The sequence below is a fragment of the Stegodyphus dumicola genome, chromosome 4 (genome assembly GCF_044657685.1).
Source record: "Stegodyphus dumicola isolate Sdum_Otavi_A_Nest chromosome 4, ASM4465768v1".
Classification (NCBI taxonomy): domain Eukaryota; kingdom Metazoa; phylum Arthropoda; class Arachnida; order Araneae; family Eresidae; genus Stegodyphus; species Stegodyphus dumicola.
This window is the reverse complement of record NC_140771.1, coordinates 72507229-72579317: the sequence shown is the minus strand read 5'-3', so window position 1 is coordinate 72579317 and position 72089 is coordinate 72507229. Positions and strand designations below refer to the sequence as shown.

The window sequence follows — 72089 nt, the reverse complement described above, 5'->3', positions numbered from 1 at the left end:
ATTTAAAATGATGAAAGAATCATAATTTAGCACATTCAGGGCGGCGACACAGGACCGCTACAGCTGTTACGTGAGATGTGTGCTGTCAATGTAACTCGAGTTTTACGGTCTGCCTCAAAGCTTTGTGAGAATGGGCTGTATGCCAGGAAAATCTCTGGTTGCGTTCTGCTCACTGCAGCACGGAAGAGAGCATGTTTAGCATAGTATAGATGACACATGCCTTGAGCCAGATTTCAGCGGAGCAGCGTGGTTTTTCACAGGTGAGCCGCGATTCATCCTGGGGCACTGATTCTTAGCGTATCTTTATCTGGCAGTGGCGTAGCTAGGGTGGGGCAAGGGGGGACATCTGTCCCCGGGCGCAGCATTCAGGGGGCGCCAAATTGATGTTACGAAATTTTAGAATGAAATGTTTCAGTTCTTGGCACAGAGAAAGGGGCGCAAAATCTTCAGTTGTCCCCGGGCGCTGAAAACCTAGCTACGCCTCTGTTATCTGGAGAGAGTATGCAACAAGATACCACCCCCTCTTCATCAGAAAAAAGATCATTATGGTTGTGGAAGTGTAATGGTTTGAACAGGCATTATGTTGAATAGCCACACACCCTGCATGTGTTTGACAAATGCTTCCAGACTATTACAAGTTATAGAGAGATCTTAGAGCTCTCTTTTCGACTTTCCAGGAGCGCAGTTGGTGGTGGTTTCCTGTTAATAAACGATAACGGTTGTCTATAAAGGGCTCAGCTAGTCAACCATTACTTGTAAAGTAAAGTGTATTTGTCAACATGGACTGGCCAGCTAGATGTCCTCACCTTAATCCTATAAAACATGTCTTCGACGACGCTTTTGGTAGTCCAGTTTAATCTCGCCATTTCCCCCTCCAAGAACTAAAGCGAAGTTGAAAACTGCCTTGCTGTAGAAGTGGGATCGCCTGACACAGGGATTCCTTAACTGCCTCATGTCCAGTATGGCGTCACCTTGCGCGACCTGTCTGGCTGTGAGAGGGACACATAGCCCATATTCACTTATTTTTAGTTCGATATCACAACGTGGATTTTCGAAATCCTTGCATCGTGAACTTTATTGACAATAGCGCATGTATGAAATGATTTTTGAATAGTACATCTCTCTCTGTTATAAATGTATATTCATAGCAAATTTCGTTAAAATCTGCTCATTAGTTTTCAGAAGTTCATTGCTAGTTGCCTAAAATATGGATACTTTTGTGGAGGAACCCACCAGCGAAAGAGTAGTAAGATCGCTGAACACTGGTAGGTCAACCGGGGTTAAAATTCAGGCGAACATGAAAGATTTCATGGCTTTCCTCATATAAAACGTAAATGTGTGCCTGCTTTCCTTAGGAAGTCTTCTACGACGGCATCTCTTCCCATACAGATAGTTCTCGAATTTCTTTAATTAATTAATTTAACTTTTAAGTTCGTCGAAGACTTCGAGAGAAAGCGGCTTATAAATCACGTTAGACACGAGGAAAAAGCAACAAGCTGCAATTTCGAGTTTTGACTTCCCATCAGCTACACTGACTACCAATAAGTATTTGGACACCTGTGATAGAAAAGAAAAAATAATTTTATTCAAAATCAATAATTGGTAGAGCCTCCACGAGAGGTAATTACAGCGTGGACCCTTCAGGGCATACTTTTCACAAGTCTTTGTATGACAGCTAGTGGTATATTCTTCCACTCGGCTTGGAGAAGACATAGAAGTTCCTTCGCCAAATTTGCACGGGTATTGCACCCCTAAATTCGGCGATGCAACTCGTCCCAGAGGTTTTCGATAGGGTTCAGGTCTGGACTCTTGGCAGGCTAGTCCATTCGATGAACTCCATTGGCACCATACCAAGCCTTGGTTAACGTCGAAACATGACAACTGGCATTGTCGTCCTGAAAGTAACACGGGTCCAACCCGTAAAACTGCCACAACGTAGGAAGCACGTTATCATCCAAAATAGTGCAGTAAGCATCGGAGTTGAGCTTACCATGAATGGGGACTGAGGGTCCCAGCCCATACCAGGAGAAACACCCCCAGACCATAATTCCACCTCCGCCGAACTTGACTGTTGGCACAATGCATTCTGGCAGGAGACGTTCTCCAGGTAGACGCCAGACCCAGACCCTGCCATCCGAACGGTAAAGGGTGAACCTTGATTCGTCTCTCCAAAGAACCCGTTTCCACTGATCTACGGTCCAATTTCGATGTGCTTTGCACCACATTAACCGAACAGCGCGGTTGGACTTTGTGATCAAAGGCTTATGGGCAGCATCACGACCATGAAAACCAAGCAAATGTGCTTCCTTACGGATGGTATTCATTGAAACAATACTCCCGCATACCTGTAGAAACTCCTCGCGGATGAGGGACATTGGTTGGGTGTGGTTCTTCCGAATTTCTCTGGACAGCTCTCGTCGGTCTCTATCTTTCAGTTTCTTTGGTCTGCGGACTCGGGGCACATTCCGACAATCATCGCACACCTTGCACTTCTTAATCACATAGGCCACTGTCGATTTTGGGTACTTCAGATCATTAGATATGTCCCTTAAGGATCGGCCACATTTATGATACCCGATAATTATACCTTTCTCGAAATCAGAGAGCTCCGAACTGCGAGGCATCTTGCCCGCGACTAAAGCCGATGCTGTTTCCTACACGATATATACCGGCGGAGTCCGTGACGTACCTTAGGACCGCAGATATCATCATTTGCATAGGTGTCCAAATACTTATTGGTAGTCAGTGTATAACAACTAGATTATGCATATGAATCAACATGAAAATGTCAAGCTTATTTTTCCAGCGTAGAGTTGTCATCCCATTTGTGAAACGCACTGTTCGTTTCTCCTCTATTCAGATAATTTTTCCCTTATATCATTTTGGATATGCTTCCTATACAGAATAATAGTTCAATATGCATTTGTTTTATTTTCATTTAATAAATTTTAAAAAAAGTTTGGGGGATGAAAAGAAATTACCCAATAATTATTATCAATAATTTATGGCCTTTGTTTTTAAGTGCCACTCCTTTCTTTCACGACATTATAAGATACCAACAAAATGCTTCGTAACTTGCCCAGAAATATTATCAGTAAATTTGCCAGCATACTTAACGCCTGTTTCACACTAAATAATTTTCCTGATCCTTGTTATCAAGCAAAGACCTTTCTTCTCACCAAACCTGACGGATATCGACCTATCAGTCTGTTATCCAGCCTAGGAAAAATTTAGGAACGAATTATACTTACAAGAATCGAGCCATATTTTCATCTTTTACCTAACGATCAATAAGGCTTCAGAAAAAATCTTAGCATGACTTGCCAACTCGTGAGAATTGTTGAATTCGTCGGATCTGCATTTCACAATAAGTGTTGCGCTCCTTATGCTGGACGTGGCAAAAGCATTTGACCGCCTCTGCCGTGAGAGGCTCATCTTCAAGCTTATCAAACTAGATCCTAGAGAACTTATTCTTCTGATCTTCTCTTTTTTTGCAAAACTGTACATTCTTCGTTGCACAAGGAAATGAAAAGTCAACTCCAAGACCTATAAGATCCAGTATCCCGCAAGGCAGTATCCTTGGTTCTGAGCTTTACCGCCGAATTTCGTGTTTTTTTAGGGATGCATGCCGCTCCAAATCTGCAAGAGTAACGATGATTTTCGCCAGCTAAACGCTTTAACTTACCGCTCAACAACGGCCTGTATCCCCTCTAAGCGCACATATTCCATTACAAAATCTCTTTATTTCATCCCCTCTATCTGCCTTTCATTTTTGGCTGATATTTTTTAATCACTTTGTATATGTGTATGTTTGTATAAGATAAAAATTCTATTTTTATTTCAGGCCCTTTAATTTTTAATATGGAAATTCTTCCTTTTCGAATTGCGTTATATACCAGGCTCTGTTTTATTTCAAATAAAATTTAAGAAGTAAACATTATTTGCCGATAGCTTTGAGGGAACGCTTTGATGATTAAAAATGTCTTATTGCAACATAATCTCTCTCCAAAAATTCAAAATATTTTAAAACGCGGCAAACTCTTCTAAGCCCGCATCTGTTAACATAATTAGTACCTAATTTACCTGCTGAAATTTACATTTGTGTGCAAATTAAATGCCCATCACTTGAAACTGTACGTTGCTAAAAACGAAGGATCAAATATTTCGAATCATAAATTCGTCACAATCAAGAATAACGCCATAAAAAAAAAACTGAATGATTTTTTTTTTTTTTAAAGTACAAATTTGGTAAATTACTTTAGAAGTTCCAAAAACTCTTAGTTTGGAATATTATTTTTCGTCCTATCTAACGGTACAAAAATTCTGCACTGTTTAAAACAAGGATATGAGAGAAAATACACTACCCAATATTGGAAAATGCAACACCAAGCAGGACAGGCCTAAAAATTACGCAAATTTCAGGGTAGACGCACCTCACCGAATTATGCGAATGATGTGAGATGTGCAGCTCTCCAACGCACGTTGAAAAAGATATAAGGGAAGGAAGGAACCTGCAGAATATTCAACTTTAGTGCCGTTATTTCTGCTAGAGAAATCATCGTACAAAATCTGTTCTTATCTTAGAGGACGCGTCTAATAGCAGAGAATGCCAGGCCGTCAACGGACAGGACTTAGAAGAGAAGGGCTAGCTCATAGAGCTTTTCCCCCTGAAGCAGAAAGTGAGAAGTGATGACGTAGCCATGATGACGCTGAGCGCGCCAATATAATTCACAGCTTGGAAATTAGCGTTTTTGAACCAGCGTTTAAAATGAGCTGTGTGTGAAAGATAGCTATAATTTGGAAAAGGCAATGTTACTGCTTTATGAATTTTAGACTGAACCATTAAAAATTTAATAATGCTTACTCAATTTTAAAATAATAGATAAAATGTGCTACTCTTTTAACATAAAGTTCCGTGGTTTTTTTATTTTTATTTGCAGGTTTTTTTTATTTAATGCACGTTTTTTTCTAATCATTTCTTTATTTGCATACTAACTGAGAGAATTTTTATGCTGCTTCTAAGATAACTATAATAGCAGCTATTTAAATTTACTCAAAAAACAACTTTACATTGACATAGGTTTAAACATATATGACATATATGGCAACATTTCTGCTAACCTACGTTTGATTTTTTGCCTAATTGTAAATTTTACATCGTTATAATTCTCTTCCGATTCAATATAATAGATATTTTTTAATAATTTTGTAATTTATACTTATATCTATATTACAATTAAATAAATGTATATAAGATTGTTACCTTAATTTTGACAAAATAGCTTTATTCAGAGTACCTAAAACAGTTATTTAATTTTTCAAAAGTGTGAGTAAAGGAAGCAGGTCTTTTTATGCCAATTACTTTGATGTTTTATGCTATTATATTTTATCTAGAATGCTAATCTAGCACAAAATCTAATCAATAATTAGTTACAAAGGATACAATAAGAATAACTTTAACAAGTACTTTACAAAATTAGTTTGTTAAATACTTTTTATTCTTGTTGGTACTATTTTGGTACTATTCATAATACCGAAGAGGCCCACCAGCGGCCGAGCGGTAAAGTCGCTGAACACTGGTAGTTCGGTCCGAGGTTCGAATTCCGCGAACGGGCTGGCTGCATGGGTGTTTTCGTGGTTTTCCCCATGTGTAACGTGTATACGAGCCAGTTTTCCTTAGAAAGTCCTCCACGAAGGCATCCCTCCCCTTAGGCAGATAGCCCTAGTGTGCTTTACCATAATTAAATACACACATACACATAATACCGAAGATATTATCGATTAACTCATAGAAGTCAGATGCTTTCTGATTTCCTGTGGGGTAGACTATACCTTTTGCGGTACTTTTTGAAAATAATGTTTTCTCTGGAGCGACTTTTTGTCTCTCGTTTCCCTTGACCATTAAATAATTTGGTTTTAGTTTGTGACACAATTTGATTTCTTCTCAATCTCTATTTAAAACCTCTTTAATAATATCAAAATTTCAAACAGTTACATCTTCTAAAACAAATCCTCTATCTAAAACGCGGTTTCTCAGTAATTTGAGGCAGAGCGCGAAATGAGACTCTGATTCAAACAAACTGCACATTTTGAAAAGAACCAACTTAGTCCAGTTTAGAGTCATAGCAGAGTTTTCAATCTATATGCATTTCGTCGAAACTGAGAACGCATATTTTTTCTACAGAATACAAATATTCGCCTCTTTCCTTCTTTAGAGTAAGAACATTACTTTGAATTCTTGGACTACACTAAAATTTAGAAAACACTAAAAAATAAAATAAACACCATTTCTTTAATTTGATAATAATAGGTAAAGATATTCCAATTTTTTTTCTTTCCAAAAATCATAGCTTTAAGATGACAGAGTTCTTATGACGATGCTACGTGAAATATTTTCACTAGTCCACCTGATTTTTTTCTTCTTTTTTAGTAATGCATTAATCTGCGTCTTTATAAAAATAGGCTTTAGACATTTTTCCAAATTCTCCGATTTGTGCTCCCCCCCCCCAATTTCGCTATTTGAGATTTTAATTTCTGATACCAATTTCTGTCTAGATGTCGTCCACCTTCTTTGTCGCTGAACAAACATTCTAAAATTGTTCTTTTCTCTATTTTTCAATACTTTAATACAATTTAATACAATTTTCTAAGGATATTATTTTGTTCTTCAAATTATCAATGCATTCTTGTTTATCCTTAAACATTCAAGATGATCTACATTTTCATTTGTGAGTTTTATTTCAAAATCATTAAAATTTGATTTATTATTGTCATCATCAATTTCGATTTATTATTGCCATCATAATTTACTTTCGGCACAGCATTCCATTTCAACAGTTTCTTTTTGTGGCTATCCAAACAATCGATTTTTCATATCATCTTCATAAACACTGCATAGAAAATGTTCGCTGCAGGTTTTTCCGCTCTTCACATCAATAGAATCTTCTCTTTGACATTTGTGTATCCATTCTTTCGTTAAAAGCAAACTCTCATTTGGATCCTTTGGTCCCATGAAACAAAATATCTCATCCTTTCATACTTCTGTAAGTGCTACGGCACGTTACTGCAGCGCAAAAAGCCATATTACGTAAACGATATTTTACAATATAGAATTTAAAATAAAAACTGACTAAAATTACATATATATAAATTATTTTAAATATATACATTATTAGAAAACAGATATATATATTATTAAAATTAATTTGGGATATGTAACCTCTAGAAAATCGTCTCGCAGCTCAATGAAACTACTGTTTTAAACGCGGGAAATCAGGACAGGTGGCATCACAGTGACGTCAGATTATTGCCTGTTACGTCCCCCAACTAGGCTCGCGTCGACGAGGAGTCGAACAAAGAAATGAGCTAGCCCTTCTATTTATCCCTGGTCAACGGAGGCAGTTACAGCAGAATTTAAGAGGGGCATGGTGATCGGACTGAGAAAGACAGGTTGGTCCATACGGCAAACCTCAGCTGACACACACCTTGATGCGTCCACAGTGTACCAGCTGTGGCAACGATGATTGGAACAAGAAAATGTGCCAAGTTCGACGGGTGCCGGTGCAGCCAGAGTGACGTCAGCACGTATGGACCGACGCATTCGACGACAGGAGGTGGCGCACTCGCAAGTCATTTCTACCTCCTTTCTGCAGCATGTTCAAGACACCCTGCATGCTCCAATATTGACCAGAGCTATTTGCCGTCGATTGGTAACTAGTGGCCTGCATTCGTGGCGTCCGCTAAGAAACTGCAATTGACCCCACATCATACACTCCAACGTCTGCAATGGTGCCGTGCTCGAGCGATGTGGACGACGGAATGGCACATAGGTCGTGTTCTCAGGATGAGATTAGCTTCTGTTTCTCCAATGATAGTCTTCGAGTGTGGCGTCGATGTGGAGACAGGTTCAATCCCGGCAGCAATTGTGGAACGCTCCTCTGCGCGACATCATGGTTTGGGGGCCAACTGCTTACGTTTCCAGGTCACCTCTAGCTCGTATTCAAGGCACTATGACGGCCCAATGATACGTGGATCATGTGCTGCGGCTGCTGACACTTCTGTACCTTCAGGGAGTGGCCAATGCCCTCTATCAGCAGTACAACGCCCGACCACACACTGCTCGCATGAGCCAACGTATTCTGGAAGGTATCTTTTTGTTAGTCAAATTGCGCTTTGCGACGCTGCCAACGGGCTCACAGGCCACAGAACAACTCTCTTTTCGGCCTGTGTTATTGAAGTAAATCCACTTTTCATCACAAGTGACGATCCGGTCCAGAATTTTGTCCTTGCGTTGATATTCGAGCAGATTAGTGCAGGCCCGAAAACGTATATCCTTATCTTTTTAAGACAGTTCATGTGGCACCCAGCGATTGAACTTATACGTCAAGTTTATGCGACGTATAGCGCGGCTAATGGATATGGGACTAACGTCTAACTCCTTAGCAAGCTCTCGATGGGTTCTATACTGATTTTCTTCTACAAGTTCTCGCAAGCGGGCCTCATCAACGTCAGTAGGCCTGCCAGAGCGCTCTGCTTTTGAGCCCAGCCCTTGTTTTTGAACTTTCGGTTCCAAACCTTCATAGTGTCATACGTTATGACATTAGTACCTAAAGCTGTAGCACATGATTTGGTGACATTTTGTAGCTGATTTTTTGAAACAAAATTGGAAGTAAATAATGGTTCTAATCTGGTAGCGTGATAGTTCTATTCCAGACACCTTGTACTTAATAGCAATGATAATTTTTTACAAATTTCACAACACAGTGTATAAGCTAGTTCTCCCGCCTTATTAGCATGCCTTCGCAGTGTAGTCGTCAGCACGCTGGGCGCGTATTCCAGAGGTCCGTGGTTCGATTACCGGCGAAGGTGTTGCTCGTTTTTAACTTCTCCTACTCCCAAAACATACCTAATGTCTCTACAGTGGCGCCCGAACTAAAAGGGTGGTTGATGATGATTCTCCACACCCAGGATTTGGCGATTGGGTCCCCTAAAACCCCAGACGCCCTGTAAAAGGGAGAGTATATAAAGAATTTCTCCTGTCTTCGTAGTGTAGTGGTCAGCACACTCGGCGAGTATTCTAGAGGTCTGTGGTTCGATTCCCGGCCAAGGTGTTGCTAATTTTTCCCTTGTTCTGCTTCCAAAAAATACCTAATATCTCTATGAGTGTTCTAAAATAAATCTCTTTTTTTCAAATGCCAAAAACCATTTGACAAAATATAATTAAACACGCCAGCGTATTATGTTTGCGAAGACGATATTTGAGGTGGCGGGAAAGTTTCGTTAAAACCCAATATATATGTATGTTATTATGATTCCCCTTAGAAAGTCGGGATCTGTCCATGGAATCAGCAATAATTCTTCTGCTTTACTCTACTATTTAGTTTTTATTTACACTGCTGTACCTTTATTTATTATCTGGTAGCTTATATTCAAATCTAAAAATGCTTTCTTAATTGCCAATTATTACCACAATAGCCCACTTTTGCATTCTAAATTTTATTTCGAATTTCCCAGGAGAAAATTTCCTTTATTTTGCTTTGTTATTCTCCCTCCTTTCAGCATGCCTTCGTGATGTAACTGTTAGCACATCCGTTTCGTATTCGAAAGGACGAGATTCGAGTCCTGACGAGGGTATTTCTCATTTCCCATATCCTCTTGCTCGAAAATAACCTAATGACTCTACAGTGGCCCCGACCTAAAAGATGGTGGATGATGATTCTTCACCATCAGGATTTGGCGATTGGGTTCCCTAAGATATTTTTCCCCCTCCTTTCTGCATGCTTTCGTGGTGTAATGTTTCGTGGTGTTCATGTAACCTCGAATACTCGGTGCGTATTCGAGAGGTCTAGGTTCGAGTCCCGGCGAAGGCATTGCTAATTTTTCACATCTCCCATAGCAAAGAAATCCTGACAATCTACAACTGAATTGAATTATTTATATAAATATAAAAAAGAGGGATTGTCATTGATTAGAATGAAGACATAAAATTATTTCTGAAAACATTTTTTAGAAATTTGATATTTAGCTTTAAATATAAGTAACCTAATCTGAAGAGAAGGTGAAAATGTAATAAATTGATAAAAGAACTAATTTTGTAGGGGGGGGATTCTCGTAGTAGAAATGAAAGAAGTAATATACGTTTTAATCTTACAACAACAACAAAAAAAACAAAAAAAAAAAAAACTGAGATATGTAAATTTAACGAGTTATCTTTTGACTTTCATTTTCTAATCAGTGAAAAATTAACATTAATAAAATTTAAACTATCCAAATGAAGAAGCTTATAATTTAGCATTTAAATACCTAAATGATATACAAATAAAAATTTCATCACAACTTTCTAGCTTTAAAAACCAGTTATTTGAACAGTAAGACTGCTTTAAATCTTTTGAAGATAATTCTCTAATTACAGCCTAGTTCAATCATAATGAAATTTGAAGCTGAAATAAGGCTAATATTCCCAGTTACTGTTGCTGATGGTAAGAGAAGCTTCTATAATCTTAAAATAATAAAAAATTATGAAACATCTTCATCTATTCTTTGTATAGAATATGAATTAAGCTATCAAATTCCTTCTGGAAAAAATATTGATGATTTTGTTCTATAAAGGTAAGGAGAATTAAATTATATACAGTTAAAAGTGGTTAATCCGGACTCGTCGGGACTTCGGCGATTCCGGTTTATAGATCATCAGTTTATATCTGGTAAGATGGCATGCAGAAGTTATAAAATTAAAAATATGAAACCGTAATTTATGAAATAAAGAACAATTATGATCTAAATGATATCAAAATAAAATAAAAAAAAAAAAGCTTAATATTTATTTGTTTTTTTTGTATTAAACATTTCTTTCAATGTAAGTTGTTCAAGTTGCTTTGTTTTATGTGATAATACTTTCTCTTTAATTCTATAAACAGACATAATTTCTTCTTCAGTTACAAAGTTCCGCTGTTCAAGTCCTATAATTGCTGTGTCGAGAATACCGACTAATTTGTCAATCGAAATTTTTTCGTTTTCAATAACCTCTGTGTCACTTTCTTCACTATCGGAAGCGAATTATAATGAGGAGGAATTTGATTGAAATCATATCAAAGACGGAGATCGAGATGAAATACTACATTTAGTAAGGAATTATAAGCCAAATAAAATAAAAACATCTGCCCTGAAGATAAGGATAGTGCTGACAAATCAACTTCCAATTCATTGCGCGCCGTGTCGTTTCCCTTCCCCCGCAGAGCAGCGTGAAATTGATAAACATATTTCGGAATGATTAGATAATCAAAGGATATGCCTTTATCCATTTTTTGCAGCAATTCCACTTTTGGTTTAATGGACTTCGAAACATACTTTCCCTTTGTAGATCCTTTACATGTTAGTAAATATATATCGGAAATTCTATTTGACATAATCGAAAGTTCAAGCTTACTTTTATAAAATTGCTGTAACAGTCTGCAAAAAATAATAACCCGGATCCAATTCGAAGATTAAGGAACAACGCAATCTGCAACATTACCTGAATTAGATAATTTCAGCTTAGCTTATACCGTCCGTTATACATTAAACGCGCTTGCGTAAACGTATTATGCGCATGCGCACACGCATATTCGCAGCCGTAAAGGTCTTACGCGCATGCGTCAAAGCGACGCATGCGCAGAAAGTTTGTAGATTTGAGGTCCGGATTATAGATCATTCCGGATTATGGGTGTCCGAATTAACGACTTTTGACTGTATATAAAATTACATAATTAGTACAGCATTTTTTACATTGCTATTGTTTCTTTGATATTTGCTATTTTTTAAACATTTCTCAGTTTATAAATATAGATCATTATTCGTAACATAATTTTTCTGAATATATAAAGCTATGATTGAACATATTATAAGTGTTAGAATGTTGTGATTTGAAATATTTATCTTCAATGAATATGAAAGCGTATAAATATCATTAATTTCAATAAACATAGGGGTATGCCTCTGCTTAAGGCAAAAAAATATCTACGTAATATCTACTTAGTTAGAGTCAGCATTGCAATATATGTTTTAAAAATTCCTCAGTGTAACTTCAAAAATATGTATTGATATTTATAATTATAAAAACACATAATTTCTAGACCTTTCACCAGAAAACTTTGAGGCATTATTTTTAATTCAATCAGTTCTTATGATTCAGAGAATGTAAAGAGATAATATAAAAATCAGCTCTGTGCTTCAAATCCCTAATGCATTATTTATGGAACTCCTAAATGTATTCTTTTCATGTGGTATCTATTGTCATGACTTTGAGCACACATGTTTGGGACAAGAATATTTGCATCTGATAAATGTTTGTTAATATAAATATTCAGTTTAAATTGAATTTTCAGAATATATTTTCATATGTGAAATTTTCAGAAATTTTTATACATGGAACATACCTTCATCCACATTAAGAAACCTTATAATGTATTTTGCTTATATCATTTAATGACTATTATCTAAAAATATGTCGCATTACTTAGCATTCCTGACTGCATAACTTTTCTTCTGTTTTATCTTCCCAGAAACAAAATAAATCATTATATTTTAATGCTTTTCTGCATAAATTATTTTCTTTTATTTAGTCCCAGAAATGAAATAAACCAACTTACTTTAATGTTTTTTTCTGAAATAATTTAAAGTAGTCTTTTAGATATTTTCAGTAACAATTTGGATATAAAAGTTCAGCTGAACTTTGGGAAGTGGCCATTACATGTTTTGCTATGCTTTTGTACACTAAAGCCTACATTTAATAATTTTATTACATCGAATCTACTGTCTCTTATTTTAGATTACAAGTGAATCATTTCTTATGGGATTCACGATTAGACCTTTTCAACACTAGATTTTTTTTCCACTTGTTGTAATCTCAACTATTTCTAAATGTTAGGTTAGGTTATTTAACTATGGCAAAGCCTTGAGGGCTATATGCCGAAGGGGAGGGATGCCTTTGTGGAGGACTTTCTAAGGGAAACTGATACACGTTACACATGGGTAAAACCACGAAAACGGCCATGCAGCCAGCCCGTTTGCAGGATTCGAACCTCGGACCGAACTACCAGTGTTCGGCGACTTTACCGCTCGGCCGCTGGTGGGCTCCTATTTCTAAATAATGTCATCTGGTGTGACCGAACAGATTCTACTGCCAGCTCTCATGAGGTTTCAGGTGGTTTTTAGACATCTTTTATTTCATTTCAGAGGCAGATGTAAATGCTCCAAGTCCTTATATCCATCATAAGAGAGTGATTTTTTATTACTGAAAAACAGCTAAAACAGAAGCAAAATGCATGGTCTTTTTCTTCACTATGATTAATTAATTATGATCTCCATTGTTCAAGTCCCTGATGCAATGATTTGGTGAATATTTTCTAAAATAAAACAATTATCTCCTTTCTCTAGCAGATCTTTCAGTTCTTTGCCATCACTTACAGAAGGATTCTATCTTATCACATCAATGTTGAAGTACATTACTCAATTTCTTTTATGAAGAGAAAAATGCTAAAGCAATTCAATTATTGCTCTCATTATTACTAATGTCAAAATTACTAGGATAACACGTCCTGATTTTGGCGGGACAGTCCTGCTTTTTGGAGGACTGTCCCATGCCATACAGATTTTTAAAAATGTCCCGCTTTTTTAGAAAACATCTGCATTTCTTATTTTAAATGTACTGTTAAAATATATTACCTATTATTTATTAATTATTATAGTAAATATAAAGAAATAAAAATACATAAATAAAAAAACACATAAAATGTATGCAGAGTACACTAAAATAGGTGATGTAACGAGTTAGATTTACTCGGTGATGTTCGATCATTGTCGTTACGTCTCGTCAAGGAATATCTATTGTTAATGGAGGAACAGCTAGCATTAGCTGAAGGGCTATTTGCTTTCCACACTATAAACCACAATCAAAGTTTCAGATCAATTGATTGTACATCGTAAATGATCAAAACATTGTACGACAAAAAATTTGCAGATGCAACGACAAAAACTGAAGCAATTATTTGTAATATTTTTTCACTATATTCTTTTCACAATTGCAGAAACAATTAGATTTTAAATGCACATTTATATCCATATGTTATGATGCTTCCAACCACAAAAATTTTAAATTATTTTCCATAATTGTTAAACTTTTTGATCTAGAAACAGAAATTAAAATTAGAATATTAGATTTTATTTCACTGCCGGGTGAAACTTCAGAAATAATTTTCGATTCAATAAGTACTATTTTAAAAAATAATAATTTGAACTATAAAATCATTGCCTATTGTGAGGATAACACTAATGCAAATTTTGGTGGAAAAGCTAGAAGAAGCATCAATAACGTTTTTACGAACTTAACGAACATTTGAACCACAAAATTATTAGAGTAGCTTGTCCAGCACACATTCTACACAATACAGTCAAAAGTCGTTAATTCGGACACCCATAATCCGGAATGATCTATAATCCGAACCTCAAAGCTAAAACCTTTCTGCACATGCGCCGCGTTGACGCATGCGCATAGGCGTTTACGCGTGCGCGCAAGACCTTTACGACTTGCACATGCGTCTGTGCAAGCGTAGAATACGTTTTCGCGTGCGCGTTTAATAACGGACGGTATAAGCTAAAATTATCTAATTATCTATTACAGTTAATGTTGATGATTGCGTTGTTCCTTAATCTTCGGATTGGATCCGGCTTGCAGACTGTAAGAGCAATTTTATAAAAGTAAGCTTGAACTTTCGATTATGTCAAATAGAATTTCTGATGCTGGAGCTCCCAAAGGATCTACAAAACGAAAGTATGTTTCGATGTCCATCAAACAAAAAGTGGAATTGCTACAAAAAATGGATAAAGGCATATCCTTTGTTTATCTAACCGTTCCGAAATCTGTTTATCAATTTCACGCTGCTCTGCGCGGGGGGGGGGGACGTCGCGGCGAGCAATGAACTGGAAGTTGATCTGTTAGCACTATCGTTATCTTCAGGGCAGATGTTTTTATTTTAGTCGGCTTATAATTCCTTACTAAATGTTGTATTACATCTCGATCTACTCCATCTTTGATATGATTTAAATCAAATTCCTCGTCATTATAAATATCACGAATACAAATCAAATAGTTTTCTGGTAGCAATTTTCTAATTTCGACTATGCGTAATGTACGCTTTACGCATGCGCGCGTTGAAAGAAATGTTTAATAAAGTAAACAAATAAATATTAAGCTTCTTTTTTTGTAAATTTTGATACCCTTTCGATCATAATTGCTCATTATTTTATAAATTACTGTTTCATATTTTTAATTTTATAATTTCTGCATGCGATCTTACCAGATTTAAACTGATGATCTATAATCCGGAAAAATCGATAATTTGGAATCGCCGAAGTCCCGACGAATCCGGATTAAAGACTTTTGACTGTACTATTCAAACAACATCTGAATTACTTCCAGTGGATCTTGAAAATATTATTGCAAAAATTTATTCATATTTTTATATATATACTGCACATGTTGAAAGTTTGAAGGATTTTTGTGAAAGCGTAGAAATTGAATATAAAAGAATTGGGTGACATTAAAAAAGGAGAATTTATGGGAATATGTGGAAAAATCTTTTTAATATAGTAGTAACCATTTTCTGAAAAATAATATTTGCGAAAATGGTCTTTTTGATGAGGTGTCATTGGTAAAAAGATATGTTACTGAAGAAAAAATGAAATGTTGGTTGTCTGCAAATGCGGAAACAGATAAAAAATGGACGGAGTTATTCCTTCATTTTGAACAGAATAATATTCCTTATGAAAATATTTGAAAACTTTAGAACACGCGCTCTTTCAGAAACAAATGCAGCAACAGAACGTGTGTTTTCTAGTATCAATAAAATATGGACAATTGAAAAAATGCAGTTGAACATTAAAACTCTAAAATCTGTATTAAGGATAAAATATAATTTGACCAATTCATGTGAGAAATTTCACGACATTTCAATAAATGATCCGAATCTATTGCAAAGTATTCACTCAGATAAAAAATATAACTGTGAATGAAAATCATAATTTTTTTAAATAAAATTTTAAATTAATTAAAAAATATAATATTCAAATTATTGTTTTTTGCAAATATTTTATAGTTATCAATAGTTAATAATAAATATATTTTTGTATATTTATAGAAAAGTATATGAATGTATACAATAAAATATATTTTTTGAATTATTGGTCTGCTTTCATAACTAAATTTTCATTTCATTCCATTTGTCCCGGTTTGTCTCAATGAAAATGTGGTCACTTTATACTAGGATCATAGTCAGAAGTAACTGTCATGAACTCAGGATTTTTACCTCCAGCCTTTTCAGTTATTTTTCTTGAACTATATCAATTTATTTTATTTTAGTTATTTATGCAAAATCTCACAATTTTTCTCTCAATATTACATACTTTTCACAAATTTCCCAGCCAATGTTGAGCTTTTGATAGCTCTTCTTCTTAATTGAAGTTACTTTAGTACTTTTCCATTATGCATCTGCCACACATCTTATAGGTATTATTGTAATAGTATGTGGGTATTTAATTATTCTTGTTCATACACACAGTCCACCAATAATGCTACCATTAGGTCTCAACATGTGTTTAGCTTCTCTTTCACAGGTGTCAAAAAGGGTGGCAGGCACATAATGGAAAAGTATTGTTTCTTTAAATACTAAATCCAGATAATTGAATATAAAAGCATTATTTACAAACATTGTAAAGTTGTATTTATGTAAACTGTGAGAAAAAAAAAGTCATTGCATCACTACTGATGTTGTACTATGAACTCATTGAATTCTTCGGCACAAAAAAGAAACAATAAAAACCGCACATAGAAGTGAAAATAATAACAATTGAACACATAAAATTAATAACATAGGAAATGTCAAATAAATTCAAACTACCAAAATTTCATCTGCCACCTTATAATTATGTTTTCATTAAAAGTATACTACTTTGGGCCTGGGTTCAAATTCCAGAGAGTGCATGGATGTTTGTTAGTGTGTAGTGGCCCAGTTATTGCATGAGAAATAATTATTTTTTATTTCATATATTTGTTCATGTGTTTAATTATTTTATAAAATTAACTTTAATATTTTGTTAATATTCATATTTATATTTCTTTTATGCTAAATGCCAATAAGTAGTTCATATTTATATTTAAAGTTCTTTATGCTGAATGGCAACTAGTTCTAGTTCTGATTCATGATTGCTAGGTTTTGGTTTCAAAACGTTGCTCGTAGCGTCGCATTTCGATAGCTGGAAAATAAAGTGCAATAACTTAGCTATTTGTTTATAATTCATGCTGTTACTAGTCATAAATTAATTTTAAACATTAGTAGCCAAGGCTACATCGTGGTGACCCTGATTAATTTTCGAAATGTCAACAAATGACTCTTCTGAAACTGCTATGAAAGATACGATGCAGTCACCGGAGCTTCATAAGGTGAGTGTAAAAATACCTCCTTTTTGGATTGATAAACCGGAAATATGGTTTTTTCAAGTTGAAGCTCAGTTCAAAATTAGTAATATCGTTTCAGAAGAAACGAAATTTAATTATTTAGTTTCACAGCTTGAACCTAAGTTCGTCGAAAATATTTGGGACATTGTAACGAACGATAGTGCCACAAAATGTTCGGATGCTAAAATTAGGTTATTACATTTATTCAAAGAAAGTGAAAATGTACGGATTAAACGTTTGATTACTGGTATCGAACTTGGAGACATGAAACCAAGCCAACTTTTGCAGAAGTTGAGATCAGTTGCTACTGCAGATGTGTCTGAAAATCTAATCAAAACTTTATGGCTGGAGAAGCTACCTGACTCCATAAAAAATATATTATTAGTTAGTGATGAAGATGTAACCAAGTTAGCGTCTATGGCAGATAAAATTAGTGATATGAATCGGAAACCAGAAGTATTTAGTGCTAATGCTCCTTCCGTTCCCGCAAATGATTTGTTGCAAAGAATTACCTTTCTTGAACAAAAAATTGATCAAATAACCATTCGCTCAAGACGCAGGGACTCGGATTTACGTAATTCACGTTCACGATCTCGAAGCCGATCTCGTAAACGATATGACCCTATTGGCAACTTTTGTTTTTATCACTTTCGTTTTGGAGCAAAATGCATTCCAGAGAAATGCAAGCCTCCGTGTGCTTGGGTAAAAAACGATTTCAAAAACCAGGAAAACTCGAATCTGCAGTAGGTTCAGCGGCAAACGCTGCTGCAGAAAATATGAAGGATTGTCGCAAATTTCGTTTATTCGTTCGTGACCGAAGATCAAATTTGCACTTTCTTATTGATAGCGGAGCTGACGTAAGCATAATTCCTGCTACTTCACAGAATAAATGTAAAACTGAATATAAACTGTATGCAGCTAATGGCACACATATTTCCACTTATGGCATAAAAACGCTAACTCTTGATTTGGGATTACGTCGTGATTTTCAGTTTCCATTCATAATTGCTGATGTCACAAAAGGTATTTTAGGAGCTGACTTTCTTCACAAATATAAATTGCTTATCGATATAAATAAGAAAAAATTAATTGATGGCGTAACACAGCTTTGTGTCCAGTGTGATGTCGCTGCTATTTCCAGTGAGTACTCAGTAACCACATTAAATAAATCCATAAAAATTTTCGATTTACTGTCAAAATATCCCGAAATTTCTAAACCTAACCTTTTTCCTACACAAATTAAACATGGTGTTACACATTTTATTACGACTGATGGTCAACCCGTTTATTCAAAGGCACGACAGCTCGATCCAAAACGCTTAGCTATAGCTAAAGAGGAATTTAAATTTATGCTTGACAATGGCATAATTCGTCCATCAAATTCCCAGTGGTCAAGCCCCTTGCACCTTGTTACGAAAAGAGATGGTTCATATCGTCCTTGCGGAGATTACCAACGATTGAATGCGCAGACGATACCTGATCGATACCCAATTCTTCGCATTGAAGATTTTCATCATATTTTAAGAGGTACAAATATTTTTTCTAAAATTGATTTATTCAAAGCTTATTTTCAAATTCCCATTGCAGAAGAAGACAAATGTAAAACGGCTATCATCACTCCTTTCGGTTTATACGAATTTAATGTAATGAGTTTCGGTTTAAAAAATGCTCCTGCAACGTTCCAAAGATTTATTCACGAAGTCTTTAGAGGATTAGAATTCGTTTTTCCCTATTTAGACGATATACTCATTGCATCCAGTACCCATGAAGAACACGAAAATCACCTTAAATTAGTTTTCGAAAGATTACATACATTTGGGTTAAGAATTAATGTTTCAAAATCTGTGTTTGCTGTTCCACAAATTGAGTTTCTAGGCTACCTAATTACACCTTGGGTTCCCGTCCTTTGTCAGAAAGAGTTCAAGCTATTACTAACTACAAACGACCAGAAACAATTCATGAACTTAGAACTTTTATTGGAATACTTAACTTTTATCGTCGTTATATAAAGGATGCAGCGAAGAATCAAGCATTGTTACATGCGTATCTCAAGGGAGCTAAAAACAGGGACAAACGTAAAATCGAATGGACTGAAGAAGCTGAAAAACAGTTTGAAACGTGCAAGAATGACCTGGTGAACACGGCACTGTTGTCTTTTCCCAATTCTGAATTACCTCTGGCGTTATTTACAGATGCTTCAGATACGGCGATTGGCTCAGTGTTGCAACAATATGAAAACTCCTCGTGGAAGCCAATAGCATTTTTTTCTAAAAAATTAAGTGATACTCAGCAAAAATATAGCACCTATGATAGAGAACTATTAAGCATATATCTTTCAGTTAGACACTTTAAGCATTATCTAGAAGGCAGAGGATTTACAATTTATACAGATCACAAGCCCTTAATATTCGCCTTTCGTCAAAAGCTTGACAAAGCAACACCTAGACAGGCTCGCCAACTTCAATACATCTCCCAGTTTTCGATTGATATCAAATATGTAAAAGGTGAGAATAATATTGTGGCGGATACATTATCTAGAGTTAATGAAATTTCATCGATAGATTATGATAAAATAGCTGATGAACAAACTCAAGATGAAGAACTGAAGAGTTTGCAAACCACTACTTCCTTGAATTTCAAGCAATGTTCTCTACCTTCGGGGAAATATTTGTAGTGTGATACATCAACTAAACATGTTCGGCCGTATATTCCTCAGGCTTTCAGACAACACGTCTTTCAACGAATTCATGGTTTATCACATCCAGGAATAAAATCGACTATGAAATTAATGACATCAAAATTCATTTGGCCTAACATAAAAAAAAGATGTACAGTTGTGGACAAGAACCTGCATTCCTTGCCAAAAAGCTAAAATCAGTCGGCACACCAAAACAAAATTAGGTGAGTTTGAAGTACCACCAGGAAGATTTTCTGTCATCCATATCGATCTCATAGGACCACTTCCACCATCTAAAGGGAATATTTATTGTCTTACTTGCATAGATAGATTTTTGAATTGGATGGAAGCAATTCCTTTAGAAAATATTTCCGCTGAGAACGTCGCAAGAGCCTTTTATAGCAACTGGATTGCGCGTTTCGGAACGCCAAGTAAACTCATTAGTGATCGTGGATCCCAATTTAAAAGTGATACATTACGAGCTTTGTCCAAAATCTGTGGCATCAATTTACAACACACTACTGCCTACCACCCCTCGTGTAATGGCAAAGTTGAGCGCCTTCATCGAACATTAAAAACAGCATTAAAAGCCCACAACAACATATCTTGGACGGACACGTTACCAACAGTACGTTTGGGTTTGCGTACTGCTATTCAAGAAGATACCAATCATTCTATTGCGCAAGTAGTTTATGGCCAGAGTCTCAGACTTCCTGGAGAGTTTTTCAGCGAACCAAGTATTCAGACAGCATCGGAGACTTTTGCTAATAAACTCCAGAAACAGATGGAAGTTGTTGGACCGAGACTAATTCGTAAAAATTCATCTGAACAGATATTTGTCCATAAAGACTTAAAAACTTGTTCTCATGTGTTTCAGCGAATAGATCGGGTAAAAAAACCTCTGGAACCTCCTTATGAAGGACCATTTCCTGTTATTGATCGCAAGGACAAATATTTTACTATTAGCATAAAAGGAAAACATGTTAATGTATCCCTGGATCGCTTGAAACCAGCATATATTTTAGCTGAGGAAAATTCTCAGTTGATACAACCTGACTACACTAATTTGCAGAGACCGGACTCAAATTCGGATGTGAATCAAAAACATTCTCGCACAGGCAGAACTATACGTTTACCTGTTAGATTCAAGGACTGACTAAATTATTTTGATAGTGGCTAACACTGCAATACTAGTTACTACCTATTTCTCCATCTTCGTAACGTAACTTAGTTACTGGTGGGGGAGTAGTGTAGTGGCCCAGTTATTGCATGAGAAATAATTATTTTTTATTTCATATATTTGTTCATGTGTTTAATTATTTTATAAAATTAACTTTAATATTTTGTTAATATTCATATTTATATTTCTTTTATGCTAAATTCCAATAAGTAGTTCATATTTATATTTAAATTTCTTTATGCTGAATGGCAACTAGTTCTAGTTCTGATTCATGATTGCTAGGTTTTGGTTTCAAAACGTTGCTCGTAGCGTCACATTTCGATAGCTGGAAAATAAAGTGCAATAACTTAGCTATTTGTTTATAATTCATGCTGTTACTAGTAATAAATTAATTTTAAACATTAGTAGCCAAGGCTACAAGTGTAATAGTATGTGTGTGATATGCGGCCATTTAAAAAGACTAGTGAGCCAAAAGTCCTCTTGAGTGGTTTGGTGGCAGGGAACGAGAAATGGAAGACACTCAGATGTATCCCCAGGGGTGTTCCCTATCAAAATTTGGATGGCTGCAGCATTAGCACAGTGGAATTATACCTGTATGACCAACAGTTTAATTCGCATATTCCACCACATGATGAAATGATGCTTGGTACTGAATTTGGAAAGAAATGAAGGACAGAAGATATGCTTTTAGTTCCATATAATTTGATATTAGTCTAACACTCACATACAGTGTGTTCATTTTAAAGCAGGTAAGAAACAAAATCATTATTTCAGTCTTGTATCTCTATTATTACATTTGTTTTAAAGTGTTAATACACTTTATTACCTGTTACAACAAGTTTGATTGTTATGGCATTTGGATTTACAAAGTAGATCAGCTGATTTGCACAAACAGATGTTCGTAGTACACTTTTTTTAACAGCTGCATTTTCTAAATCCTTGTCCCCCAACTAAAGAAATTTTTTTTTTTTTTTTTTTTTTTACTATTTCACATACACTTACTTCTTCTATACCAACTTCAATGTTCAAAAAAATTTTCTTTACAAAAAATAAACTGCTTTCCTGTTTACAACGATTTTAATTTACCAAACTTACTATCAAAAACATAAAAACTCATCATCTTAAATATCTCTAATAACGGCTATTATTGATTTTGGATCCATTTTTGATCTATCAACATCAGGTACTTTTATTTTAACATTTTTCCAAAAGTATTTGTCCAAATGTAGGTTTCGGAAAGTTTTTAGTAGACACAGTCTTCATCTTCTTTGCCTGGTTCTGAAGTCCTTCCTTAACTGTCTCTCGAAACACTTTCACATTTTGAGTTTTCTTGATAATTGCACCCGTTGTGTCAGAGCATATATCTGGTTCTTTCATTTCAATTCAAACTTCAGTATCTTCTTCCATTGTTATGCCTGATTATTTTTCATATGCATTATTATTATCTTGCGATTCTAAATCAACTGTTGATTCGAGATTAGTTTTCCCATTTTCTGTATTAACCACACATTCATTAGTAATACATACTTATAACTTTTTTTCTAAATCCTGTTCAGTGGTCATATTACTAATCAAATTATGTGGCAAAACTGAGTTAGCAAGTCCTAGCTTCATAGGACAACTTTGCAGGACATCACAGGATAGCTTCATTAAGATGAACATTTGAATCCCTCCTGATATGCTTTGTTTTTTATTTTTGAACAAATTTTAATCTTTCTGACCAATTTCCTATCTTATTTGTTTCCAACATGTTCTCAACATCTTGGTTCACCCGTTCGACAGAACTTTGTGACTGACTGTATCTCGGTTTTCAGTGAGCTATATTTATATCACTCCACATTTCACATAAACTGTTTACGATTTGATTTGGTTGCAAAATTCCCTCCTGTTATCAGAATGAAGAATGTTCAGGGCTCCAAAAGCTATGAAAATATCCAGAAAGTGATATGCTACTTCAACAATTCTTTTACTGTGTAAACTTCGGAGTAGGACAAATTGTGTAAGATGATCTTGATGCACTCAAATGAATTTCATATCACGATCAGTATTGGACTGCATATCTATTAGGTTGAGTTGGCATCGAGAATTCATTTCACTATGCACAACTGATTTAATTACAATCCCCTCTTTCACAGTTTTTTGTTTCTTCTGACATAGTTCGCATAGTCTTAAATATGTGAAGATAGGTTCTACTGTTACATTCTTGTACTTACGATTCAGTTCTTTAATCATGCAAGTTCTTTCACCATGGCCAATTGCAATATGAGTGCTGTGTTGAAGACTTCATCAGTTGTAACATAATATAGGATTTTTGCAAATAGTGATATTATAAGTTTGTCCTTTCCTCCACTTAGAATACGACAGCGTTTCAACCTTCTGTAATGAACTGTTTGTTTCTCCATCACACATTTCTCACTTGTTAAATAAAAGCAGTTATCAGGCTTATTTTTTACAAATTCAGACAAAATGTCATAATCTTTTTCCGCATAACATCACTCATTTCCCATCAGCAAAATAAAAAAAAGCAAAGTATGTAAAAATGGAAACAAACTTCAGGGAAAGTGCAGAATCACCCCTGCTTAGCGCATTTCTCAAAATCGCCAACTTGAAAATAACAAGTCTAAGAATTGCACAAACTCAGTGTCCATGTACACAACGACCTATTTTTGCTTACAATAACATCAGAGAATTACACAAACTTGGCACTACGCACTCCCTTGACTTTGTCCATGTGCACATCGATAAGTGGGCGATTCTGCACTTGCGCCCAAACTTCTTTTTTAGATCGTAGCTGCTTACACTTGTAAAAATTATGTCCAAGTTAGACTGTGAATGGTGCAAATAAGGAGAGGCAGGAACAGAAATGTGTCATGACGGAATTTGTGTGCGGAGGCTTATTCAAGGTTGATTTAAATCCCTCGTTTCAGGATTTTACCAGAAGACATTGGTAACTCCTCGGTTTTACCTCAAAGGCTGAAGTAGAATCATATTAAAGCATACTTCGAGCTTTTAACAAGCTACTTTGGTAAAAGCTAGGTTTTACTGGTAAAACCTAGGATTTACCAGACTTTAGGATCTTACAGTAACATATCTCCATTCATACTGCGTATAATATTTTACTTGTAAAATGTATACGATTCTCTTATATTCTTATATATATTGATTCAAATAATGAATAAAACTTAAATGCAATAATGAAAAATAAGTGCAAATGATTTTTTAAAAAGTACGTAGCTTTTTCATAATATTTATTAAATTATAAAATGAACAAATGTAATTTTTTCACAATTTTTATTTATTAAATTATAAAATGAACAAATATCATTATTTCACAATTCACAAAATTACACATATATACAATTGTTAATATATATTATTAGTAATCTTCCTTTTACTTACTGTTTATTCCTAACCTACTTTTTTTTTTCTTTATTACAGATACTTTAATAATCCCATTAAAATATTCTCGTGCTTTCATGAAAAGCAGTATTCAGCAGAATTACTAGATTTTATTTTAACACCAACGAAAGTTGTTAATGTTATCAAAAACAGCAGTATAATTAATTATCAGTTATGTTATGATCATCAGTTATGTTATGATCATGTTATCAAAAACAGCAGTAATATTAAAGAATATGAAGATTTAAAAATTTATTAGAACACTGCTCGTATTTTGTTATACTTCTAACTCGGAAAAAAAAAATCTTCCGGATTCTACAATTCTGAAGTTTTAGTTACATGCTCCATTACACAACGCACTTGTAATCTAAGTTTGTTTTATTTGGTTATTAATGCAGTTATATGTAATCATGTAGAAACATTTATCAATACGTAATGGATGTAGTTACCAAATAATTTTTTGCCATCGGTGTTTGTTTACAACACGGTATTAAGGATTTTCTATAAACTAAACTTCTCGAAATTCACATAAAAAAGTGGAAAACAGCCAATTATAGTAACCCAGACAAATAGCTTGTGACGTATTGTTGCCACCAGTCACGTGAGACCCGCTAACTTCCGTAAACCGTCAGCGTTTGTAGTCGCATAATTGTAACGGACTTTTACATATTCTTTGCCCTAACGCATCCGCTTACTTTGCCCTTCGTTATTATCATGGAGGTAAGAAAGGTTACTTCCTACCTCCATGGTTATTATGCTATTCTCTACTTCTTGACCGTATCTGTGACGACACCGCTCAGATAAGTGACGCTGACTGGTCAAAGAGGTGATAGATCTTCTGGGGTGACTGCACGAAAGCTGGAGGCAGTGTCTAAACATAGCTCCGAAATTTTTTAAATAACTGTTTCAGTAAATATTTTCAACCCTCTAAAAAAGTTTAATGCACCTTTCCTATGCAATGTCTCATTCATCAAATTGAAAAAGGAAACTTCGCTTCATCGAAACTTCAGGTGTTTTGTTAGCTGTTTACTATCAACACGAGAAATCCAAAAGAGGCCCTGACACGGAATATTCAGATAAGTAACATTCTGTTCTCTATACAATATATGTTTCTCTATCACTAGAGTGCAATTAAATTTTTTTTTATTTATTATTTTTCATAAGATTCTAGCATTATACAATAGTTAGTAATAGTAGCAAGTCATGTGGTTCTTTTCTTCGTAACTATTCCATAGAGACGCCACATTCCTTATCAGTAGTCCGTTCTTATCAGCAATTCACACCCTTCGGAGGCCCCCCTCTTCGTGCTTAGGAATTTCTTGAGAGGGAAAAAATGGGGATCTCTTGACCAGCGATGAGTATAGATTGTGATTTTTGTAACTAAGATCCCCGAATTTTTTTTTTTCAGGTCTCAAACTTAGAATTATGAGCAAATAAAAATACAGTGTGACGGAATTTGTTAAAGTTGTACTATAATAAATTACAATGGTTAAATTAAATTAATTTTATATTTAACTAATATTTAATAAAAATAAACTGTGTAATTTATTTTTGCTGAAATGCTCTCACACTGTGTATGGATTTATGATTTTGTCAATTACTGTTTTTATGAAATATACATGAATTTTTTGGGAGCGGTAATATTTAATGTTACTTTAGTTAAAATATTATGTACATCTCTGTGATGATATATGTCTTTTCTTGTTAGGTCTCAAGATAACGGCATACACATTACCATGTAGGAATTCATTCATTCATTCATTTATTTTTTTTTTTTTAACTTAGCTAAAGTTTGCTTCTTAAAGACACGAATTTTTGCAGATGAACTCCTTAACTACGCTCATGGACACAATCGTATTTTAGGGTATTTTCTACTTCTTTTCCTTTTCTTTCTATATGCCCTTTTTTTTCTCCTCTATTATTTTTGGGCCATTTAATTTAAATTTTATTTTGTCCCATCTTTTCTTTCTGGCCTTTTGAACTCGTACAAAATGTACGAAGTTCCTTTTTACTCTCCTCAAATACGAAATTGCCCCTCTTTCTATATACCTTTCCTTCGCACCTATGCTTGATTTTTCGCCCATCGGTGCAGAAAGACTTAGCGGGTGCAAAACAAGACATCTGTCTACTTTGTCTGTCTGTCTGACTGGTCAAAGAAGCCACAAATCGTACTGCACATGCGTACTGTAACGTGACCGCTTCTGATGGGAATTTGAATTGAAAGAAAATCTCTTAGATCTCTCTCCTTCTTGCGAGTAGTAGTTTGCGCGAAGTACCTTTTTTGCAATTTATCTCGTGCCTCGGTAACTTTTCCTCCGTGACTTATTCCAGAAGACATTTTCAGTTATGCATTTTTCGTCTGGGCATGTTATCTGCCCCTACCCATGCTAATCTTGTTTCTATTATCATACACTGTTCTCTTTTTTAGGAACTACCTATGCTATGGTAAATAGAAAGCTCGAAAATCGCCATCACATATTAATCAGGGATAGCGAAACCGCGCGGGGGCCCGTTTATTGCGAACTGCTTTCGCCTGAGTCGTGCCTCGGATTTGAAGAGTGGCATTAGGAACTTCTAAAAAGATTTTTACAGAAAATATTCAGTATGGTATGTTTTTATATGTTACATTTTATTAGTAAAATATATATGTCTGTGTAGAAACTGGCTGTCACTTTGAGTTTTCAAATATGAGTTCTGCTATAGCTATCTTTATTATTAAATATTCACGTCTTTTCTTATTCAGCGAATTTTATAGGAGAAAGTGTTGCATTCATTTTCATGACATGTACTAGATTTATGTGGTCAATTAATTAAATAGAAATTTATTCACCCCATTAATTTTTCAAGCGAAAAATGGTAATAATTAAGATAACTGTTAAATTATGGAATAAAAGGCATATTATATTATCCGGGGTCTGAGTGCCAGAAAGGCCACTCTTCTATATTTAAATAATCACAGAAATAATTTTAGAGCTCTCTTTGAAGGCTTATTGCTACTGTGTGGTTTTTTTTTTTTTTTTTTCTCCCCCCAAGTTTCTAATTTTCATGTTTTTTAAATATCAGTCGAAAACGAAATGAGGTACCTATAATCCTTGAAAATGTTTTAGAATATTCCAAAAGTTATTCTCTTTGAATTTATAGCTTAAATTGCAACCTAAAAATTTCAGTTACCGTCTAAAAGTTTACAAAGTTATAAATACCAACAAATTAATTAATAAAATGGAACATAAATATAATAAATTAAAGATAAAATAAAATGATGCAATCTTTAAAAGTGTAAAATTTTTTTATGATTTAAATTTTCTTCAAAATTTCAAAAGCAAATTGAAATTAATTGCCAAACTTAATTTTAACAAAATATTTGTGTTTAGCCTAGTAGCCTAAGAAGTTACAGTCCAGGAGATCAAGATATAGAATGTAAAATCATGCATTTAAGAGTTTTTTTTTTTTAAAACCAACAATTGAGAACTGTGGAAAACTTGCTGTGACATGGTCTTATTATAAATTTGCGCCACGTGGAAATTCTTGTTCTTATTCAATCACAGTATGCTTTAAATATTTTTACGTGCATACATATTGCATATATATCACTTGGCACGAGGTTTGCACAAATATTTTCGTCAATCAGGAATATGTTTTATTTTCCCTGGCATGGATGAAAATAAATACTAACCGAGTTTTCTAGCGTTTTCTTAAGAAAGCTAGTGTGTGTTTGTGCATTAAAATATATGCATGAAATAACCACGTATTTTGGAATATAGTATATAGACCACATGGTTTTATCAGTAGCAGCATAATATATGTAATTTGTTTTCGTAATTTACGCCTGACACTGACAATATCACTAAACTATAAATGGTGAAAAATCTGTTATATATTGGGTAATTGAAATTAATATTTTTGTATTATACACTTTTTATTTTTCACTTGTTTTGAAAATTCTGTATATTATTTGATGAGGTGTTTTGTAATGTAGATGTTACCTTGTAATTTTCTCGCTGTCGCGATTTTTTTTGAATTGCAAAGGCACTTGATCATACATTATTGGTCCCGAGTCTCGATTTGTAATATTCTTTAAATATTATTATATAAAGATCCGAAATCTTTTTAAATGACTTTCGTTGTTTAGAATTCTGAAGTTTCAGTTAATAAATGAATTATATCAATTATTTTACTATGTTTAAGATAAACTGTTTTCATATGTTTTCATGTTGGTGGAAATTTTGGAATTACCAATGTTAAAAATTATGCATGGGGGAATAGAACTATATTTTTTTAAATTTTTATGTGAGAAAATTTGGTCTAAAATATGTGGGAGAACCCTCTTAATTCGGATATTATTTCAACAGTATTTATCACCCAGTTGAAACATGTGCAATTATTCAATACGGAAAAAGTGTAATTGTTCAAGATACGCTCCTGCATATATTCCACTGGATCCCTTGCATACAAGGCTTGCAACAACATTCTTCATTATGTAGCAATTCTTTTTATTTTGTCTGCCATATCTGCTCCATAAAAATATTTGAAAAATGATTTTGCCTCGAAATACAAGCATGAAGAATTCACATGGTCTGAAATATGTCGACAGAATGCACGTGTCCTAAAGTTAATTACTGTTGCCAGTGTTAAATTTCAATGCATAATGTATTTCTCTCTTCTTGATGATCGTACGAAATACTACCTAATTTTTAAATGTTTATAAATATTTTTATATTTATAAAAATGAGATCTGCAAATGTAGTTCCTTATAGTTTAGTAATGCGAGTAGTTCTTCTCGCATTTCTTGAAAAGCAGTACAATATTCGATAAAGATTGATTCAGAAACGTGTTTATTTTAACTCGTAGGGTTATAGTATTATTTTGTCTAATATTCAATATCTGAAGGGAGCGGAATGGCTAGCCGCATTTTCTTTTCTTTCCAATTGATAAAAATGATAAAAAGCAGTTTTGAGCAGAACGAAATAGTGTCAGATATTTTTGTCCTCTGATGTAATCTGTTAGTTTGTTAATAAATTTATTCGCATAATTTCTATTACACTCGGTTATCTTTAAAGTGAGAATATTAGTTAGCAAAAGTAAAGTACGTTTTGGGGTAGGCAAATGTATCCTATCCTAATAATATACAAAAAATTTTAAAAGCAATGCTGCCTGCAGTAAATATAAAGGTCAGCACTAAAACAATATACTTGCATAATACGAAAAGCTATAGCTTGAATGAGTATCATAATATCTGACTCTAATAATTAAAGTTCCCTCGGTTAAGACACAATAACACGCCGAATAAATACTAATTCAGAAGTCAAACAACAAAAATCAGCGTTAATTTACAAAATTTTCACAGTAATGGAAGATGTTTTTTGAATAATTTTGGCAGCAGAAAAATTGAAAGTGTGATTTTCGGACCAACAATGTTGAGCAACAGAAGACTTCTGTGTTTCCTTTTTTCTAACATATGCCTCATGTTCTTTGACGCGAAATTTTAAGGCTCTTTTAGTTTGGCCAATGTAAATTAAACCGCACTGGCAAGGAATCCTATAAATACCCCAGGAATTCATATCCGGAATGGGGTCCTTGAGTATAGAAGTTGGAATTTTATTGATGGGAGAGTAAACAACCCGAAAGTTAAATTTCTGCAAAATATGTGCAACTTTATAGCTAATTGATGGAAAGAAGGGAAAGATAACAGAATTTTTATAATCTCCTAAAATAAGAGTGTGGCTTTTAGTGTGTTGAGATGAGAATTTTTTAACTGTGAAAATTTTGTAAATTAACGCTGATTTTTGTTGTTTGACTTCCCTCGGTTGTTTAATTACGCCGGATATTTCTAATTGAAAGTAAATTTGGAGTCTAAAAATTAGTTGCATCCTTTACAAAGTCATTTAATATTAGATCATTTTTTGTTACTTTAATATAATAATTTTCTATTCTTTGAGAAAGTGAATATAAAATTCAAAATGCTTAATTACTGGAAACAAAATTCTCTATACATTGAAGTGATTTTAATGCAAAAAATTTGATTTTAAATATCAAACATAGATAATTGCCTTTCGAAAAGTTTATTCAGCAGTATATTGAGTTTTCAGTATTTGTATATTGAGTTTTAAGTCATAGCCAGAACTACTGTTTCGATAAATAATAGTCGGAGATATGTAATTAAAATTACATAGCTTCTTAACCGTACTTATTTGAAAAAAAAAAAAAAAAAACCCTCAGTATTGAGGGGAATGTTAAGTGAATGTAAAATCCGAACTTGCTCTGTAAGATATTTTCTCCCTCCTTTCCACATGCCTTACTGGTGTAAACAGACACATACTCGACGCTATTGGAGAAGTCCAGGGTTCGAGTCGCGACGAGGGCATTGCGTATTTTTCATGTCTTCTCATTCAGATGAACTCTAATGATTCTACAAGTGGCGCTCGAACTTAAAAAGGTGGTGGACGATAATTTATCACCACCAGGATTTGGACCGGGCACCACCAGGGCCACCACTAGAATCAAAATGAAGTATATTTTAATTTTTTTCGACTGCAAAACCATTTTTAGATACTATCGGATTTAATCTTTTAATTATTTCAATACTATTCAGAACAATGGGGGCCATTATTCTTAACTATAATTCAATAATGCAAATCCTCTTTTGGTTTCAAATTGTTTTCATTAATTGCATTAATAATGTTGATATTTGTAGAAAATATTAGTAAAATTAGTTATAAATACTTTCTTATTGATGTTTATGCAGTATATCACGGGTCTTCAAACTTTTCAGCCCGAGGATCATATTGGCTCTTTCAGGAAGCTTCGAGGGCCAAGATACTGTTAATTCATCATACCACAGGTTTCCAACTATGATGAAGAGCATACATGTTTTTAAACAAGGCATTGAGAATTTTGTGATTGGATCTATATGCTATGATCTTACGAAGTGTCTTGTTTTTAGACTTTCATGTAGTTTCACCTAACATAAATTTCTTAAAGCTGATTTTAAACATTTGAAAAAATATAGTTTTGCCCCAGAATATTAGAGATTTCTTCGGTTTAATAAGTACCTTACTTTTTAATAAATTTACCTCCCCGTTGTCTCAGTTTATCAGCGCATTTTGTTTACATTTTGATCAGGTGCAAATTCATAAGTATTTCATAATTTGGCCAAGTTTTGTGTGAAAAATAATCTCGAAAATCAAAATAAACTACAATATAAAAAACAAAAATTAAGATTTAAATAAAATCACTACTGAAAATTTCTGTGAACCAACCTAGAATACTGCTATGAAAGTAGGAAAGATAGCACACAAAACCTTTTGTCTTGTAAAAAAGGACAAATTTACTTCCTTGCACTTTTTTACTTCCTTGCACGAAGTAAAGAAAGTATTGCAATTTCTTTACTGTAAAAATTTCGGATAACATATATCAACGAAAATATTCATATTTGAAATGGAGTTCGAGGTAATAAGTTTATAATATGTTTTTATAAGGAACGTGCATGACAGGCAACGCATTTTTAGATTGGCCGTTACATAAAATAGTTAATATATATGTTATTTGTGATTTTTAATTTTATAAAATTATTTTAAATAAACCACAGGCGGGCAAGATCATTAGTGCTCGTGAACCAGATTCGGCCCTAGTACCGTAGTTTGGAGACCCCATGCGCTATATTATTAAAAAGCTTATCTTTTGAATTACCTCACTTTTGTATTGATAAGCAATAAACTATTATAATATAAAAGCACAAGACCTAAAAACATATTTCTTTTGCAGTGTATTTTCCATTATAACCTCTAACAAACCCGTTTACTGACCCCCTTCATAATGAACGTTATTCTCCTTTTTATGGCGCATTTGAAAGGACACCATAAAGAGACGCATGCCTGCATTCCTAGACTATTGCATTTCTGCTAAACGTTAGAGGCTATATTGTCCTGCTGTTTACCTCTTATCGGTACTTAACGAAAAAAGCTCCTTGGGCTAACCTGTTTGCTTGGATTCGTTCAGAACCCTTTATGAATGTGTCAGGGCAGGTGGAATCATTTGTTTATTTGTTATCAATTTTCTTAGAATTTCAGGGAAAAAAAAAAAAAAAAAACAACTGTAGAACTGATTCTTGAGAGTTGCATCAATTATACCCGCAGCGCAAACAAGTTAATGTGCTCTAGGTTTTCTTCGTGTGTGCTGTATACCTGTAAAAATTCAGGAAAGCTACGAGTGGAAAGTGCAAAACAATAACTTAGGAGACAAAGATAGAATTTTTAAAGAAAGTAGGGAATGTAAAATGAAGCTATAAATAATATAATAATTTTTTTCTAACCATGGAATAAAAAAAGTACATTGTGAACTTATTTGAAAAACAAGGAAACAATTCTAAATTCGTTGAAAAAAATCTAAATTTGCTGTAGGAAGGAAACGCATGAGAAATATGTCCCAACAAGATCTAGAGAAAGCTCTACACTTTTTGGTTCGAGGAAGCTAGATCTCGGAATTTTTCGATAAATGGACCCCTATTTCAGATGAAGGCTGGCTGATGAATTGGCAACTGGAATGGATATTGATTATTAAATGCAGTGGTGAATATCTCTCTCGATTTACGTCAAGACACAACAATTCTTATCAAACTATATGTGACCAGAGCTGCGATGTAAACGAAGACGTATGCACTAATTTCGGTAGGAAACTGCCAGGGCTTTTGTCTACTTATCTGCCGAAATATATTTTTAATGGGGACCAAGCTGCATTTTTTTTATAAACTCTTGCTAAACAAGACATTGCATTTTAAAGGGGATGCTTGCGTAAGAGATAAAAGCACTAAACAGAGGATTACAGCTTTAGCTTGTGCTAATGTGAGTGGGAGCGAAAAGCTTAAATTATCTGTGATTTGAAAGTCCAAGTATTCACTGTGTGTTAAAGGAATTTGAACACTGACAGTTGATTATGTATCGGATACAAAAGCGGGGATGATACGAGACATCTTCGGCACTGGTTAAAAGGAGTAGATAACCAGTATTCGAGGGAAAAGCGTTTGTGGCTAACGCAACCTACCACAATAACCATCCAAAACTGAATTCCATACAATTTGAATATTTACCGCCAAACACAGCTGCGAAGCTATAACCAATGGATCAAGAAATCAGTCAGAATCTTAAAACAATTTATTGTAAGAGACTTACAATAAATCACTTTTTCTTTAGATTGCGGTGAAAACTTACAACAAATCACTTTTTCTTTAGATTGCGGTGAAAACTACGACATTACTCTGCTGACAGCTATAATTAATCCATACGCCGCATGGAATGCTGTTCAAGAAAGCACAAATAATAACTGCTTTCGTCATGCTAAATTAATGCACGCTGAATGAATAATCATATCGAACAATGTGACAATATTAATACAGCTTTTCCTGAATTCAAAAAAGTTAAATATGATAAAATTACTTTTCCTGATTATATAAGGATAGATGAATATTTGGAAGTCTATGGAAAACTCAGCGACGATGACATAATAAAAACTAGCCGAGAAGATCTAGAAAACAGACCTTATTGGATCCAGAAGAGAATGTCGAGACTGTTAAGAGCCCTAATGATCAATCCATAATGTACTCTATAAAAACTCTGAAAGAATTTATTCAAATTGAACCCTCCTCTGAAAATAAATTGAAATGTTTACTTCAAATAGAGAAGCTGGCTGAAAAATGTAGCCTTAATAAACAAATCCAAACATCCATTTTACAGTTTGTCCCAAAAATTATAACTCATATTTTTCATTAAAGTTTTTTTTTTACTGCTTATATTCTGCTTCATTGCATGATTACAGTTATGTCTTTATTGCTTTTTAATATGTTTAATTTTAGATAGTATATTTTCTAGTGTTATATATATTAGGAGATTTTTCTTCTATAGTGATACACTTTTCAAGTTATATTTTTCTCTTAACATCGCATAATTCGAATTCTTTTCTGAGAACATTTGAGTTCAAATTAACGAGCGTACACTGTATTTTGTTCCTCATGTCACAACATTAATGAGCAAAGAAATATTTTGGACGGTTAGTCTATAAGTTTTGTAAAGAAAACTTTGTTAGTATTAAGTAGCATAAGATGATTTTCATCAGTGAATACGTTCTCGGTAATTTCCTCGGTGCATCGAATTTGGTATTCAAAGATGTGGAGAATTTTATTGGCAACTTCTTTACTGTATTAAAAGTTATTTTTTTATTTTTAGGAATCTCATTTATAGTGTTAAGAATGTTTTCTAAAAATTGTATACCCCATTTGTGGAAATTTGTAACTTAGTATAAGCTATATAGCCTAGTTATAATTCTCCTGAAAATAAGGCATTTTTAACTTGCTGCCTGCCAGTTTATGGCAGTAAAGTACGTCATACTAACAATGCCAGTTAAAGTTTTTTTATATTTCTTAAATTAGGAACTAAGAAATATTTTAAATTTAGGTTAGTAATAGTTAATCATTCATTGAAAATATTAGGCTGGTTCTTTTCTAAATTGTCTTTGCTTAATATCATGAGGAAATGTTGAAACTGTAAAATAGGTTTGAAGGCAAAGGTTTTCTGCCTACAATATATTTAATATAATATTAAATAATAATATAGTATGGTATAATATTACATTGTACAACTCGAAATGCATAGCCCTATGAAAGTTCGGGAAGAAATAAATAGAAAAAATAATAAAGCAGTGATTATTTTAAAAATTAACATAATATAAAAAGCGGTAAATAAAAGTTAATTAATATTTAAATGATGTGTAATAAATAAAATTATAGTAAATACAAAATTGAATGGAATAAAAAACGAATAAAAATTATATAAAGATAAAAAAAAAACAAAATATTTTAAACGCTGTTCTCTTTGTTGTTAAATAAAAGTGCTCTATTTTTGTTATTTTAATTTGTTCAAAGCGTTCTAAATCAATGTTCGCAGTCCATAAAGATCACATTTCAGCTTATAGTATTTCATCCGCAGTTGGTCACTATTTCTAAGTATTTTACGCATGTGATAAAAGTGAGCGAGCAGTAATGATATCAGAAAGAGTTCCGCAATTTACTGTTAATGTTAAAATTCAGTGTGCGATGTTCCCCTCTTTTATCTATTAACTAAGTGGGGAGGAACCTAGTCAACTACTAAGCGAATTATCGCTTAAGTCCAGAAACAGAAACCTAAACTCAAGAAGGGTTAATTACCCTTTATTGCTCAAACTAAAGGTGTACAGATGGTCCCTTTCTCAGCACGTACAACAAAGCCTTCATTTGGGCTTAAACTAAAAAAATATAAGAAATAAGAACTTAACTAATGACTAACTAAAGAGATTTAGCCGAAGCTAACACAATTTCTATGTAGTCGACTTAAAATATTAAATTAGCCAGCGAAGCTATCAACGGCACGTAATAGGGCCGAGCGTAGTAAAGACTTAGAGAGACGTAGCCAAAAGGCAAAAGCGCGCTGTTTAGAAACTCTGATTCTCTCTCTCGAAGTCAGTGGAACTTCGACTTAAATACTACTCCTTTTTATTTGCATTAAAATCGATTCTGAAAAGTCATTCTGGTTAGGAAAAATAAACTGAAATTAGGAGATATAGGAAAGGAGCTTAAAAATAACTTCTATAAACTTAGGATAAACCTTACCAGTGATCTAATTTACTGCTAATATTAAAATTCAGTAATGCATTGCATAAAATTCAGAACAACACCAATTTTTATAGTGTGAATAAAATGCGGCCAATATTTTTCAGAAAAGCAATTAATTTTGTTTAATATCTTTCCTTACATTTATGACCTATATTCGGTATATTTTCCTTTGCATAAAGAAAAGGTTTTGAAGTCATGTTTCATCTACATAACATTTCTCATACCTCTTTTTATCGAGACACTTTATATGAGAAAGTGTAATATTCATGAATAATTAATCTAAAACGTAGAAGTTTACTCCATTAATTAAAGAATTGGATTATTATTCGCCCGCTTAATTTTATTTATTGGTTTTCCAGTACGAAAAATTTTAACAAGTAATGTAATTGCAAAAATTCTTATATTAGCAAAAAAAAAAAAAAAAAAAGGGCAAATTATAATATCATGATTTTGAGTGCCAAAAGTCATGAGCTTCTAATGTAAAACCGTATCTCAGCGAAAAATGTAATAACCTGATTAAAATTTTTATGCAATCAAAAAGAGATTCGAAGATTTTCTGCAAGTCTTTTTGTGTCAATACTATGATTTAAAAGCTTCTTATTTGCATATTTTTTTTTTTAATTTCAGTCGAAAGCTAAAATACAGTAATATAGCGTGATTTCCTCTAAATTAAAAAAATATTTTAATTATGTTGAAATCGTTATGTTTTTACCCGCAATATTAGGAAAATTAAAAGGATACTTGTAATTTTCTTTAGGATATTCCATTGCTTCAGTTTTAAAAATAAATAAATAACTAAAATTTCAGGTTACAATCTAATACTTTGAAAAGTTTAAAAATACAAAAGTTAAAAAGTACATAATATTCAAAAAGTATTTTTACGAATTTTGTATGTAGTATATAATTTTAGTGAAATTACATGGAAAGATTGCTATCTTGTTTATAATGTAACATGAAATGCTTGAGAGAACGAAGCTCTGCCATAAAAATAAGATTGCAGCGGCAAAATCTGTTAATATTGAGGTAAATGGTTATCTCGCTCAATTGGCGAAATATCACCAAACTAGTGATAAATTTGGTAACTAATTTTTGTCGCCAAGTTTGGTGAGAAATTGCCAAAAGTCGCTAAACTTAGCGACATTTTGGTCCAATTCCTGTATAACTGTAATTGATACTGTAATTAATACTGTAATTGTATAACTATAACTGTAACACTGTCCGTCCCCTATATGTAATTCAACAGTGTATGCATTCCAGTAATTTCTGGAAACTATTTTTAGCCTTATAACTAGCTCAACTACGTTTAATTACGTAGCGTCATATTCCTGATCAGAGGTTTTTCAGCTTCTTTTGCCTCTGGTTTTGCAACTGTTCAGTTCTCTTACTTCGGTCTTTCTAATTTAATCTTATTTACCATCTCTATTATTCAGCATCTTTAACACATTATAAAACGCAACACTTGCTTACTACACACTCTTGGGAGACATTATTCAGTGTGAAGACACAGAATCTGCTCAACTTCTAACATCTAACTTTCATTGACGTATGCACTAGTACACTATTTTCTACTTTTCTGTTTCTCTCTAAATTTAAAGTTAGGACCTTAAAATATCTTTCTTATCATTTATTTTTAATATTTGTTCTCTATGAAGAATTTAATATAGACCTATGCTTTTCTTATTTTTTTTGGGGGGGTGGGGGTCCCATCTTTGTTATCCGGGCTTTCAAATTCGTATAAAGTACACGAAACTTTTTCCTCTGAAATACAAAATTGCCCTTTGTCTATGCACTTTTCCTTCCCACCAAAGCTTGACAGATATCCTTCAAAATCTTCCCGAAAACCAAGATATTAGATTTCGAACCTGTATCCGGCGCGCTGGAGTTGCGTTTCGGCAATAAGTGTTTAAAAGACTATAGCAGGCTTCTGTTAAAATCTTGCCCACGGAAACACTGCAGGAGCTTGCCATGTACGTTGAAAGGCTGCCTCATCACCTTTTTCCGACTGCCCGTCAGAAACAAGGGGATTCGTGTTCCTGCAGCACTTCGTCGATGGCATCGAGATTCTGAGATACAGAAATGCGAATGGAAGATGTCAAGGATTTAGAAAGCACTTTAATGTATGCCATAAAATTCGGGGCAATCCAGGAAGCAACCACCATCCAGTCTGAGCTGCTTGTGTCCAGGAGCCAGAAGGTCGACTGACTGCTTGTCAGGACGGAAAAGGAGTGACAAGTAACCGACACTCTAAATTGTGGAAGTGAAGGTCACGTACGAAGGAATTGCAGAGCATGGCATGGGAACTAAGAACGCTCCCGGTAAAGAAGAGGCAAACTAATTAGTGGCCATCTAGCGTTTATTGGATATCGAGAAGCTCCACTTTAAAGACCTACAGATTTCTGCAATGAGAGGCAGTAATGAACTGTTCATCATGGGACGTGTAAATAGTTCCATACAGTATGACCATCGATACAGGAGCCTATGTTAGCATCATGCGAAAACTTTTGGCTCAGCAACTGTTAAGGTAAACTCATCCGATCGCCGTCCTGCGTTGAAATAACATTTTATTCAGTTTCGCATTAAAATATGAAAGAAAAAATTTCATTAGTTCATGACTTCAAATTAGTTTATTAACAATAAAATTAGATTAGGTAATTAAAAAAATTCTTATGAGTGATATAGTCAAAAATATGTCGGAAATTTATAATTTATTTTCGAAAATTATTATATGTAATATAGGTTATGAAAAATAATAACAGGAAGTAAGATAAAATTTGTCCTTCCTCACATTTAGTTTTGTTAGTCATTTCTAGTTCTTTTTTTCCCCCCTTCTCTTTAAAAAAAATCTTTTATTATTATTGTAAATGGAAAAACGACATTTCTTTGCAGGAAAAACAAAATCACTTTGATGCTGCAGTGCAAGCTTTGCTGAATCATGATACTGAAGCTATAAAAGGCATTTTGAAACAGGATTCCTATGCGGATTGTATCTTCCCTTTGGTGACGGATACTCGTGTTCAACTATATCCTCCGGATTTACTCCTACGAGTGAATGCTACTCTACCAGGTAATATTAGCCTATTTGCACATAATTTTATCGTGTTTTATAACTGTAAAAGAACCATTAAAACTGAAATTATGTTTTTTTGCTATAGGTTCATAACAGCGTTTTATTAACACAAAATTTTGCTACGAGTAGTTTCTTTCTAACCCGTCTTGATGTCTAATGGAAGCTTCCGTTAAAAATGGAAGTGATTGGAGCAATTTCAGTATACTTGGTATCACTCTTATCACGTATTGGTAGACTTGACGGGCACAAGCTTAACTTTTTTTAGATAAATCAACATTCCATTTTCAGTGTTTCTCTATATTCATTCTTGAATTAATCTTCCATTTCAATTCAAATAATTCCATTTCAAAGTATTGTGGTTCGCCTTCTCTGATATGTGTCCCCAAGCAGTGCAGAATTTTGAAATCTCACCTTGGGAACGTGCACAAATCCAGCATCTTGATGTTTTTAACCATCACGTGAAGAGAAACACTAACGAGATCATTTACAGACAACTCTTCGCTGAGCACAGGCACAAATATAGCAGTTATCCGATATATGCAGATGGATCCAAGTCAAATGATCATGTTGGGATGGCATTTGTAGATGATCACATAGAGGGCAGATGCTTGCACCATACTTTCTCAGTCTTAACATCTGAACTAACTGCAATATATACAGGTCTTTTGTATATCTCAAAGCTCTGCCGCAAAAAGTTCGTAGTTTATGCAGACTCGTATAGTGCTCTTAAATCGTTGGAAGCTTTTCCCAACACTCAGAATCATGTAGTATTGGATGTTCTCAAGATTCATATAAACGTATAAGGTATTTCTCCCGCTTTCCTAGCGTGACTTCGTGGTGTAGCGGTCTGCTGGCTGGGCCGGTATTCCAGAGGTCCGTGGTTCGATTCCCGGCGAAGGCGTTTGCTCATTTTTCATCTTGCCTGCTTCCGAAAATATCGTAATGTCTCTACAGTGGCGCTCGAACTAAAAAAGTGTTGGATGATGATTCTCCTCACCCAGGATTTGGCGATTGGGTCCCCTAAAAACCCCAGTCGCCCTTTAAAAGGGGGAGTATATAAGGTATTTCTCCCGCTTCCTAGCGCGCCTTCGTGATGATTCCTTCGCTCTTCAAGCTGGGTCGGTATTCCAGAGGTCCGTGGTTCGATTCCCGGCGAAGGCGCTGCATTTTTTTCATTTCTCCTGCTTCCAAAAAATACCTAATGTCTCTACAAACTTAACGAGTCGAGGATATGAAATCTTGTACTGCTGGGTTCCAGGGCATGCGGGAATAAAGGGAAATGAGCTGGCAGATATTCCAGCGAAATCTGCTGTTGAACTGTCCAATCGTTTCATCCCTTTTAAAGACATCTGTTGTGCCATTAAATAGAAGATTCGAAAAAAAATGGCTGCAACTTTTGGACGTTAAGCTGCACAACAACTTGAGAAATGTTAAGTCTAGAATTGAACATTGGGATTTTACTGGAAATCGTACGGAGAAAGTTCTTTTGACTCGCCTCAAAATTGGTCAGACTAGAGTGACACATAGTTACCTTTTGAAGGCTGAGAGAATGGTTTGGTTTATTAGATTACGGCAAAGCACTCTGGGCTATCTGCCTTAACGGAGGAATGCCTTCATGACGGACTTTCTAAGGGAAACTCGACTCGTATACACGTTAAACAAGGAGAAAAACATGAAATCACCCATGCAGGCAGCCCGTTCGCGAGATTCGGACCGAACTACCAGTGTTCAGCGACGTTGCCGCTCGGCCGCTGGTGGGCCGAAGGCTGAGAATGAGCCTGTTTGTTTGAATTGTAATGTTTTTTTATCTGTCCGTCATATGTTAATTGAGTGTCCATATTTTAATAGATGTGACTTACCTCTCGACCATTTAATAGGAAAAGAGGCCAATAGTGATTTATTTTATTATCTAAAAGAGACTGGCTTTTATTACCTAATGTAATTTGTTTTGAAGGATTGTGTATTGTATTTTAATGTGTGCTTTTTAACTTGTTTTTATATGACTCTGGATTTGGTACATTTTTCTACCTTTTTTTTATTAACTAATAAATTGTTTTGATTTCATTAATTTAGATCATCCTACCTCGTGTTTGGCGCATTGTAATCATCTTTGGTTTTGCGCCAATAATTTCATTCACTCACTCACTAAACGTATTTTGGAAAATTGTAAAAAAAAGTTGAACTGTTGCTAAAATACTTTTTGCCCAATTTTTTTGAAAAATTGAAATGATGATCTCAAGAATTTTAACTCTTCGCTTTCATTAATTAAATTTTTCTTTTATCTTTTTAGTAAATTTAAGTTTATTTTTAAAAACTGTATTGTTAAACTTGTTTTTCATTAAGAATCAGATAAAGTTTGATTTCAGTGAAGAACTTGTAATACGAAGTGTCTTTTTCTTTCATATTTTTCTTTTTAAAACATTGGAAAAAATCTTGGCATATTTAATGAATATCCATTTATACTAACATAGTAATGTTGTAAATCTTCAGTACATTTAAAAAGTGAAAACTATGTAACCTAAATCTGTAAAAATATTTAATGTTTTTAATTAGATCTATCATGCTTTTAATTAAATATATCATTGGGATATATCATATTAAATGCATTTTAATTTAAACCAATTAATTTAAGAAGTAAAAAGTAATATTTTAGGAAGTGCATCTGTTGTTTTCAATTAGTTTCTTTATTTATAACAGACAGATTAAACGTGAAAAATACACTTTTCAGAATGGTGTAAGTCTCGAATAAAAAAGTGAAACAACGCGTTAAGGTGAAAAATTATATTGGGAAAGTAAAAAAAAAAAAAAAAAATACATAACATGATTCTGTAAAAATATTTAATCTTTTTAAATAGATATATCATGAATTAAATGTGTTTTTTATTAAAGTGATTGTTTCAAATGTAAAAAAAATATATATACATTGTTCTTAACAACTGTTATTGTTCTATAACTTTCAAATATATTAAGCTTATTAATCAAATTTGAAAGGTAAATATCTTATATTTTCGCTAATTGCAAGAGACTCGAATGAAAGGTGAAACAACGCATTAAAGTGAAATACGCGAATCGCTTTTCGAGTCTATTAGCTTTTTTGGGCTGAAAAGAGTGTGTCTCTAAAATGGAATAAATTTCCTTTTAAAGGTAAGTTAAAAGAAAATTAACTTTTGTACGTAATATAATGAAGCATAAGGAACCGCTGACATTTAGAGTTTTATAAAAATATTCCATTAGTTGATTTTGTGTTAAGAGAACGACAATACTGGACAGAAAATTAAAAATTCTGCCTCTCAAATCGTTTCCGTTAAGCATGAGTATTTTGTGTTCATAATTTTATATGTTTTAGTAGATAATATTTATATAAAAGATCCATACAGAGATTTCAATAATGGTTATGCATTGTAATTTGATTAGAAATTCTTTAAAACAGTTTTAATAAATAATACCTGACCTCACAGGCAAATTTTAGTTTCAGAATCCTTACGTTCACATTTTTGGAAATTTAATTATGAGGATAGATTAGAGAATATTCTGCTTCATCTGGCGGCCAAGATTTCTGATTTTGAGTTAGCAAGATTGCTTCTAGAAAAGGGAGCTGAACTTACAAGCGTAGACCCAAGCCGGGGAACAGCTCTGCATAAGGCTTTTAAGAAAAAGTCTTTAGGTAATGTTAAAAATATTTTGGATATGTTTGCATTTTTTTCATTTACCTTGCGAAATAACTTGCATTTTAGAAGAACAATTAATGTACCGAATTCTTAATTAACACAGTGGTCAATGAATTGTTAACGAAATTTATGAACTGTTATACTATTATTATTACTTTTGTAAAGCATCTCGTCTTTTGGTAGCATACGCTAAGTCAAGACTCCTACTTAGAATTAAGCAACATATCATCATGTCCAGATAAGCAAACAGAAACGTATAGAGGGTATAAAAGGCCCGTTATTTAAAAACAAAGTATACTGAAAAAAATTACATCTGGTGCTTTAAACTCAGCTAATATTTATGGCGTGAATTCAAAGTATAATTTTAAATTGACACTAAATCTAAGCCTTTATTAGCCAAGGGCTACGCTGAGATAACTAAACGGCCAAGTGGGTTCTTAACCTACACCGGCGTGATCATGACGACAAACAAAAAGAGAGAAGTGATAGTACAGATTCTGAACATAAAGAAAAAAAACTGGTCGATCAACATTAAATGCTTTACACATTTAACATCGATAGGAAATTGCAGTTTACTTAATCTTATTACCAATTTGCAAGTAACGGATTTAAATATGGATGAATTATAAGAAAATTTCTCTATCAGAAAATACGAAATGAGAAATCAGAAATATTAGGGAAATTATAATAAGGTTCATTCTTCTATAAAGGAAGTATGCCCTTCATCTTTCAAAAAAAAGTAATTTTATAGCTATGTTTTTGGTGTTTTGTTTTGTGTATTTAATTATGGCAAAGCACACTAGGGCTATCTGCCTAAGGGGAGGGATGCCTTCCTAAAGGAAACTGGCTCGTATACACGTTACACATAGGGAAAACCACGAAAACACCCATGCAGCCAGCCCGTTCGCGGGATTCGAACCTCGGACTGAACTACCAGTGTTCAGCGACTTTACTGTTCGGCCGCTGGTGGGCCTTTTTTATAGCTATGAAAACTCTCTTTATTCCTCAAACTCACAGACAGAAAGACCATAAGCTAAACGGTAAGATCTCTACACTATATTTATTCGACCAAGGTTCAAATCCCGGTGAATTTTGTGGTATTTCTAATTGAACACATAAATCGCAGTTTCTCTTACAGAATTCTCTCAACAAGTCATTTTAATTGCACAAACTGAGAATATTTATATTTATAAAATATTTATGAGCACTTTTTGTGGAAAACAGAGAGAGAGAGCATTACTCCACAAATATGTTATATTTCTACTCCGTAATTTCATTCTAAGTTTTATGTTGCTAATCCATAAAAAAGAATCCGAATCCCATATGTAACCAACATCTATAATCAAATTCTTGTTTTCCATTTCACTGTGTGCTTAAAGCTGAAGAATTCATTGTTTTTCAGAAATGATAAAGTTCTTAACTGAGAAATCGCCAGCATACATTCTTGACCTCGGTGATATTTGCGGAATTACTCCTTTGGATAATGCTTGTAAATACAGTACTCCAGAAGTTGTTCAGTTACTCTTATCACAAGGAAGTAGTGTTACTGCAAAAACCTCACGAGATGGACCTCTACTGAATGCTGTATTTAATGTCGAAGAATATGCAACGCCAATTGCTTCTCTGCTTTCAGACGCAGGTGCAAACGTAAGTAACAAAATAAAATCATTGTTTTTAAATGATAAATATTAAATATTAATTTTTAAACAATATATGTCTTATTCCGGAGATCACTACCCAATTCAAAATTTACTTTTTGACATATAAATCTAATGCAAATCAAAACTACTACAATCTATTTTTTAACTAATAAAAAGTATGTTTTCATATTAATGCCTAGTCCTATTTTTGTGGCACAAATTTCAACAGTTCAAGAATTTCTTATTTTTAACCAAAAATATAGAAACTAATGAAATTAATCTGAAACATTAAATGTAAAGCTGTTGAATACTATCTACTTTGATGAAATTATGCATGTCGAACTTCTTTTATGAAACTGTCATAAAATGCTTCTACAGGGCAAAGAATACACAGCAGAGTATTGTACCATCGTGGGAACACTGAGTGCATTTATGTCGTTATTACATTAAAAATATCTTGTTTAAATCTCAGGGAAATATTTATAACCTTTATCTTCTAATGAAATTATACTCAAAATCCTTCATGAATTCATTTCATAGGAAAGAATGCTTTGGCTAATTTGAAATGAATTTCTTTTCATATATTTCAAACATAATTCTTAAATTCGGGAATTTTATGTTAAATTTTTTAAATTAAATGACGGTCAACTTTCAAAACTTAATTGTTGGTACATTTTTATTAAAAGCAATATGCAATGAAATAAAGAAAAAAAATTTAACTTGCATGATTTTTCGTGATATTCGCAAATAAATATTAATAATCGGTAATGATTAGAAATTAAATTTTTTTCACTTAGTAACCTAGTAGCTTATTTGCGTGTATTTTAAGTAAAAATAGGTTAATGCCCATGAAACATTCTGTCTTTACTTTATTTGACATGGCAAAAAATCATGTATAATGTTAATATAATAATATTACAAGGGTAATTGTAATCCGGACATAATGGAAACTTTGATTTTTTTGCTTTCTAAAATCCCGAATTTCCGGATTTTATAAATGTACACCCTGTAATCAGTAAATTCGCAAAAGGAAGTCTTTAATTTTTTTTTTTCATATCAAATATATCATTCAGATTCAATAATGTTTACTCTATATAAAGTTCAATGAGATATCAAACTTCTTGTTAGATAAAACTAAATTTGTCTTGTACAAAAACGTTAGTTTTGCTTTTTGTCGTACATAGAAAAGAAAAACTTGATACTATACAATTTTGGGGTAAAGTATTTCGAATGATACCCTATATTGAAAGAAATTGATGTAATCACTTTTGACATACTTACGGGGAACCATTATGGAAAGCTTATTTGATTATATGGGTGATATTGTGTCAGAATGATAAACATCTTTAAACAATAATAGTTTCGATACCGCACATCCTAATATATTATTCATTCTAATTACAAAAAACTTCATGTAAAGATTTTGGGTCGAAAAATTATTCTAATAACTTAAGGGATTTTAGAAATAGTAAAGACTTTAGAGTTATTTTATTGCATAACTGAACGACTTGTTTGAATTCCATGAGCCGGCTTTTATAAAGCTATTGTCTATATAAATCTATAGCGCTGATCATACTGAGTTTTCAGTTGTTAGCAAAGACAATATAAACACAGTTGTTCCCAGAAAATAGCCGTTTTCATGCCATGAAAAGAAAGCTTATGTTAGCAGTTATTTTAAAAATAGAAAATCCAAATTGTAGATGACTGTGTGAATTGAGATAGTGAGACATAAATTAATTTTATTAAATTAAAAATGTATATATACTTTTTGCTTTGTAGTGAAGTAGGTTTGAAAACGTGTGTATGCGCCCATGTATTTCACATTAATATTATGAATAATTTCAGCTTAACTTTTACTTTGAATGCTAAGTAATTTTCAGGATATTGGAAATGGTATCGCAGTCAACTTCGGAATATAAAAACGTACGTATTTAGAGATGAATTCACTTTAAGAAGCTCATAAACGCCGTTTTGCAAATTTACCTGTTTTATATATGGCCAAGGAGTCCAAATTAATTGGCTGTTCCTTTTCACATATTTTTGTATGATTACATTGAACACAGTCAGGGCTTTCCGGACGTGCACTCTGACAAGAAAGGTGTCAGTAGTTTTAAGACAAATTCTGCTGAAACGCCATTCCGGCGGCAAAACGCGGACAACGTAAACTTTTTTTCCGTCGAAGAAAAAACCATCCATGAGATTCTACGATTATGCTTTGACCATCTTTTTTTTTTTTTTTTTTTTCTATTTATTTTATTTTTATCACTCTTAATCTGGTAGATAAATATTTCTTTCAAATAATTGTTCCAATTTGTAACTGCAGCAACAGTCAGGTTGAGTTCTTTAAGCAAAATTTTATTGATGTTTTTTTCCTTTGGTAAATGAATCTGATGGCAGCAATAAATGGCAATCTATTTGCAAGCAAATGCCGACTTGTGTTCTTACCTACTCCATGTCTTTCAAACATCGCCCCCATATGCCATTCGATTGACTCGAATAAAATTTAATTTCGTGATATTTGGAACATCAATGGTTAGTCAGCAATATATTGTAACCTTGTAAGTAACTAATTCCTTCATTGTTTGATAGATCTCCCAGATTCATGATCGAGCTATATGCACTGTGGAGGGGGGGGGAATCTCTATTCTTAAAACCGCCGTTTATGGGTGTTGTTAAAAACTTGGCAACATCATGCGATTTCAGTACCTATTAATTTCTATTATAAGGTTAAAGTTAGCAAATTTTCGCGTTTTTGGGGGGGGAGGGACGAATTTTGGTGTTTAGTCCTTTAACACGCAAGTTCCTAAAAGAATGTCAGTACAGCAAAAGTTTGTCATAAATTTACACAAATGGCTAATAGAGCAGGGACTGTTTATGCCGAAACTGCAAAGATAACTTATTCCAGCTTGCTACTTGAATGTACCGTATTTCCTCGCATATTTCTTCTCCTCATTTAATAACTTTATCCCCAAAAAATGAACAGTGGAAAAGTATGTGAGTAATGTAATTTCTGTAAAGATGCAGTTACAATATGAACATAACAAATTAGAAGTGTTCTTCAATAAACTACTAGTAACTATCACAGTATTATTAAAAGAAACCCACATCGCAGAAACCTGAGTCCTTGTCCGTACTTATTGTACTTATTGTCCGTACTATCAACAAGAGGAGGTAGATCAGATTCAGTTGAACCACTCTTCCCTTGGAAAATCGTTGCGTTTCTGTTAGTCCAGAACTAGCTGATGAACCATTCTAAATTCTAAATTTTAACAGTTCATCCGAAAATTCGGAATCTCTCCTCAACAGATTTGATTCCAAAATGTAATGAAAATGTGCAAAAACAAATCGTTATGTATAAATTTAATGTCCAGTAAAGGAAAAGAATAATAATTAAGCATATTTTGGCTTATTAGGCTTAAATAAGCGTAAATAAAATGTAATTATAAAATATATATAAAAACTAAGAGAGAACTGGAAACACCAACCTACCGTTATGCCAACGATTGGCGTCCTCTTTTGAATTTCGAAAATATCACGTTTTTCGTAGCATAAAATTCAACAGAAAAATTACAAAATATGTATAAGCAGCATATCTTAAGAATTTCTGATAGAGCATTAAGTGATGCCTTGCTAAGAATTCCTGGTACAGTGTTAAGTGGTGATGATTTATACATACATATATATGAACATATCATCTATACATACATATCTATATGGGTTCTATATATCTATGTATAGATATATAGAACATATATATCTATACATACATATATATAGATATTTTTTTAGATTTTTATCTTCGCTATATTGTTTCTTGAAGTACTAGTCGCCTGCTCGGCCAGCCACCTAAAATAGTTATTAAAAGAAAAAGTATATAATAATTACATTTGAGTCCAGTGACTGTAATTTCATAAAAGTACTTAAGTATTTCTAATTATTAATAGTTCTTATGATTTTAATGCATTTTTATTTAAATCAATCGAATTAAAAAGTAGACATATTATTAAGACTGTGTTGATTGCTTTTAAATCGCTTAGTTTGTTACCGAATAATCTTTCTAATTAAATTTGAAGGTTAAATATCTGAAATGTCAACAACTTGGCGCATGGAAAATAAAAGTATTTCATTTTCGGCACTGCCAAATACATTGCTTTCGAATAGTTTCTTAATTAAAACTGAAACATATGTTACCTTTTTCCGAATGGCAGTCTCGTGGCCTGAAGATAGAAATATTTTATTTCCAATTGTTATTACCAGTGCTCGCTTTCAGATCTCTACGTGTGTTAATAAAATAAAAAAATTCATTAAACTTTAGCAAAATAAGAAATAAATCAAAAACAAATTGGAAATTCGGGCTTCCAGGTGCACATGTTCATGTGGAGGACGGCATGCATTCAAAATTTCCGAACTCTATGTGGCGCCGTTTTCCCTCAGTGTGAGGAATATACATGAATACACTCATATGGGATGTCTAACTTCTTTATTTTAACATTATTTGATATCTTTAAAAGTAATACATAGCGAGAACAATTGATGGCAACAGCTTGAAAAGTGACTCGAACAACTAATAGCACCCCTGGGGTTAAGGTTAATTTTTTTTTGTATGCATCACTACTAGTGAATTACTTTAATTTCATTAAAGTGTCATTTACCTAATTATCTTCGTTGCAGTTTATTTCATATTTTCATAGCTTTTGAAATTCAAAACATTTTCACCATCTGAAAATTACTTATAACCTTCCAAACCTCTCTCTCTATATATATATATAAGATATCACAGATTTCTTATAATGTTCTTAATGCTTAAGTCACTATTTTCCGGGACATTTCTTATACAGGAGTTTCTAAAAATTTTTCGTAATTAAGCCTTTGTTAAGTAAGAGGAAGAGAATATTTTTAAAAAACTTTTGGTTCATTAACTGCTTGAGATCTGTTTTGTAACTCTTGTTATTCAAATACTTTAATTTTTCTGAAACTTTAATGTCCTCTTTTTTCTTTTTTCACAGATTAACCATGTCAGTCCTGCTTTGGGAACACCACTGATAGCTGCTGTAAAAGAATCTCTCTTCAAAACTCTTGTAAAAAATTCTGCCTGGATAAAGGGAACTGCAGCAAATTCAACTGCATGTCAAACTTATTCATTTATAGATCTGTTGATAGACCGTGGATGTGATGTTAATGCAGTCAATTCTGAGGGTCAGACAGCTTTGCATGTTGCAGTTAAGACAAAACAAGAAATTTTCGTTTGAAAACTGCTAATTTCTGGAAGTGACATCGACAGACGTGAAGTTTATGGCTTTACTCCAATCTACTATGCGTGCAAAATTACAAGCCTGAGACTAGTTGATTTACTTATAATTTCCGGGCCCAGGACTGAGAAACTATTTTTGAAAGGTGGAAAAGTTCAGAAGAGTTAAATAAAAAAAATATTAAGCTATTAACTTATGTTATACACAGTCCAGTCACATTAATGTAACCACCACGTACTTTCCATGTCAGAGTTAAATAACCAATCACAGAAGGCAGGTGGCAGCACAGTGCAGTTGAGCGTATATAAAGGGTGTGTGAGGGCTTCGGAAAACATTTCAATCGTTGGCGTAATGCAGAAATGAAGCGATTTATCCGACTTCCAAAAGGGCATGATCATTGGCTTTCGGGCCAAGGGTGGAAGCATTTCCGAAACGGCTGAGTTTATGAACTGTTCGCGTGCCGCTGTGGTAAAAGTGTACCGTGCATGGCAAAATGGGACTGTCCAAAATCAGCGACGTGGCAAATGTGGTGCACCACGGGCCATAGATGACAGAGGCGAACGACGGTTGCGGAGATGCGTTCGGGCAGATAGACGGGTTACCGTTGAGCAACTGACCACCAAAATGAACCAAGGGGCTACCAAAAGTGTCTCCCAAAGTACTATTCAGCGAACATTGCTGCGTCTGGGCCTCCGAAGCAGACGCATGGTTCGTGCACCTATGCTGACTGCTGTTCATCGACGGCGAAGGCTAGAATTTGCACGCCAGTACAGCAGCTGGACGTCCACTGAGTGGCGACAGGTTGCGTTTTCGGATGAATCGCGTTTTATGCTCCATCGGACAGATGGACGTTGGCGTATAAGGCGTGAAACCTCTGAAAGGAACCACCCTGCAACCATTGCCGGAACGGTCCAAGCTGAAGGCGGCAGCATTATGGTCTGGGGAATGTTTTCCTGGCATTCTCTAGGTTCACTGATCATTGTGGAAGGCACAATGGATCAATACAAGTACGCATCTGTCCTTGCGGACCATGTTCACCCCTACATGCGCATTGTTTTTCCTCAGGATGATGGCATCTTCCAGCAGGACAATGCGAAGTGCCATACAGCTGCCAGAGTACGTGCGTGGTTCGAAGAGCACCAGGATGAGTTTACCGTCCTCCCCTGGCCAGCAAACTCACCTGACTTAAACCCAATCGAGCATCTGTGGGACCATCTCGATCGAGTTGTTCGCACCATGGATCCTCAACCACGTAATCTAGCGCAGCTGGCCACGGCATTAGAGTCGGCATGGCTCAACATCCCAGAGAACACCTTCAGGGACCTATGTGACTCTCTTCCTGCACGTCTCGCAGCAGTCCGCTCTGCGAAAGGTGGTTATTCTGGCTTTTGACAGATGGTCACATTAATGTGACTGGACTGTGTATATGAATCGAAGCAGTGTCTTACCCTAGAAAACCTGTGCAATATAACTATTCACAAAAACATTAGAAATGTAGAAAAAGATGTATTTCAACTCAGATTATCACCATTACTGGTAAAACGCCTACAACTTAAAGAGTGATGAAAATGTGTAATAGGATTTATGGACCTATGCATGAAAAGGAAGTTTATATGACTCTACTTGTTACGTTATTTCTAATTATGATTAAATTTCTGTTATAAAATTTAATAAAAGGAGTTAAAATTTGTAAGTATTCAATTTCTTTTCTAGCACATAAAAGCAGGTTTTTTAATTTATTATTTGACACTGACACGATATTTGCTGTTTTTTTTCCTTTGAACTTCTTCTGCATTTATAACAACGCAAATAAGCAATAACAATGAAATACATTCTCGTATATTCTAAGTTTGCAACAACAAAACAATACACATACGAAAATCTATAGATTCTGAGAAAAAATATAAAAAATTTACCAGTTTCAATATTAGTTACAATAACATGTCCAGTGATAAATATTGGAGATTATTGAAACAAATCAGCAATTCGCACAAATTTTCAGGATTAGTCTCCAAGGTTTAATAGATCCTTATGCTGATTGTTTTCTTAACAATATCTAACACACTATCAGACTTTTTCATGGTTAAAAATTGGAGCAAGAAATGAAATTTCATGGCTTTTTCCTTAAAATGACATTTTAATCAATAGCGATAGTAAAACTATGATCCGATTTCTATCGAAAGCCCTCAGCAGGTTCTTCTCTGTTTCAGACAAACAACCGTCCTGTGTTTTGCACATGTCAAGAAAGCATCTTCAACACTAAAAAAGAAAAAAAAAAATCCTTTCCCTGGCGTATACTCTATCTGAAAACAGCCTGACACATACACATATTCATTTCAAACACGTTCAGACACATAAAATTTACCTTTGAAGAAAATGTTTCTTCGTAACGTAGCGAACACTTTTCAAAAGGTGTCGGAATGCTATTGCATAAATTATAACGAATTCTTTTCCAAGCAAAAAAGGAAAAAAATATTATGGTTTTAAAAAATAATTTCTAGCTCTTTCCTTCTTGCATAATTGCAAAATTTTGCTTTTTCAGTTATTTAATTAATGTGATTACTTACACATCCTAGTGACCCAACACGTTTCACTGTTTTAGAAAGTAAAGAATGTTTTTTGAAAATATACATAATTTCTCCTACTAAGGTAATGCATTCTAATTCTTATCAAATATGTATTTTGAAGCATAAAAACGTATTACTCTTTCCAATATTTTTTACCATGCACTGCAACGTGTAAAATATATTTTAAAGGTATGGCAGTAAATGTTTTTGAAAGAACTAGTTAAGCACAGGTTAACAGTAATTTTCGAAAACTTCAAATACATTGTCTACGTCTTTCTTATCTTCTTCACTAAAATTAAAGTAATATACTTTTCACTGGCTTCTGCGCTAAGAATATGCAATAAAATAGCTGCTTCAGTTTCAGACGATTTAGTATTACAATCGGATGCTAACATGTAAATGTGGCATTTTTGTTTCCACTTCTTCCAATTTCAACCCCAAATGTGCTCCATCGGGTTAAGATCCGGCAAGTTAGGTTGCCAGGGCATTAATTGGAATTCATCCATATGCTCCTCGAATCACTCCAACACAATTCGAGTCTTGTGAAATGGGGCGTTGTAACGCTGGAAGATTCCATTTCTAGTTGGGAAGATAGATGCCAGAGTGCAGCTGATCGCAGTTATATTCAGATAGTCCACAGCTTCTATCATTTGTTCTACCACGACTAAAAGGCCATTCACACTGGGCTAAAGCGCCGTTCACACTTAATACTCAACGACTCTAGCGGAGTTAACCTGTGTATGGAACATCCATCTATCTAACCTTGCTCATTTACACTTACTGGAAGCATCCACTAGCGACAACCAATAAACGAGCAGAAAATCGCGCGCACTTTCATTTGTTTGCATTTCGTAGCTGACGGTATTTTGCTTTGGATCTTTGAGTGGTACTGCGAATTTGGAGCGACGTTTCTTTTAAAATGGTTCGACTGAAACGCATTTTGTTGAATATTTTTTTTTCCCTTGCAGCATATATATTGTATGAAACATAATTTTGTCAACTGTAATAAATGAATAATATGTTTAAAAGCATTGTCCCAAACTGTTTACAAGGCAAAATTATGTAATGCTTTAAGTGACATATTTCATTAACTAGAACACAATTAAATACAGTTTTTACAAAAAAGTTCACTTAGTTCAAAACAATAAATAAATAAAATATTCATTTAGTCACACTTAGTTCAAGGCAATAAATAAAAATTATTAAGATAATTATCATTACTTGATAAAAATGTTAATACAAAATATCAATATTAAATAATAATCATCATTAATTTTCTGGGTTGAGTAATTAAGCATAGCAAAATGCATAAGGATTATCAATTTTTTTCTTCCAAAATTTGTCAATTTAATATATAGGTTACATATCATCAAAAATTATTTAGAAAAATCAGCAAAAATAAAATTTTCAGTGGTATCTATCTTCTATACTATTAAAATCTGTGCGCGTCTGTCTGTGTGTTTGTGTGTTTGTAACATCATCTTCTCCGGAACGGCTGGGTGCAGAGCTTAGCGGAAGGTACCGTTGGATTCAGAATTCCCGTGGCTCGCCATATTGACCATCGGCATCTTCGTGCGACCTTAATTAGCCGAGATATTAATTAAAAACTGCTTTTTCCCCTACGTTTTGCACTTTCTTTCACGGGTTTCCCCTATTTTAGGGATTTGGCTGAGTGCCAAATTCGTTTTTCTGGAATATCTCGGGAACGGAGAGGAGTTGGAATTCGAAACGCATATCACCGTATTCGAAAAAAATCAACAAATCCATCGATACCGGTCTCATCTTCGTACGACAATAATCGGCAAAGTTATTAATTAAAAACTGCGAAAGCAATAATTTCGGCGCTCAGTCTTCCGAGTGGCAACTGTCTCGGCAGTCGTTGGAGATAAAAATGCATTGCTAACGCCAAGGCCCTTCGCCACTAAAAATTAAGAATAAAAAATTTAAATAACTTAAAGGAATAAACTGAAAATAAAATAAAACTAAAAATAGAAACATTCTCTTCATTTAGTTGTCGTTAGTTGAATGTAAATTGGTTTATCTCCTTGATAAGTCGAGTAAAAAAGTTTTGTTTCCTGGTCTGGCAACAGATAAAATAGAATCAAAAGTTTAGTTTCCTGGTTTGGCAACAAAAAATTTATTTACGAATTTTGGATTTGGAAGGAACGCTTCGCAATTTTTTCCAAGATACGAAATTTCGTAAATATACTTATTATTACTCATTGCACTTAATCTTTATTTCTTTTTACAGGATATTTGATTCTTTTTTGCATTTGTATTTGTAGTTTTAGTAATTTAAAGTAGTATTTTAGACTTTTATATGGTCCTGTTAGTTTAGAACTTGAGAATTCTTTGGAACGTTAACATTTTGACTTTTGTGATATATTTTTAATATTTTCTTTTGTATTTTTTTTAAAGATCTATTCATTCGTATTATATAGGTGTGTTTTTGTTGCTTGAAAAATTTCATTTACGTTTTATATTTTTGACATTTTACTGTGTGTGGTAACAACTATCGTTTTAAGGCGATCGAATGTTATTTTTGTAGATCTATTAGTTCATTTTTGCTTTTAAATTTCAGAATTGATTTCATAACTTTTTAATTTATCTTTGCATTTATACTTTTATTTATTTTGCGTTTATAATTTTCATTTTCTTTTTTATGCGAGTTGTGCGATAAAAACTATCGTTTTAAGGCTATCGAATGTTCTTTTTTTAGATGTATTAGTTCATTTTTGCTTTTAAATTTCAGAATTGATTTCGTAACTTTTTAATTTATCTTTGCATTTATACTTTTATTTATTTTTTGTTTATAATTTTGATTTTCTTTTTACTTGATTGCTTTCAGATTAACCTAATTATTAAAAAGATTTTCATAATTGTTATCTGTGCTTAGAATTTTCATAATATTACCCATATTATTTGTTATTTACCAGCAATTTTTTTAATAGGGAAGTTTTGGTTTTACACTTTTGATTTTTTTTTTTAATTAATTTGCTGTTGAGTGGAGAATTTTTCATTTAGTCTTGGGTTATTTTAAAATTTGTGTTGTATACATTTAGAATGCATTAATTTTTTTTTCCAGCGGTATTGCTTTAATGAGCAAGCTTTTTCTTTCATCTGCGTAGTCAGTTTTTTTAGTTGAGTTAATATTTTAGCAGAGTAGTGTTTTTTTGACATACTGAAATGCCGAAAAGGAAAAGAGGCATTACGGGAGATGCAGCGAGAAGACAAAGAGCTGAGGCACAAAGGTTACGGCGAGCTACAGAAAACGAAGAAGAAACCGCTAGCAGACTGAACACACAAGCAGAACGCCAGGCAAACCTACGTGCTCAAGAAACGGAAGAAGAAACTGTTACGAGACTCAGCAGGAAAGCCCGAAGACAAGAAAACTTACGCGCTGTAGAAAGTGCAGGAGAAACCAGTAGGAGACTGAGCATGCAAGCAGAACGCCAAGCAAATCTACGCGCTCAAGAAACCGAAGAAGAAACCAGTAGGAGACTCAGCAGGAAAGCGGAAAGACAAGAAAACATACGCGCTCGAGAAAGCGAAGAAGAAACCAGTAGGAGGCACAGACTGGACTCTCATCGTCATCGTCGAGTTCGAGCAGAAGAGTCGGAAGAGGACGCCACTACGCGAAGAACGCTAGACGCTGCACGTCACAGACAAGTTCGATCCGAAGAAACGATGTCAGTACGAGAAGACAGGCTACGCATGAATGCAGCACAACGTTCGCGTAGCACTCTTCACAATACAGGAAGGTGTGGACTGGAAGTTTACGTTGAGCAACACAGCGTCGGTTCAATGGAAGCCTGCTGCGATCTCTGCAACGGATTCTTCTTTACAGGGGAAAGAAATGCAAGGGGAAGATACATGCACTGTTGTAACAATGGAAAAATTGTCGAAGCTGAAAGAAGATATCCAGAAGAATGGCGCAATCTAATGAATGGAAACCACCCGTTTTCTGAAGAGTTTTTTGCTAACATACGCACTTACAACTGCCTGCTCAGCTTTGCTTCATTGGGTGCCAAGATAGAAATGCCTACGGGTTCGGGTCCCTACTGCTTCAGGATTCATGGTGCCATATATCATCGAACGAGCCACCTTCATCCGCCTCATCCCGGTCAAGAACAGTATGCTCAGCTGTACATTTTAGATTCGGATCAAGCCCTCAGGCAGAGAATGAACATATTTGGAAATGTTGCCCTGAACGCCGAACTCCTGAGACAGTTGGACGCAGTTTTAAGGAACGTTAATCCATATGCGGAAGCCTACAAGATGCTGAAGGAATTCGAAGAAGAAACTGTACGAGAGCAAGGTGCCGAAACTGCTGCGGATATCCGCATGTACATCAAGGGTGAAAGTGTTGCTGCAGGCGAGCACAGGGGACGTTACAATGCTCCGAAAGAAAATGAAGTTGCAGTCGTCTTCAAGAGTACGGACGGCGCTCCTCCATCGAACCGAGACATCGTGATCCATCCGAGAGGTGGCGGTCTCATCAACATCAGTACCTTAAATCCCACTTGGAACCCATGACGTACGTACTTTTCTTTCCTCACGGCGAGCAAGGATTCAGAGTCGGACAGCAATACACAGAGTTACAGTTTTACAGTCACAGGGTGTCCGTACGACGAGATTGCTACAACCCGATTTTGTATGGCCGGAAATTGTTTCAGCAGTATCTCGTGGATGCATACGTAAAAGTTGAAGGCAACAGGATTGCGTACCTCCGGAGCCATCAGACGAATCTGAGAGTGGAAACTTACATGGGTCTTGCCGATCACATTTACAGAGTTGGTCAAGAGACGGGCGTCCGCCCTGGAATACCGGTTATACTTCCGTCAACGTTTATAGGAAGCCCTCGCTGCATGCAGCAAAACTATCAGGACTCGATGGCCATTGTGCGCGACTTTGGTAAACCGGATCTGTTTTTGACTTTCACGTGCAACCCTAAATGGCCGGAAATAACAGAAAACTTATTCCCAGGACAGAAGGCTCACGATCGCCCGGGCATCGTTTCGAGGGTATTTGACCTGAAGAAAACGGCTTTGATGCAAGATTTGACAAAGAATCACATCTTAGGTGCGACCATTGCAGATATACACGTCATCGAATTTCAGAAGAGAGGATTGCCTCATATGCACCTTTTGTTGTTTTTAGCGGAAGAAGACAAAATAAGAGATGCAGAGTGCATCGACTCGCTGGTGTGTGCTGAACTTCCAGATGCTACTCGACATCCGGAGCTACACAACAATGTGAAGTCATCGATGATTCACGGACCCTGCGGTGAACTGAATAGAAACTCTCCCTGCATGAGTGATGGTGTATGTTCGAAAGGATTTCCGAAACCGTTTCAGGCAGAAACTAAAGAGAACGTGAATGGCTACCCACTCTACAGAAGAAGGGACGATGGAAACTTTATCGTGATCAAGGGTCATGCCATCGATAACAGATGGGTCGTTCCTTACAATCCGTATTTATCGAAAAAGTACAACGCCCACATAAACGTTGAAGTATGCAGCTCCATAAAATCGGTGAAGTATTTGTTCAAATACGTGTACAAGGGTCATGATGCAGCTAAAGTTGTTCTGGAAGAATCTGGAGATAGAACTTTAATGTGGGACGAGATCAAATGCTTCTTAAATGCAAGATACGTGTCTGCCCCTGAAGCAGCGTGGAGGCTGTTTGAAAAAAGAACGCATTCTAAGTCGCACTCCATCATACGACTACCGGTTCATTTGGAAAACCTGCAGCCCGTCTATATTGCCGAATCCGAAGAAAGGAATGCTTTCCAGAGAGCTGCCGAGAAAAATACCATGCTCACCGGATGGTTTGAACTGAACAGGACAGTTCCCGAAGCGAATGGTTACCTGTATGCCGAAATTCCTAAACATTTCACCTGGAGGAATCATGCCTGGCAGACACGAGTTAAACTTGGAGATTACATCATTTCAAGAATGTATTCTGTTAGCCCGAAAGATGTTGAGCGTTTCCATCTGAGGTTGCTACTGTGTCACGTTAAAGGAGCGAAGAGTTTTGCCGACTTAAGAACTTACGAAGGTGTGGAGTATTCAACGTTCAAGGAAGCCTGCCGTGCAAGGCATCTGCTGCAAGACGACGAAGAATGGAAAAATACTCTGGCAGAAGCATCAGATTTTCAAATGCCACCGCAGCTAAGACAGCTTTTTTGCTTCATCTGTGTTTTCTGCAACCCTGCGGAACCCGTCGCTTTGTGGAATGAATTCAAAGAGTCCCTTTCTGAAGATTTTGCGAGATCTTACTCCTTAGAAGACAGTTTCAGCCTCTCACTGAGAAGTATAGAAGACCAGTTAGAAGTGCACAATGTTTCGCTGTGTTCTCTTGGTCTCCCGCAACCAACATTGACTGATGCTGTTTCTCTCGAAGTCCCGCAGTTCGATGTCCAGTATGAAAACGAACAAGCCGAAGTGTTGAACGGGATGTTGAATCCAGAACAGAAATTAGTTTACGACTTGGTTTTGGAAGCTGTACGAGATGAGAATCCTAACACACCGAAGACATTTTGTGTTAATGCGTTTGCCGGAGCTGGAAAAACTTTCCTTTTTAGGACGATCCTTCATGCTGTTCGAGGAATGGGTCACGTTGCCATTCCCGTTGCGTGGACAGGCATTGCTGCTGTGCTGTTGACCGGTGGAAGAACTGTACACTCTACTTTCAAGTTGCCCGTTCCACTTCTGGAAAATTCTTCGTGCCGTGTGAGACAAGATAGCGCTGAAGGAAGGTACTTGAAGACTGCGAAACTTTTCATGTGGGATGAATGCACCATGACGCCTCATTACGCTTTGGAAGCTGTCGACAGATTGCTGAGAGACTTGACCGGACTGGATGTTCCTTTTGGCGGTAAAACCTTAGTTTTAGGAGGTGACTGGAGACAAACATTACCTGTTGTCGCACATGGAAACCGAACTTCTGCGATCGAGAGCTGCCTCAGGAACTCCTTTTTGTGGCCACATTTCAAACAATGCACGCTTTCCACCAATATGCGATTGAATCCGGAAGAACAAGAATTTTCAGAATCGCTTCTGCAGTTGGGAGACGGTCGTCTTAAAAATGACAGTGGCTTGGACGAAGACATTATCGAAATTCCATCTTTGTGTGTGGTCAACAGATCGATAGTAGAAGAAATGTTTGGCTGCGGTAATGAATTCGACTTACAAGACTTGGCCAGTAAAGCGATTTTATGTCCAAAGAACGAGGAAGCTCTGAAGCTTAATGAAGAAATTCTTTCCACGTTTCCAGGTCAAGTTTTCACGCACTACAGTGCAGACTCGGTTATTTGCGTTGACGAAGAAGAACAAGAAACGTATCAGCTGGATTTCATCCACAGCCTGACGCCTTCTGAAATGCCACCTCATCGTCTGAATTTGAAAGTTGGAGTTATAGTTATGCTTCTACGAAATCTACATCCATCGGTTGGACTCTGCAACGGAACAAGGCTCATTGTGAAGAGAATTATGCCAAACGTTTTAGATTGTGAAGTCATCTCTGGACAGAATGCTGGATCGAGAGTTTTCATTCCACGTGTTGAACTTTCACCATCAGATTCAAACCTCCCCTTTCAGCTCAAGCGAAGACAGTTTCCCATCAGGCTTGCATTTTGTATGACTATTAATAAGTCACAGGGACAGACACTTAAGAAAGTTGGGATTTATTTACCGCAACCAGTTTTCAGTCATGGAATGCTTTACGTAGCTTTTTCAAGATGTTCGTCTATGAGGAATGTTCGTGTTTTAGTGAAAGACACCAAGAAGCAAGGCCGTTTGATGCCCGCATGTTCTAAAGTATTCACAAGAAATATTGTTTACAGGGAGGTTCTGCAGTAAAAAAGTTACTCGAGACATTGAAACAGTGAGATTTTTGCAACACAAAATGAAGTTAATCAAGCCAAAGCAAAAATGAAAAAGATTTGAGGTTTTTGGATGACTGGGATAAATTGAAGCAAGTCAAGATGAAGCTGAAACAGTTTGAGAATTATGCATTAGTCGGCTTTTATGTCTGTTGTTACAAAGTGGATTTGTAGTAGTTAGGCAATCGGAAGCTGTATTATTTTTTCAATGTTGTAAATATTTTTTATAAATTTTCCTTTTCAGGTCTACATACAATTGCGTTCATTAATTTTAAAACATTTTATGTATTTTTCTTTTTTAGGTATTTATGGAACTGATTTCAATCACATAAAAATATTTCTTTTTCAGGTGTATATAGAAATGATTTGATTCAAATTAAAATGTTTTTATACATTTCTTTTCAGATGTACATAGAACTTGTAAATACTTTTTTTCAGGTGTATATAGAAATGATTTCATTCAAATTAAAATGTTTTTCTTTTCAGGTGTACATAGAACATGTAAATTTTTGTAAATAATTTTTCTTATTCATTGCTTGCATTTTTGTAAACACATACAAATATATATATATCTTAATTGTGCGTGTGTGTATATATGTATATACAATTGCATCAATATATATATATATATATATATATACATATTTATATATAGTGATGCAATTTTCTCTATGATTCTGTAACAGCAGACCAGGGAAGGGGCTGATACCTGGGAGAAAAAATAACCCCCTGGTCGATGAGGTTGCAGAGGAGACCCCAGGTGTCAGGCAGTTTATGCCGTCAAAAGCCCACCAATTTTTTCTGTTTACATTTTTTTTTCTTTTTTCTGTTCAAGTTTTTGTGTTTAATATAAACTTATAACTAAGAAATTATTATTATTATTATTATTTCTTTTCAGATAAATACGGATTGTAGCTCGCCCATCTGGCGTACTTACTCGGTAGATTTTAAAAATTATTTTCTGTTTTTCTTTGAACTATTGACGCAATAACTGATTTCATTCATATAAAATATTTTGTTTTGCATGATATTTAATATACTCAAGGGATAGGCCTGTAATGTCTTTCCCAAAGTTGTGTCTTTTATAGACATAGGTACAGTAAAATATTTTACGGGTTCACACGTAAATTATTTTCTGTTATTTATTTGACATTTTATGAAACGTTTGGAAAAGTTTCTGTGTGCTGCCCTACTGTGTTATCCAAAGAACAACAGTTGCAGTAGTTGATGATAATGTGTGTACAGCCCCAAATAATTGGAGACAAGGATATTTTGGAGTTTGTTCAAAGCTAAAAAAATATCATTGATGCAGATTCCGACAAAGAAAACGAAATGAATAATGCAGTTCTTGTGGATGATTTTGTTTCATTGATTTTTTATTAAATGCATGCCTATATGCATATCTGTGCAAATAAAATGTACTCTAATAAACTTAATTTTGTTGAAAATATGTTTTTTTTTTTTTTTTTTCAATACCCTTTAACACGAAAAAATTCTTCAGTCCCTTCGGTTTCGTGTTAATAATAATGAAAGTGAGAAAAACAATTTTAATCATAGATTTAAAATTATTCTTCTTTTTTTGATTTAAATACAAAATATTTCCACAAATTTCACACAGAAACTATTTTAGACACCAGCAAAGAATTGAGTGGGTGCAGCCCACCCATCTGCAATACTTACTCGGTAGATTTTAAAAATTATTTTCTGTTATTTATTTATTTTGAATGCGATAAAAACAGGCGACTAACTAATTTGGTTTATATGTATGTACATATATATTTTCAAATGTATATACAGGGGATATTGGACACATACAACACTATTGACACAATATGAGCTATATCCACACAATGATGGAACAAGGTGTGCAGCAGATGCAAGACATGGGCATGATTCACATGATATTTGATATACTCGAGGGATAGGACTGTAATGAGCAAATGAGTTTGTTCCACAAAGTTGCGTCTTTTACAAACACCCAACATTCGAATCCCAGTGAATGGGGTGGCTGCATGGGTGTTTTTGTTATTTTCCCCATGCCACTTTCCTTTAAAAAGCCGACAAGAAGGCATCCCTCCCCTTAGGCAGATTGCACTCGAGTGCTTTGCCGTAGCTGAATACGCTACACCACTACATTACACACGGAAGTAAAAATGACACTTCCTGTGGTCGTTGCCTAATTATTCAAAATATTTTGATAATTGTTATCTGTTCTTAGAATTTCCATAGCATTGCACATATTATTATTTAACATTCTGTTATTTACCAGCAATTTTATAATCTGCAAGTTTTGGTTTTACAATTTTTGATTTTTTAAAATTAACACCTTCTTACACAATTTGCAAACGAGTTCAATAGCCAAACATTCCCTTTCATATTACATCTGAAGAACTGTTGTAGCATTATGCAACAAACATTTCGCTGTTCATTAAAATATAGGAACACTTTTCAATCAAATTTTGATTAGAATTTGATGTAGATTGAAAAGTTGTTTTCAACTCAGCTGCCTTTACACTCGCAGTTGTATTCACAATTGATTTTCACGCTGGACTTTTATCATTTGTCATATCCGCTAAATTTTAAGTGTCAGCAATTTTTTCTGCGGTAACAGCATCTACAAATGACCATCTGCCATGAATATTCTTCACACATGCACGAGTTTTATTTTAGAACCGCTGATGCTTTGGGTTTATGATACTACTCGCTAATAGTATGCATTATGATAGCATAAGTAAAAAAAAAATTACCAGTATAATCAAAATAGAACAAATTCACGACTAAAATATTATCAAGAGTCTTAGAAGACCCTTCGAAGAACATTTTTAGAAGGTAAACAAAGATAACTGACGAAAACTGATCAGCTCGAAAACCCACGCTTGAAAAATGTAAACAAACGCCGCCGAAAGCAGTTACAGTTACGACTAAGATCAAAGGTTTGCTCGCAGTTAAAAGTATTACTTCCGAGCATGAAAAAATTGTAACATAATGCTTTTAAATGTTTTCTACTATTTTAAAGGCATTTAAATGCCAGTATATATTTACTGTTATGAAACATAATTACAAAAGAGATGTTAAGTATAAAATATATAGACAGCAGTTGGAGTTTACCAAAAAGAATTTAAATAAAGGAATTTTAACAACGAGTATACTGTTGGAATATCACACCCGAAAATTTTCGCGATTACACTTTGTACAAGCAGCTGAGCGGTAAAATCGCTGAACACTGGTAGTTCGGTCCAACTTTCTAATCCCGGCGAGCGGGCTGGCTGCATGTGTGTTTTCGTGGTTTTCCGCATGCAGTATCTTCTGCATGCATACGTTAACAAAGCGGGCGCAGCAAATGTAAAATCGCTGTACACTGGTAGTTAGGTCCAACTTTCGAATACCACGAAGGCATCCATCCCCTGAAGTAATGGGCTTCAGCCCGCTCAGCTGGCGGGCTTGCCCGCTAGTCTACTATATATTAAAATCTGTCCGCGTCTGTTTGTTTGTAACCTCATCTTCTCAAGAACGGCTTTATGGAGAGCTTAGTGGAAGGTACCGTTGGATTCAGAATTCCCGTATCTCGCCATATTGACCATTGGCATCTTCGTGCGACTTTAATTAGCCGAGATATTAATTAAAAACTCATTTTTCCCTACGTTTTTAGCATTTCTTTCGCTTTCTTTGTTGGGTTTTCCCCTATGAAAGGGATATTTATCCGCGGCAAGGGGCGAAATTAAGGTACTGGAGCAATTTTAGGCATGCCGCTAATTACGCGTCTAATTGGCGGATCGACTTGGGGCAAACGGCATCCGTCATTTAAAGATCCGCGAATTAAAAGTTTCGAAATTTCAAGAAAATTGGATGATTGGTTCCCAAATTACGAATTTTCCTTAATTAAACTAAATGAGTCGGAAAAATGCACAAAAAATACGTATCTCCGGATCTTACCGACCGATTTTTTTCAAATTTTGAATTTTGCACTTCTCGGATGCTCAAATGAACGTTAGCGTTGATTGTAAACTGTTTTGCTAATTAGGAGCCTAATTAGCAGGTTCATTAAAAAAGCGCTACTACCTCTATCTCCCCTTCCTAACTCTTGGTTGACGGCCTTCCACTCGGAAAGCGACGGGTGTCGGGGGGGGAGAGATGGTATCCGCTCGACTGTTGGAATCGTCAAGGCCATTCGCCGGGGTTGAAATTAGCGTAGTGGCGCTTTTTTATTCATTATGCTAATTAATCATCTAATTTTCCAATCCACCTAGAACAAAGAGCATCCTTCATCTTACCATCCATCGGTTGTAAATTTCTAAATTTGGAGCCGATCGCATGATTAGTTCCCGAGATACGAAATTTTACTGAATTTTTCTTAAATATAGAAATTGAGCCGGAAAAGTGCACAAAAATACGTAACTTTTCAAAGAATTAACGGATTTCGTTCAAATTTTGAATTTTGCACTTCCCGGATGCTCAAATAAAGGTTAGCGTTCATTGTAAACTGTTTTGCTAATTAGGAGCCTAATTAGAAGGTTCATTAAAAAAGCGCTACTACCTCTATCTCCCCTTCCTAACTCTTGGTTGACGGCCTTCGACTCGGAAAGCGACGGGTGTCGGAGGGGGAGATAGTATTCGCTCGACTGTTGAAATCGTCAAGGCCATTCGCGAGGGGTGAAATTAGCGTAGTGGCGCTTTTTTATTCATTATGCTAATTAATCATCTAATTTGCCAATCCATCTAGAACCAAGAGCATCCTTCATCTGACCATCCATCGGTTGTAAATTTATAAATTTGGAGCCGATCGCATGAGTGGTTCCCGAGATACAACATGTTTCTGAATTTTTCTTAATTACAGAAATTGAGCCGGAAAAATGCAGAAAATACGTAACTTTTCAAAGAATTAACGGATTTCGTTCAAATTTTGAATTTTGCACTTCCCGGATGCTCAAATAAAGGTTAGCGTTAATTGTAAACTGTTTTGCTAATTAGGAGCCTAATTAGAAGTTTCATCAAAAAAGCGCTACTACCTTTATCTCCCCTTCCTAACTCTTGGTTGAGGGCCTTCCACTCGGAAAGCGACGGGTGTCGGGGGGGGAGATGGTTTCTGCAGGACTGTTGGAATCGTCAAGGCCATTCGCCATGGATGAAATTAAAGTAGTGGAGGATTTTTATTCATTATGCTAATTAATCTTCTAATTTGCCAATCTCTCTGGAACAAAGACCAAACCTCTTTTCAAAATCTGGCAATTATAAGATTGTAAATTTCGAGCCGATCAGACTGTTAGTTGTTGAGATACTATTTTTTGCGCATTTTTCGAACAATTCGTGATTTTTGGATCTGAATAAGAAAAGCAACTTTGAATAATACAAATTAATATTTCTAATAGCTTAAATCAGCGTCCTCATTTGTGTTACTGAGCTACGTAATCATTCACTGCTTTTGTTATTATATATAAATTCATTAATATATATACTGTCGTATTTTTGGTAACAAATGTTTCTGTTCGCATAAAGCTAATATTAAATATAATTTTAATTAAGAAATTTTAATTGCAAACAAATAAATATAAATATAAATAAACTATTTATTTAAATTCCGACTAATTATTTTTTCGTTCAGAATTTTAAATTAAATTATTGTTGCTTGAACATGGTATATGAAAAGTTTTCTTAATATAAATAATTATGGTTGATTAATTACATTAATATATATATTGATGCACTTTTGTGTGTGATTATGTTGATGTTTATCAAAAGGAGATTTAATAACGAATCTGCTGTTTGAATATTATACCCGAAAAGTTTTGCGGTTACACTTGGCAAAAAGCCTTTGCAGTGAAATCGCTGAACACTGGTACTTCAGTCCAAATTTCGAATCCCGGCAAACGGGTTGGCTCCATCAACGTTTTCATAATTTTGAGTATGAGTAACGTGTATGCAGTATATTGTGAATGCATACGTAAATGAAGCGGGCGCAGCCCGCACAAACCGCTAAATACTGGTAGTTCGGTTCAGCTTTCGAATAAAGGTGATCGGGCTGGCTGCATGGGTATTTTCGTGATTTTAGGTATGTTTATCATGTATGCAGTATTTTCTGGAATTATACGCGAATAAAGCGGGCGCAGTCCGCGCTGAATCCTGGTAGTTAGGTTCACCCTTCGAAGTCCAGCGAGCGGGCTGGCTGCATGTGTACTTTCGTGATTTTACGCATGTGTATCGCGTTCGAAATATCTTCTGGATGCATATGTGAATAAAGCGGGCGCAGCCCTCTCAAAACCGCTGAACACTGGTAGTTCGGTCCAACTTTCGAATAGCCGTTAAAGAGCTGTCTGTATGGGTATTTTCGTGATTTCACGCACGTGTATCGTGTATGCAGTATCTTTTGGATGCATACGAGAATAGAGCGGGCGAAGCCCGCGCAAATCTGCTGATCACTGGTAGTTCGATCCAACTTTCGAATAAAGGCCAACGGGCTGGCTCTATGAGTGTTTTCTTGAGTTTCCGCATGTGTGTCGTGTATGCAGTATATTCTGGATGCATAATTTAACAAAACGGGCGCAGCCCGCCCAAAACCGCTAGACACTGGTAGTTCGTTCCAACTTTCGACAAGCGGGCTGGGTGCAAGTTGTTTTCGTGATTTTACGCATGTGTAACGTGTATGCAGTATCTTCTCGATATATACGTGAATTAAGCGGGCGCAGCCCGGGTAAAACCGGTGAACACTGGTATTTCGGTCCAACTTTCGTAAACCGGGGAAATTTAACACAGGAACTCTTTTACACACGAGCAATATATAGCGGCTTCAGCCCGCTCAGCTGGCGGGCTTGCCCGCTAGTCTACTATATATTAAAATCTGTCCGCGTCTGTCTGTTTGTAACCTCATCTTCTCACGAACGGCTTGGTGTAGAGCTTAGTGGAAGGTACCGTTGGATTCAGAATTCCCGTATCTCCCCATATTGACCATTGGCATCTTCGTGCGACTTTAATTAGCCGAGATATTAATTAAAAACTCATTTTTCCCTACGTTTTTGGCGTTTCTTTCGCTTTCTTTGTTGGGTTTTTCCCTATGAAAGGGATATTTCTCCGCGGCAAGGGGCGAAATTAAAGTACTGGAGCATTTTCGGTCATGCCGCTAATTACTCTTCTAATTGGCCGATCGACTTGGGACAAACGGCATCCGTCATTTGAAGATCCGAGAATTAAAAATTTCGAAATTTCAAGAAAATTGGATGATTGGTTCCCAAATTACGAATTTTCCTTAATTAAACTAAATGAGTCGGAAAAATGCACCAAAAGTAAATATCTCAAGATCTAACCGACCGATTTCTTTCAAATTTTGAATTTTGCACCTCCCGGATGCTCAAATGAACGTTAGCGTTGATTGTAAACTGTTTTGCTAATTAGGAGCCTAATTAGCAGGTTCATTAAAAAAGCGCTACTACCTCTATCTCCCCTTCCTAACTCTTGGTTGACGGCCTTCGACTCGGAAAGCGACGGGTGTCGGAGGGGGAGATAGTATTCGCTCGACTGTTGAAATCGTCAAGGCCATTCGCGAGGGGTGAAATTAGCGTAGTGGCGCTTTTTTATTCATTATGCTAATTAATCATCTAATTTGCCAATCCATCTAGAACCAAGAGCATCCTTCATCTGACCATCCATCGGTTGTAAATTTCTAAATTTGGAGCCGATCGCATGATTGGTTCCCGAGATACAAAATTTTTCTGAATTTTTCTTAATTACAGAAATTGAGCCGGAAAAATGCAGAAAAATACGTAACTTTTCAAAGAATTAACGGATTTCGTTCAAATTTTGAATTTTGCACTTCCCGGATGCTCAAATAAAGGTTAGCGTTCATTGTAAACTGTTTTGCTAATTAGGAGCCTAATTAGAAGGTTCATTAAAAAAGCGCTACTACCTAACTCTTGGTTGAGGGCCTTCGATTCGAAAGCGACGGGTGTCGGGGAAGGAGAGATGGTTTCCGCAGGACTGTTGGAATCGTCAAGGCCATTCGCCATGGATGAAATTAAAGTAGTGGAGGATTTTTATTCATTATGCTAATTAATCTTCTAATTTGCCAATCTGTGTGGAACAAATACCAAACCGCTTTTCAAAATCTGGCAATTATAAGATTGTAAATTTCGAGCCGATCGGACTGATAGTTGTTGAGATACGTATATTTTGTGCATTTTTCGAACAAATCGTGATTTTTGGATCAGAATAAGAAAAGCAACTTTGAATAATAAAAATTAATATTTCTAATAGCTTAAATCAGCTTGCTCATTTGTGTTACTGAGCTACGTAATCATTCACTGCTTTTGTTATTATATATAAGTTCATTAATATATATACTGTCGTATTTTTGGTAACAAATGTTTCTGTTCGCATAAAGCTAATATTAAATATAATTTTAATTAAGAAATTTTAATAGCAAAAAAATAAATATAAATATAAATAAACTATTTATTTTAATTCTTGACTAATCATTTTTTCGTTCAGGGTTTTAAATTGAATTTCTGTTGCTTGAACATGGTATATGAAAAGTTTTCTTAATATAAATAATTATGGTTGATTAATTACATTAATATATATATTGATGCACTTTTGTGTGTGATTTTGTTGAAGTTTATCAAAAGGAGATTTAATAACGAATCTGCTGTTTGAATATTATACCCGAAAAGTTTTGCGGTTACACTTGGCAAAAAGCCTTTGCAGTGAAATCGCTGAACACTGGTACTTCAGTCCAAATTTCGAATCCCGGCAAACGGGTTGGCTCCATCAACGTTTTCATAATTTTGAGTATGAGTAACGTGTATGCAGTATATTGTGAATGCATACGTAAATAAAGCGGGCGCAGCCCTCACAAACCGCTAAACACTGGTAGTTCGGTCCAGCTTTCGAATAAAGGCGATCGGGCTGGCTGCATGGGTATTTTCGTGATTTTAGGTATGTTTATCATGTATGCAGTATTTTCTGGACTTCGGGACGCGAATAAAGCGGGCGCAGTCCGCGCTGAACCCTGGTAGTTAGGTTCATCTTTCGAATTCCGACGAGCGGGCTGGCTGCATGTGTACTTTTGTGATTTTACGCATGTGTATCGTGTACGCAGTATCTTCTGGATGCATATGTGAATAAAGCGGACGCAGCCCGCGCAAACCCGCTGAACACTGGTAGTTCGGGCTAAATTTCGAATACCCGTTAAAGATATGTCTGTATGGGTATTTTCGTGATTTTACGCATGTGTTTCGTGTATGCAGTATCTTCTGGATGGATACGAGAATAAAGCGGGCGAAGCCCGCGCAAATTTGCTGATCACTGGTAGTTCGATCCAACTTCCGAATCCCGGTGAACGGGCTGCCTCCATGTATGTTTTCATGATTTTCCGCAACGTGTATGCAGTGTCTTTTGGATGCATACGCGAATAAAGCGGGCGCAGCCCAGGTAAAATCGCTGAACACTGGTAGTTCAGACGAACTATGGAATAAAGGCCAACGGGCTGGCTCTATGGGTGTTTTCGTGATTTTCCGCATGTATATCGTGTAAGCAGTATCTTCTGAATGCAGACGTGACCAAGGCGGGCTCAGCCCGCGCAAAGCCGCTGAACACTGGTAGTTCGGACGAACTTTCAAATCCCGGTGAGCGGGCTGGCTGCGTGGGTGTTTTCATGATCTTTCGCAAGTGTATATTGTATGCAGTATTTTCTGGATGCATAGGTGAATAAAGCGGGCGCAGCCCGCTGAACACTGGTAGTTTGTTCTAACTTTCGAATACCCGCGAAAGCGCTGGCTGCACGGGTGATTTCGTGATTTTAGGCATATGTATCGTGTATGCAGTATATTCTGGTCACATACGTAAATAAAGTGGGCGCAGCCCGCGTAAATCCGCTGAACACTGTTAGTTCGGTCCAACTTTCGAATACCGGCGAAATAAAGTCAGTTCCTTTTTAAATGTCCTCCACAAAGGCATCACACCCCTTATACTAGCGGGCTTCAGCCCGCTCACCTGGCGGGCTTGCCCGCTAGTCTATACTATTAAAATCTGTGTGCCTCTGTCTGTTTGTGTGTTTGTAACATCATCTCCTCGGGAACGGCTGGGTGTAGAGCTTAGCGGAAGGTACCGTTGGATTCAGAATTCCCGTGGCTCGCCATATTGACCATCGGCATCTTCGTGCGACTTTAATTAGCCGAGATATTAATTAAAAACTGCTTTTTCCCCTACGTTTCCCTACGTTTTGCACTTTCTTTCACGGGTTTCCCCTATTTTAGGGATTTGGCCGAGTGCCAAATTCGTTTTTCTCGAATATCTGCGGAACGGCTCCGAGTTGCGATTCGAAACGCATATCCCCGTATTCGAAAAAAATCAACGAATTCATCGATACCGGTCCCATCTTCGTACGACAATAATCCGCGGAGTTATTAATTAAAAACTGCGAAAACAATAATTTCGGCACTCAGTCTTCCGAGTGGCAACAGTCTCGGCAGTCGTCGGAGATAAAAATGCTATGGGAACGCCAAGGCCGTTCGCCACTAACAAACTAAGAATAAAAAATTAAAATAACTTAAAGGAATAAACTGAAAAGCTAAAATAAAACTAAAAATAGAAACATTCTCTTCATTTAGTTGTCGTTAGTTGAATGTAGATTGGTTTATGCCCTTGATAAGTCGAGTAAATGACGTCATAGATAAAATAAAAAGTTTTGTTTCCCGGTCTGGCAACAGATCAAATAGAATCAAAAGTTTAGTTTCCTGGTTTGGCAACAAAAAATTTATTTACGAATTTTGGATTTGGAAGGAGACCGTCGCAATTTTTTCCAGCATTTCAAATTTCGTAAATATTCTTATTATTACTCATTGCACTTAATCTTTATTTCTTTTTACAGGATATTTGATTGTTTTTTGCATTTATATTTGTAGTTTTAGTAATTTAAAGTAGTATTTTAGACTTTTATATGCTCCTGTTAGTTTAGAACTTGAGAATTCTTCGGAACATTAACTTGGTGACTCTTTTTATATATTTAATGTATTATTTTGTATTTTTTTAAAGATCTATTCATTCGTGTTTTATATTTCTGTTATTGTTGCTCGATAAATTGCATTTACATTTTATATTTTTGACATTTTCCTGTGTGCGATAACAATTATCGTTTTAAGGCGATCGAATGTTCTATATTTTATTAGATTTCTTATTTTGTTAGGTTTGTTATTTGAATTTCAGAATTGATTTCAGAAGTTCCTAATTTATATTTGTATTTATACCTTTTATTTATTTTGTGTTTAGGTTTTCATTTTCTGTTTATGTGCATTGTTCTCAGATTGACCTAATTATTAGAAATATTTTCATAATTTTTATCTGTGCTTGGAATTTTTCATAATATTACCCATATTATTTCTTATTTGCCAGCAATTTTTTAACAGGGAAGTTTTTGTTTTACATTTTTGATTTTTTAAAATTAATTTGCTCTTAAGTGGAAAATTTTTCATTTAGTCTAGGATTATTTTAAAATTTGTGTTGTATACATATAGAATGCATTAATTTTTTTTCCAGCAGTATTGGTTTAATGAGCAATTTTTTTCTTTCATCTGCGTAGTCAATTTTTTGAGTCGAGTTAATATTTTAGTAGTGCTTTTTTTAACGTACTGAAATGCCGAAACGGAAAAG

The 72089-nt window shown here is 35.0% G+C and overlaps 1 protein-coding gene across 2 annotated transcripts; it reads left to right on the top strand.

The window, feature by feature from the left end:
* Positions 1-26918: 26918 nt before the first annotated feature.
* LOC118204534 (transient receptor potential cation channel subfamily A member 1-like) lies at positions 26919-50010 on the top strand. 2 transcript variants are annotated; one of them, XM_035376845.2, is made up of 6 exons: positions 26938-27047; positions 27173-27351; positions 39266-39443; positions 42916-43110; positions 44517-44761; positions 49761-50010. In XM_035376845.2, the coding sequence occupies exons 2-6, from the start codon at positions 27349-27351 to the stop codon at positions 50001-50003; spliced, it is 864 nt and encodes a 287-aa protein (XP_035232736.1). In that variant the 5' UTR covers positions 26938-27047; positions 27173-27348; the 3' UTR covers positions 50004-50010. The 2 variants fall into 2 exon arrangements, with proteins under 2 accessions (XP_035232735.1, XP_035232736.1); XM_035376844.2 differs by having other exon boundaries at positions 26919-27351.
* The last annotated feature ends 22079 nt before the right edge of the window (positions 50011-72089 follow it).

Coding starts and splice junctions, on each gene's coding strand:
- LOC118204534 (XM_035376844.2), top strand. Junction 39,444..42,915: donor AGTGAATGCTACTCTACCAG/GTAATATTAGCC, acceptor GGCAAATTTTAG/TTTCAGAATCCTTACGTTCA. Junction 44,762..49,760: donor TTTCAGACGCAGGTGCAAAC/GTAAGTAACAAA, acceptor CTTTTTTCACAG/ATTAACCATGTCAGTCCTGC.